Genomic DNA, 72,089 nt, shown 5'->3' with positions numbered 1-72,089 from the left:
CTGAAATGCTTCCTCAGCCTCTGGGGACCATTTAACCATAACCGACTCTTTCCCTTTTGTCAGGTTGGTGAGGGGCACAGCCTGAGAAGCAAAATGGGGAATGAATCGTCGATAATAGCCAGCGATTCCCAGAAAGGCTCATACCTGTTTCTTGCTGTTGGGACGTGGCCAACTCTGTATGGCCTCGACTTTATTGACTTGGGGTTTTATCACCCCCCTCCCAATAGTGTACCCAAGATATTTGGCCTCCTCCTGTCCAATGGTACACTTCTTTGGATTGGCCGTAAACCCAGGTTCCCGGATAGAGTCTAGGACTGCTTGTACTTTTGGCAAATGTGAGACCCAGTCTGTGCTATGGATAATCACATCATCCAGGTAAGCTGCAGCATATTTCTGATGGGGCCTCAGAATCTTATCCATTTTCCGTTGGAATGTTATCGGTGCATTCTGTAACCCAAACGGCATTCTCTTATATTGGAATGCCCCATCTGGGGTTACAAACGCAGTTTTCACCCTTTGGTGAGATCAAGAGTTGTCATATATCGGGCTGTTCCCAGCCGGTCAACCAACTCATCTATACGTGGCATGGGGTAGGTGTCAAATTTTGTAACTTTATTTAATTGTCTAAAATCGTTACAAAACCGCCAGCTCCCATCAGGTTTGGGCACTAGTACAATAGGACTGGACCAGTCACTCTGGGACTCCTCTATCACACCCAATTCCAGCATCCTTTGAACCTCCCCACGTATTGCCTCCCGTCGGGCCTCTGGTATTCTATAAGGTTTTAGTTTTACCCTTTCTCCTGGCGGGGTGATAATGTCATGCTCTACGCCAGATGTTTGTCCCGGAAGCTCAGAGAAAATCTCTTTGTTACGAAGTACAAACTCTTTAACCTCCTGTTGTTGGGGTTTCGATAAGGTGTCTGCTATTCCAACCTCAGGAACTAAGCAATCAGGCTGTACTTGTGACAAAGTCTCTGCGACTAGGGATTCCCTATCCCTCCAGGCTTTCAGCAGATTGACGTGATAGATCTGCTCCGGCTTTCGCCTTCCTGGCTGTCTAACCCTGTAGTTCACCTCACTAATTTTTTCAATTACTTCATATGGACCTTGCCATTTGGCCAGAAATTTGCTTTCAACCGTAGGGACTAGCACCAAGACCCTATCCCCCGGGGAAAAAGTACGTGTCTTGGCCCCACGGTTGTACACTCTCTGCTGTGCTAACTGCGCTTGGGTTAAATGTTCCTTTACAATTGGCATTACCTGTGCAATTCTATCTTGCATCAGGGCGACATGCTCAATCACACTCCTGTGAGGAGAACTCTCATTTTCCCAAGTTTCCTTGGCGATATCCAGCAGCCCTCTTGGGTGTCTCCCATAGAGCAACTCGAAGGGTGAGAAACCCGTAGAGGATTGGGGTACCTCCCTAATGGCAAACATCAGATAGGGTATTAGAGAATCCCAATTCTTTCCATCTCTATCCACCACCTTCTTTAACATTTGTTTTAGGGTTTTGTTGAATCTTTCAACCAACCCATCTGTTTGGGGGTGATACACAGATGTACGCAATTGCTTCACTTTGTACAACTTGCATAATTCTTTCATAACCCGGGACATAAAGGGTGTACCTTGGTCCGTAAGCAGTTCCTTACAAATACCCACGCGGCTAAAAACAAGGGATAGCTCTTTGGCTATGGTTTTGGCCGAGGTATTTCGGAGAGGAATTGCTTCCGGATAAGGGGTGGCATAGTCCAATATAACCAAAATGTACTGATGCCCCCTAGCAGACTTCATTATCGGACCTACCAAATCCATTGCGATCCTCTCAAAGGGGACCTCAATGATAGGAAGAGGTACCAGTGGGTTACGGAAATGTGGCATAGGTGCCGACTTCTGACACACAGGGCAGGAGGAACAATACTTTTCTATTTCCTTCATGACCCCAGGCCAATAGAATCTCTGCAATACCCTCTCTCTGGTTTTCTCTGTCCCCAGATGACCTCCCAGAATGTGTCCATGAGCCAATTCTAACACCAACTTCCTGTAAGGTTTGGGCACTACAAGTTGCTCAATGGTTTCTTCTGCCCTTTGAGCCACTCGATATAGCAGGTCCCTTTCCATAAGGAAGTAAGGATAAGGGCAAGTCTTATCTGGGTTTACTAACTTGCCATCTATTTTCACCACATTTTCCAGTGCCTTTATTAGGGTGGGGTCTTTTAACTGTTCTGTGGCAAAATTTTCCCTGTGAACCTCAAGATCCGAAAACTCCACAGACGGCATGTTTTCATCTGAGGATGTTGGCTCCTCCCCAGTTTCTCGAGTTTCCCCCGCCAATACCGACAAGGGAAATTCAGGAGAGTCCTCACCACTCCCAGAAGAATTCTGGTCATCTTCCTGGTTTATAGGGGCACCAATGGGGGCCTCAGGACAATCCCAGAGTTCCCAGAATTTTGGAAAATCCCTTCCCACAATAGCATCATGTGGCAACTGAGACACTAACCCCACCTGATGAGAGAGGTTACCTTTGGGGGTCTCAAAAAACACTGAAGTTACAGGATACTCTCGGGTGTCCCCATGCACACAAATAACAGCCACCCTGTTCTTCCCAGAGACCTCTGTAGTAACTAATTCAGCTTGTATCAATGTTACCAGGCTACCTGAATCCAGCAACACATCAACATTTCTACCATTAATACACATTTTACATAAATGTTTCTCAGGTCCCCGAATGGCAGTGCATGCAACTGTCGCAAACAGCGACTGACGTCTCTCCCTTATAAAGTCACATTGCATAGGCTCATCCACAACTGGGCAATTGGCTGCAATATGTCCCTCTTGCCGGCAGCGGTAGCAAATAATTTTTTTCGCTGCCTCTTGCAGCATGGGCTTCCTGGGTTGCTCCCGCCAGACCTTAGGTAGAACTCCCACCCTCTCACTCTCTCCACCCTCACCCCTTGGAGTCATCTTACCCGCCACTGGGGATGATCTGGTCTTAGGGGGGAAAGTCCGTGAGTCCCTGGAAGAGGTGGTCAAGTTCTCTGTAGCCAAGTACCTCTCAACCAGATCCACAAGTTTATCTGCATTTTCTGGGTCTCCATGGCTTACCCATTTTTGGATGGCAGTAGGAAGAGCTCTCAGGAAACGATCCATAACCACACGTTCCACAATGTTTGGTGCGGTCAAAATCTCTGGCTGCAGTCACTTCCTGCTCAAGTGAATGAGATCATACATTTGAGACCTGGGAGGTTTTCCAACCTGAAAAGTCCAGTTATGCACACGCTGAGCCCGGACTGCCAGGGTGACACCCAGCCGTGCCAATATTTCTGCTTTTAGCACCACATAGTCTTTTGCTTGGTCAGGCTCTAGGTCATAATAAGCTTTCTGCGATTCCCCAGTTAACAGAGGGGCCACCAGTCCAGCCCATTGCTCCTTAGGCCACTTTTCCCTTTCAGCAGTCCTTTCAAATGTGGTCAAAAACACCTCCGGATCATCCTCTCCAGTCATTTTTGTCAGTAAACGGCTCACACCAAAGGTTGCGGTATTATTGTACCCACTTGCTTCATTGGTCTGCGGACGTTGCTGTATCAATGTCTCTATTTGCTGTTGAAAATTCTGCTCTTGCTTCTGCAACAGGTCTATGAAGCGGGCTTCAGATCGCTGCTGGGCTTGTTGCTGAGCTTCCAAACTCTGCTGCAAAGTTGCATTTGTCTGCTGCTAATTTGCATTTGCCTGCTGCTGGGCTTCCAAACTCTGCTGCAAAGTTGCATTTGTCTGCTGCTGATTTGCATTTGCCTGCTGCTGGGCTTGTTGTTGAGCTGCAAGGCTCTTTTGTAAAGCTGCATTTGTTTGCTGCTGGTTTGCATTTGCTAGAGCCAGCTGTCTCAGTATCTCCTCCATGCTGGCCTTAACAAAAAAAAAAAAAAAAAAAAACTGCCAAAATTCTCCACCAACTGTGAGGGGGTTCGCTCGGTAGCGGGTGTGTGTGACCCCCTGTATGGGTTCACAACACAAAGTCAGGCACAGCAGACAGCGGTGTAGGTGCAAAAAACAAAAGATCCAGTTTATTTAGGCTACATGCAGTGATACATATAACAGCCAAACAAAATAAAACAAGAAAATAAATCCTGGTCAGCTTGACCTCTAACTACACACGTAGACTCCCTGTCTAACAACTGGGTGCAGCCTTGTGCTGCCCCAGTCCCTGTCTCTATTGTAGGGGTTTGCCACACAGGCGTTAACTCACCGCACAGAACAGATCTCAGACTCCCCAGTCTATACACACAAAACTGGTTCCAGGATGGAGCATCTCCCTATGCATGCTGGGGTTTTTTGTAGAGGTCTTAATGAGCCCACTTACTACAGCTGGGCTCATTAACTCTTCCCCTCTAATTGTAAAAGTCTGCATAAAGCCTGAATCTAGGACACACATATTTCCCATCCTGAATACAACCAGGTGATTTTACCTGCGTGCTGCCACAATATATATATATATATATATATATATATACATACACACACACACACACACACACACACACACACACACACACACACACACACACACACACACACACACACTCTGCATTTAGCATAGACTATAAATTCAGTGTTTATTCTATATTCAGTCAGTGTATATATATATATATATATATATATATATATATTACTGCATCCAGTGTAGCCTATATCTACAGTGCATTCTGTGGTGTACTGTTTCTAATACACTTCAGGCAGTGTACCCAGCACACAATACAGTATTACAGTTGTTAACCGCTTCCTGACCAACCGCTGCAGTTATACTGCGGCAGGTTGGCTCCCCTGTGTGAGCCTTTGCAGCTATATGTCGGCTTGCGGAGTTGGGATAGCAGGCGTGCACCTGCTGCACAGCGGGTGTGCCGATGCTCATGGCCGATGGTCGTGATCACCGCCGGCCACAAGCGATCGTGACCAGGAGACACAGAACAGGGAGGAATGTGTGTAAACACACACTTCCCTGTTCTGACAGGAGTGACAGATGGTCCCAAAAATGTGTCAAAATTGTCCGATGTGTCCGCCATAATGTCGCAGTCCTGATAAAAATTGCAAATCGCCCCCATTACTGGTAAAAAAAAAAAATAATAATAAAAATGCTCAGCGTGATGGGGGAGGAGCTGATGCTCGCGGTGTGAGCTCCCGTGCGCATGCCCGGACCGTGGTGAGAGGGGGAGGCACTGGTGCTGTACATGCCGATGGTCCGATGACCTGACGACGAGAGGAGCGTCTGAGGAGCCGAGGCTTGAGACGCAGTGCAGAGTCTTGCAGGCGGGAAGGAGTGCAGTGGGGAGAAGCGAGGGGCTCGAGCGGCCAGCAGGATGTGGTGCTGGAGAGGCAGCAAACAGCGGCCATTAAGTGAATGCGGAGCAGCGATAGGCACTACAGCGGAGGAAATTGGGTGTTGACAGGGGAGATGCCCACCCGCAGACGAGCCGCATTGAAGTCAGCAGGAGGAAGTAGAAAGAGTGTTAATGGAGGACTAAGGGCATATATGACATCACAAAGAGGTGAGGAAACTACTATGTTACAGCCCTGTTATAGATCCCCAGAGGCTGGGCGGATGCAGGAGAAACTCGGGAGAGACCCCCCCCCCCCAGGGTGCAGACATCAAACCACCAGAAGGTGAGCCCGCTACAGAATGGAGAAGGGAGGAGGCCATCAGAGCAGAGCCAGATTTACTGGAGACGGAGCGGTGACTCAAAAACCGCAGCGGATCTGAAAGTCAAAGCAGAGGAGAGGAGAGACTCTAAAGCCATCAGAGGTACAGGGGAGCAAGGTGGGATGAAGGAGACAAACAAAGTCACGGATAAAGATTTGAGGGGGTTTTCGGAGGTGGGTAGCACCCCCACAGAGCAGGGGGGGAAGTGATGCATGATGGGTCACTCTCTCGCCCATCAACAACACCAGAGACTATAGGTACCCAAGTGGGGACTCCCTACACTACCCCCGAAACCCCCACCTTCCCAAACCCCCCTATACCCCCCCCTCTCTAAGGTCCAGGCTAAGGAGGGGATAGACGCCGCCGTCAGTGAAAAAGATTTGTGGAGTGGCTAATGTTATGCAAGCAGTGATAGAAGGTATAGCCCAGGAAGAGGAACTGATAAGGGAACCTAGGATACATGTGGAGGGAACGGAGGTGGAGGGGAAAATCATAAGAAGTGGGGTGGCCCAGGATTTTAAAGACATCCGTAAGATGATTGAAGCACTACCCACAAAAACAGATATAATAGAGTTAATATCAACAGTGGAAAGGACATGCAGACAGGCAGCAGAAGAGCTTAAGGAAGAAATCGGGGCAATAGGAGGCAGAGTGGAAGTTCTGAAGGAAGGTCAAGATGAAATTCAGCAGTCAGTAGGAGAAATACAAGGAGGACTCGATGAATATGTATAGAGATCAATTAAATGATTTTGAAAGTAGAGACCATCGCCAGAACATTAGGATACAGGATCTACCAGAAAGCTATAGAGACAAGGAGCTTACAGAGACAGTGCAAAGGCTTTTTTTGCAAATCCTTGGAGTGAATAACACAGAGGGGGTAAAAGTAGACAGAATCCATCGAGTTCCAAACCCAGAGAGAGTAAATAAAGAAAAGCCAAGGGATGTAATCTGCAAAATCCATAGATTTAATGCAAGAGAGGAGATTATGAAAGCCGCACGTAGCACCCCAGTAATAAAGTTTGAAGGAGCAGAAAAATATATTAATTTATTTATTAATTGTTTTTTTTTTTTCTTCTCTCTCTCAGAAGGGTGTGAAATAGATGGTTATGGTTATGATGGTAATGTAATTACGGTGGGTTGGTTTCCCCTCCCACCCCCCCCCCCCCCTTTTTTTATTTTTTATTGAGAAGGGTGTGAAATAGATGGTTATAATGGTGATGAATGAATGGTAGGTTGATTCTCCACCACCCACCCCCCCTCATCCTTCCTCCATTTTTTTTTCTCTTTCCCTATCACCCCCTCCCCGTGATCCCCTCACCCTGGAATATAAAGTAGTAGAAAATGGCAAAGGTGCCCCTAATATATAATATAGGAATAAGAGTTAAAAGTCCGGGTTGTAAAAGGAGCTCATTAATAACAAATAGGAAGGTCCGGATGAAGGACTGTTTGATCTGCGATTTGCAGACAAGGGTGGGGCGCAGGGGAGGGCTTGGGAAGCCTGAGCAGGGGAAGCCCCTTAGTAGATGGAACTCTCCAGGGCGGAGAGAGTTGGGGAGGGAAGGAAATAAGGTAACAGGAAGGGTTCTGATTGAAATAAGAAAGGTAGAGGAAAAATTAAACGGCAAATATTTTAAAAAGGATAAAATTTATATGTTCAGGGGTGGGATAGAGGATGGATAATGTGTTGAAAATAGTAACACACAATGTAAGAGGACTCAACTCCTCCCAAAAAAGGGACCGCTTATGGCACGAGATGCGTCATCAGATGGCGGATATAATATACCTACAGGAGACGCATTTTGTGCCTGGAGCAATCCCTAAATTACCAGGATATGAATATGACCAATGGTTTCATGCACCCTCTCTTATAGTAAGAGCCAGAGGGGTATCCATAGCATTTAAGAAAACACGTCCAATGAAATGTGAGAAGACATATGTAGATCCAGAAGGAAGATACTTATTTGTAAAGGGAAGATTACAGGGATTGTGTTATACCTTTGCTGCTATATATGCACCGAATAATGGAACAGCCGATTTTTTAGTAAAGAAGATGAAAAGGTTGGATAAGTTTAAGGAAGGATGCGTGATATTAGGAGGCGATTTTAACATAACCATGGATCACAAATTAGATACAACATCAGAGAAAAAGGGTTTTTCATATAAGGCACTGAAATCAGTGAAAAAATACATAAAACAAAACACACTTAGTAGACTGCTGGCATGCACATAATGAAGGGGTAAAAGACTATAGTCATTATTCAAAAACTCATCAAGTATATTCTAGACTAGATATGTTTATGGTAGATCAGTATTATCTAGAATATGTAAAAGAGATAAAAATTGGGATAATATCTATTTCGGACCATGCACCAAGGGCGATGAAATTTCAGCTAGTGATGAGTGGTAAACAGGAAAGGATATGGAGATTAAATGAAACTCTCTTGGATGATAAACAGATAGCGGAAGATATTCATAATAAAATAGTGAGCTATTTTAAAGAAAACATATCAGGAGAAGTGGCTGAGCAAGTGATATGGGCAGCCCACAAGGCTGGGGTGAGGGGGGCATTAATAGCACATGGCTCAAGAGTGAAAAAAGGGAAAAAAAAGGAGATGGAAGATCTAGTTAGGAAAATACAGGAGTTAGAAAAAAAAAATTAAAAAAGAGTCCCCAGCCGGAAGAGGCTAGACAGCTGGAAAGACTGAGAGGAGACCTTATCCTTCATATAGATAGGAAGATTAAAAACAAATATAGATTCCTGGCACATAGATTCTATGAGCACGGGAATAAGTGCAGTAAATTATTAGCCAATCAATTAAAAAAACTACGGAAATCCTCCCATGTCCATAGTATAAGAAACGGTGATAAACAGATAATAGACACTAAATCTATAGCAAAAGAATTTGAAAATTTTTATAAGAACTTATATAATATTAAAGGTGCAATATCTGGGATGAAGGAAGGAGAACAAGGAAAAGAAATAAGAGACTATATCAAGGAGTCCACACTTCCATCTCTACCTCCGGAGACAGTGGAGAGATTGGAAGAGATATCTGTGGAGGAAATAAAGAAAGCTATAAAAAATTTGCCTAATGGGAAGAGTCCAAGACTGGACGGATTTACGAGTATTTATTATAAAAAAATATAAAGAAGTCCTGGCTATACCATTATGCAAATATTTTAATCAGATAACAATCGAAAATCCGTTACCCTCAGAAGCATTACTAGCTTTCTTGACAGTTATACCCAAACAAGGGAAGGACCCGGGACTATGCCCCAATTATAAACCCATATCGCTTTTAAACATGGACACGAAGTTACTAGCTAAGATTTTAGCCACAAGATTACAAGAGAAAATTACACAAGTGGTATATTGATCAGACTGGATTTATGCCAGGTAGAGAAACAAGAGACAACACTATTAGAGCCTTGCACACGTTATACTGGATGCAAAATGGATGTAAAAAGACCCTAGGAATAATGCTATCTATGGATGCCGAGAAGGCTTTTGATAGAGTAAATTGGAGATTTATGGAAGAAGTGTTGAAAGTAATGGGGCTGGGGGAGAGAATGATGGGCTGGGTGATGGCTTTATACTCAGGTCCAAGGGCAAGAGTAAAGGTGAATGGAACATTATCAGAAGGGTTTGATATATGGAATGGAACTAGGCAGGGATGTCCTCTGTTCCCAATTCTATTCTCCTTGGTATTAGAACCATTCTTATGTAGAATTAGAGGTAATGGGACGATAATGGGAATAGAGATAGGTGATAGAGAATATAAAGTATCAGCTTATGCTGATGATTTGTTATTATCTCTGATGAATTTACAAGACTCTATAAAAGAGGTAATGCAGGAAGTGAAGCGATATGGAAGATTGTCAAATTTTAAGGTCAATGCAGAAAAATCAATGCTTCTGCCTATACAGATCACATCAGCCTTAAGAGTGACCTTACAAAATAACTATCCGTTTATATGGAATAAGAGGTCACGATTTTATTTAGGAGTTCATATATCAGCAGATGTAAAAGCACTGTATGAACAAAATTATAGCCCCTTATTAATAAGAATAGAAGAAGATCTAAAGAGATGGAAAGGTCAGACTTTGACACTGTTGGGGAGGGTAAATGCATTGAAAATGAATGTAATGCTTCGACTACTGTACGTTCTATATACACTACCCATAGCGTTACCCCAAAAGTTTTTTTTTTAAATGTAAATACGCCCCAGAGATATCCACTCTGGTACCATTGGGAGGGTTCCTATGGTTCCCCCCGGGGGAGGCAAAAGGGGTACTGGGACCATGGGAATTAGAGGGAAATACGATGTGTCTAAGATATGCCCCATTAGGAGTTTTACTGCCACAAAGGGTGATAGAATTGCAACAAGGAGGGAGGTTATTATCAGGATGGAGGTATAACCAAATAAAACGTTTTTTTAAGAAAAAAGAATCACAGATAAGATCTCAGGATACCCTTACTGTATTTGAAAAGATGTGTAGAAAAATATCAAGTCCAAAACATCTATTGTCCCAAATGTACAAATTGGTTTCGAAGGAAGAAAAGAATACCATACCCTATTTCATAAGAGAGTGGGAAAAGGAATTAGAACATAACTTTTCGACAACACAAATAAAAAAATTAATTAATGCAACATTCTCCCTATCAAGCAGTTCAGCTATACAGGAGATGTCATATAAATTTCTGACCGGATGGTACAGAAGACCAGTGAGACTGGCACAATATACACAAATGTAGATAATATGTGCTGTAGAGGGTGTGGGGAGATAGGAACTTTTCTCCATATTTGGTGGAATTGCCAAGGGATAAGGAAGTTCTGGGAAGACATAGCTCCATGGATCAGTAGGGCCTCAAAGGGGCAACTGGAGTTGAGCCCCGACACTGTCTGTTCCATGGCGCTATGGACATTGGAGGGAGATATAAAGATAACGTAACCCCCCACCTATTAAATGCAGCGAAGAAACGAATTCCCAGATACTGGAAACAAGCAACCTGCCCAACATTGAAAGACTGGAAGAAGGAAGTAGAGGGAATAAGGGAGGCAGAGCGATGGATGCATAGGATAAGAAACAAACAAGATAAATTCATGGTAACATGGGAAGGTTGGGTTGAATAGAGAGTGGAACCAAAAAACGTATTCCTTATTGGGTTTTTTTTATGCTATATATCCATGTTAAGGCAGAATATAAAGATATAAATGTAAAAGATGAGGCGACGGAGGGGGAGGACCTCTTCTTGGTCAGAATCTTAATATTATTATATTTTAAAAGAGGGTGGAGGGGGGGGGGAGGAATAAGATCGAGTTTGGAAGAGAAATAAGTTAGGTAAACGTAATTAACATTTCCAATTAGTTTTTTTGTTTTTGTTTTTTGTTTTTGTTTTTTGTTTTTTTTTGTTCTCTTCTTCTTTATCTCTCACTCATTTACTCTCTGGAGAGTTAATCAAAGACACATAGGGGGAAGAAAGGAGAAATAAGTGGAGTAAGTATAAGTAGGAAAAAAGGTGCACTAGATTTAATATTGGGAAAATGCTCTCACAAGGAGGACAAGACGAATATAGGTAAGAACACATTGAGTAGGAAAATATCAAAAGTACTAAGAGGATAGGAAAACGCACATTGGACATTGGTAGCACAAAGGGGGGGGGGGAAGAGGGGGAAGGTTCCTGCTGCCCTGTCTTCTCCCCCCCCCCCTTCTTTCTTTTCTTTTTTTCCCTTTTCTTCCTCACGGGAGGACTTAATTAGTCATCGTGGGCACAGATGGAGATGAATTGAGAATTAGGTGGAATTTTCCAGACCCAATTATAGCTCTCCTTAATTTAAAACCAGCCTTTCTGAATCAGAAACAATTCAAATTAGTTCTTACACTCCTGATAGCCGCAAAGCAGACTATAGCCAATGCGTGGAAAACAGACGTGGTGAATATTGCAGAAACCAAACGTAGAATGAATCAATCTTTCATCCATGCTAAAATGGACGCTATAGATAAAAACCAGATGACAAAGTTTGATATCATATGGAAACCCTGGATTAAATATTATACGTCAGATAATATTGATAACCGAGTTTTATTGTTATGGTGATTAAGATTTTTTATAGAATTACAACATTAGCTGATATATAAAACCTCCTCCAGAGAATTATTCCCTCCCCTTCCCCTCCTATATACCTTTTATGTTCCTCCCTTACTATATAATACTTACTATAAAACATACTTTAGAAGTTATGGTCAAAACTTTAAAATCATATATTTTCTTTTAGACATATTTATATTTTCTTGGGATTAAAATGTTTAAAACTCAGCTATAAGAATGTGTTCAAATTCTAAAATATATAAGGCCATTTATTGTCATTCCCACGAGAATATCTTGAAATTCTTCTTTGCTTTATATCATCCCTACTTCAATATGTCTTTTTATTTCTGGTATCAAATAATTTGTCTTATATTCTGTACATGTAATTTATTTTAACATAAAATAAAAACTTTTGAACGAGAGAATTAGGTGGAAGAACTATAAGTAGGAAACGAAGCACACTGAAATCATTAATGGGTAAAATGATTCTACCAATAGATACAAATGTGAATATAGGATTGAACACACACAGTAGAAAAATTAGCAAGAGGGAAAGGGAAACTTAAATGAGAAAATGGGCAATCTTTATTAGAACTGAACCGAAAAAGTAGAAAATCCCAACCCCCCCCCCCCCCCCCCCAAAGCCTTAATCTTATGGATAGAAAAATATGTTTTATAAAATTTTGAATTATAAAAAAAAAAATGCTATAAATCTATCCCCTATTTTGTACACGCTATAACTTTTGCGCAAACCAATCAATAAATGCTTATTGTGATTTTTTTTTTACCAAAAATATGTAGAAGACTACATATCGGCCTGAACTGAGAAAAAAAAAAACGGAAAATTGTTTCATACTTACTGTAATTTTCCTTTCCTGGTGCCTACCCATGGCAGCATACCTGTGATAGCTCTGCCCCGGAGTCCTCCCCTCAGGATAGTTAATAGCTTATAAAAATGACCAACCTACCCCCCCCCCTAGCATTCTCCAATTATAGCGAATACCAAGGGAGGGAGCATATGCTGCCATGGGTAGGCACCCCGAAAGGAAAATTACAGTAAGTATGAAACAATTTTCCATTTTCCTGGTGCCCCCATGGCAGCATACCTGTGATACAATAAATAGCTAAGACCAGGGTGGGTACTGCTTCAAAGAAAATTTTATTTAAGGAAAAGCGATAGCTGCTTCAATTGCCCTTTTCCCGAATTCTACTGAAGTGAGTGCTCCTGGGTCAATTCTGTAATGGCGCATTAACGTATTTGGCGACGTCCATGTGGCCGCTTTACAGATCGTTTCCAACGATACACTTGCTCTTGCCGCCTACGAAGAAGAAACTGCTCTCGTTGAATGGGCTTTCACCGCCGGAGGCTCCAACCCTCTAGCCCTATACACATTTTGAATTAACCTACAAATCCATGAAGCCATCGTCCTCGATGTGGCTCCTTTCCCTTTATTTTTGCCCCATGGTAGTATGAATAATCTATCCGATGCTCTGAAAGGACCTGTGGCCTGCAAATAACATGCTAGAACTTTAGAAACATCCAACTCTTGCAACGAACCAGATAAAGGATCTGTGAATGAAGGGAGTGCCCAAGCCTCAGAGAGAGTGGATCGGGATGACACTTTTGGGACGAATTCCACCCTATCCGGGAAGAAAACTATGTGTTCTTTCTCTGCTCCTAACGCCTGCAATTCTGAAGCTCTCTTCCCTGACGTTATAGCAACTAGAAAAACAGTTTTGAGCATTAGGTTCCATAGTGAAGCGGCCTCCAATGGACTAAAAGGCTGCGCTATTAGACAGTCTAGCACAAAAGGTAGGTCCCAGGCCGGGAAAGCTCGTTTTACTGGAGGGCGGATCTTCTTGACTGCTTTGAGAAATTGCATGATGAGAGTATCTTCTGCCCATTTAAGTGGGTACTTGCTGAAATTGCTGCTACTTGAACTTTTAATGAACTTAAACTGAGTCCCAGGTCTAAACCATTTTGCAGAAACTTCAAAACTATTGGAGGTAGAAGAACTGGAGGGATCCCCTCGTTTGCTTATTGCAAACGCTTTGAATTTATTCCATATCTTAGAATAGATAAAGTTTGTGGGAAGGTTTCCTAGCTTTCAGGAGAGTCGAGATCACTCCCGCTGAGAATCCCAATGATTGGAACTTCTCCCGCTCAATATCCAGACATGTAGGTTCAATTTGTGAGGAGCTGGATGCAACAATTTCCCCTGTGAGAGAAGCTGCGGGAATACAGGGATCTTGAACGGTGGGCATATGCTGAGGTTCACAGCCCAAGGGAACCATGGCCTCTTCGGCCAGTAAGGCAGAATAGCTATCCCTCTGATTGGCTCCATTGCTAATCTGATTAAGAATTTCGTGATCAAGGGTCTGGGGGGAAACGCATATGCAGTCTCGCAAAGCCATGGACTCGAGAGGGCATCCACTGCTTCTGCTCGGGGATGAGGCAGGTGTGATAGAAACCTCGGTAGCTTCGCATTCACTGGTGAGGCAAAGAGATCTATTTCTGGTGGCTTCTGGAGATTCATGATCCAACTGAACACTGATGGATGCATTGCCCATTCGTTGCTGTCTGGAAAACAACGCGATAGGCGATCCGCCTGCTGATTCAAACATCCCGGAAGGTAAATTGCCTTTAAATCCACTAAATTTCTTTCCTCCCATAACATGATGGGCTCCACTTCCCTTAGTAAAGTGATGCTGTGCGTCCCCCCCGCCTCTGTATATATGATACCGCTGCTCTGTTGTCCATCCGTACCAGCACTTGTCTCTGTCGTAGATGTTCTTTTAGACTTAACAAAGCTAAATACACTGCTCTCAGCTCTAAGACGTTGGAGACTACCCCTGTCACGGGGACCCCTTTTGAACTCGCGCCGGTGGTAACAATGGTCCAGGAAGGGCATTGCAGGAGCCGAGGTTTTGAAATTAGGTCTTCCTTCGACCACCAGAGGAGACCCCTCCTCATGGAAGCAGAAATTGCTATTCTCTGACATAGGGACTTCCTCCTCCACTGCGTCAAAAAGCCCCATTGAAAAATCCTCAGATGCCAATGAGCCCAAGGTAACATCGGAATGCAAGCTGCCCTAGTCCCGATTAAACTCAGGCAATTTGAGGCTGACAGGTGGGAGAGCGACCTGACGTGGATCATCTTCTGGGCAATCGTCTTCACCTTCTGAGGAGGGAGGCGCACTGTACCAGCCTTGGTGTCGAATAGAGCACCTAAGTAAATCATCACCTGAGTTGGGGTCAGGTGGCTCTTCTCTGCATTTACTAACCATCCAAACTCTTTCAGAGTCCTCAGCAGAATCCCCTTGTGGACCCATAACTGGGCTTGATTGGACGCTAGCAGTAAAATGTCGTCCAGGAAGTGAAAGACTCGAAGGCCTTTTTCCCTGAGAGGAGCCAGGATTGAAACTAGAACTTTTGAGAATATTCTTGGTGATGTACATAGGCCAAATGGCAGGCATTGAAACTGGAGATGTGCTGATCCTATTGCCACTCTCAAAAATCTTTGGAATGCTGGCAACACGGGAACATGGAAATAAGCATCTTGCAAGTCTACCGATACCATCCAATCCCCTGGTTGTATCATTTGCGTGATCGTCTGCAAGGATTCCATCTTGAACGAGTCGAGCTGTATGAAACGATTTAACCTCTTCAAATCCACCACTGGTCTCCATCCTCCACTCTTCTTGGGGACGAGGAAGAGAGGAGAATAGAATCCCGTGAACCTTTCGGAGGGAGGGACCGGTAAAACTGCCTGTTGAGCAACAAGAAGATGTAGATGTCTTTGTAAAGCTTCCGCTTTCTGCGGCGACGTTGGACTTCTCGTTAGAACGAACGAATCTTGCGGGGGCCCCTTTTTGAAAGGTCCAAAAATGGCCAAAACGGATCGTAGAAACTACCCACGAATCCTCGCATCGACTGGCCCATACTTCCGCAAACCTCTTCAACCTGGCCCCTACTTGCTGGAGTGGCCTCTTGTCAAAAGGACTTCGTCCCCTCTTGAGTGTTGGAGAGACCTCTCTGTTTATTCGCTTTTAAAAACGTGGCCTGAGTACTCCTCCAATTCTTTTTGGGGTCTTTATTTTGTGTAAAGTTAGAGAAACTTCTATTCCTAGAAGCTTGGAATTTTGTTGACACCACACGTGACCGCCTCACTCTTCTATCCTGGGGAAGTAGCCCAGACTTCCTTCCCGTCACTCTAGATATTGCCTTCTCCAATCTTTCTTGAAAGAGCGCCTTCCCATCAAAACGGGATTTTGCACCAGTTCTGTTTTGAAGCTGCGTCGGCAGACCATGGCTTCAGCCATAGCGCGCGCTTAGCCATGATTGTGTGTAACATTGCCCTAGCCGCATATCTCACGGAGTCAATTGCGGCTTCTCCAATAAAATCTGCTGACAGCTTGAGCTCTTCTAACGCCTTTATAATATCATCCTTGGGGACCTCTTCTAGGATGGCAACTTCAATATTATCTGTCCAAACTTTAATGGCATTAGACACAGAGGCTAAAGCTACCGTCGGTCTACAGGCTCCTCCCACCCGCTGATAGGCTTTTTTCAAATCCGCATCTATACACCTGTCCAGAGGATCCTTAAAGGAGGCTGAATCCTCCATAGGCAGGGTGATGTTCTTGGCCAAACGCATCACTGCTGCGTCTACTACTGGTGGCATATCCAGGAAGGCCGCATCCGAATCGGCCAGTGGGTACAATTTCTGGAGTCTATTTAGAGAGACGCATTTATCTGTCCTCTTCCATTCCCCCTCTATTAAATCTTTTAATTCCTCTAGAAAGGGAAAAAAAATTCAATCTCTTTTTCAGAAATGGAAAGAAGGTTTTTGCCTTTTTGGGAGGTTCTTCCACTTCTTCCCAACCGATGGCTTGTTTTACTGCTAAGACAAAGGGCTGCACTAATGAGAAATTAAAGCCCAAAGGGTCTGCATCATCTGAGGAATCCTCCGAATCGGGTTTGTCCCCAGCTGATAAGGGAGGCGGGGTTGCAGAAGTGCCTGCCTGGTCTGTGGACGATTGACCCTGATTAGATATTTCTGATGTTTGACCCTTAAACGTGTCTTGCAGGGTGGGAGTCGTATGAATTAGCTCCGCTAATGAGTCTTTTACTACCCTTTTAATTCTGTAACTTGTTCCACCTCCGCCTTTTCGCGTTCCGCGTAGGCTTGAAAACAGATCAGTTTATCAGACATCGGCGGTGCTCCACACGCTCTACATTCTCTCTTTCCCATCTGTGAGGGCTAGCTGAACGATGCCTTTTGGAACTAGTTCTTGGTAAAGAATGATAAGAGGTAGATGAGCGGCTGTGCGCTGAGCTTGGACGTGTGCGTCCATTGCGATGACCAGACGTCTGGTTAGACGCACTCTGGTGTAAAGGGCTGAAACAAAAAGTAACAGCGCAAGGCTCTCTTTTAGTCCGACACAAAAAAAAAAGGGAAGAAAAATCTTTTGGCACGTACCCTTACCTAAGAAAGCAAGGGTCTTGGTCTAGCGGCGGCTGGCTCATAATTGCAGGGCAGTCAAGGGCGAAAGTGACTGGACAGAATACTAAAGAAAACACAATAGACTCCTATGAGACCCCGTGAATATACACCCCCCCCCCTTCCCATACATACATATATATATACATACATACATACATACATACATACATACATACATACATACACACACACACACACACACACATACACATACACATACACATACACATATATCCCCAACTATACAGCCCTGCCTAAACAATTACAAATTCATCCTGTAATTTCATCCACAACTTTCCTTCATGAAAAATGCTTGAGAAGAAAGAAAAATAGATCCAACACAAATCCATCTCTGTCATCCTTACAACCCCCTAAATTATCTCCTCTACACATGTAAACCAATAAATATACATTTAATAGAGAACACAAACAAGTACAGAGAAAAGAATCATGCATAAGCAAAACCTATAGTCAAACCGCACTACAGCCACATTTATTTACATCTTTCTTTTTACTTACTAAGGAATCAGGTTTCAGTCCACACAAAGCACTCATGAGGCAGCACCTATAGCTAGCTACACCTGCCTCCTACTGACCCTGCAGCCCCTAAGTAGAGGAAGGAACCTCCCATCCCCCTCCTCTGCTCATCGAAGGGCAACACTGCCTGTTTTCCCTTCTCCAAGATGGCACTGGCAGCGTCAGATGCCTGCGCATGCGCAGAACGGCCGCACCGTCCCTACCAGCATAACTATAGTCAGAGTATAGCGCTGCGCGCCCAGCGCTTGCTGCAAATAACACCGCTCGTGAAAAGGCAGAAAGAAAATAAACAGCACAATGAAAAAGGGAAAGCTCAGAAGTGAGCCCCTACCTGCCCCACCAACTGACAGCTTTGCCTTCAAGCAGAACCAATATCCCACGTAGGAAGTGGCTGCTGCCCCAAAAGACCCTCAGAAGGGGCTCCCCTCTAATAAGCGCTGGTTAGCAACCCAAGAAATGGGTACTGCATCTGGGAGAGGCTTGAACCCAGATGGAAACTGCTCACGGCAGAGGTAAGATACGTCCAAACACTATCCGTTAGGTATGAGGAAAAAAAGGAGAATGCTAGGGGGGGTAGGTTGGTCATTTTTATAAGCTATTAACTATCCTGAGGGGAGGACTTCGGGGCGGAGCTATCACAGGTATGCTGCCATGGGGGCAGCAGGAAAATAGCTTTTTAAAAAAGTACAAAAGTATAAAAGTGCAAAATAATGCTTTTTTCAAAATTGGCGCTCTTTTTTTGTTTAGAGCACAAAAAATTAAAAACGCAGAAACTATCAAATACCCCTAAAAGAAAGCTCTATTTGTGGGAAAAAAAGGAAGTCAATTTTGTTTGGGTAGAACATTGGTGTAGTGGTTAGCATCCTCACCTAGCAGTAAAACGTGGTCGCTGGTTCAAATCCCAACCATGACACAACCTGCCAGGCATTTGCATGTTCTACCTGTGCCTGCGTGGGTTTCCTCTGTGTACTCCAGTTTCCTCCCACACTCCAAAGACATGAAGGTAGGTTATTTGGCTTCTGTCCAAAATTGGTACATTTTCTACTACACTTCTCACAGTGCAGCCATAGTACCATTTCTACTACTTTTCTGGTGGTGTCCAGCGTCTACACTGTACAGTGTGTACAGTGTCTACTACACTTCTGGTGGTGTACACAGTATCTAATACAGTGCATCTGTAGTACAGTTGCTAATACAGTGCAGGCAGTGTACACAGTATCTAATACAGTGTGTACTGTTTCTACTACAATTCTGGTGGTGTACACAGTAGAAAAAACAGTGTATGCATAGTACATTTGCTAATACAGTGTAGGCGGTGTACATAGTACAGTTTCTACTACATTTCTGGTGGTGTACACAGTACACAATACAGTGTGTACAGTGCCTACTGCACTTCTGGTGGTGAACACAGTATAAACTACAATGCATCTGTAGTAGGCCGCGTACACACGGGCGTACTGTCTGTCCAACTTAGTCTGCTGAAACACATTTCAGCGGACAGTCCGCTCGTGTGTGGGCTTCAGCGGACTTTTTCAGCGGACAGTCTGGCGGACTAAGTCTTTCGGAATGTTGGAAATACTGTCTGCTGGACTCGCATTTCGGCGGACAATCTGCCTGTGTGTGTGCCAGTCCGCCGTACTTTTGAAATGAGCGGACTTTTCCCGCCCGGAGAAAAGTCTGCTCATTTTGAGCGGGTATCCAGGTAGGCGGGGCCCGCGACGGAGACGTCGCTGGCCCCGCCACCTGGTATGGACTTAAAGGGGAACCCCAACACCGAAAAAAATCGGCGTGGGGGTCCCCCCCAAGTCCACAACAGACCCTTGTCCGAGCACGCTACCCGGCCGGCCAGGAAAGGGGTGCGAGCGAGCGCCCCCCCTCCTGAGCTGTACCAGGCCGCGTGCCCTCAACATGGGGGGGTGCCTTGGGGAAGGGGGGGCCGCGCGGCCCCCCCACCCCAAAGCACCTTGTCCCCATGTTGATGAGGACAAGGGCCTCTTCCCGACAACCCTGGCCGTTGGTTGTCGGGGTCTGCGGGCGGGGGGCTTATCGGAATCCGGGAGCCCCCTTTAATAAGGGGGCCCCCGGATACCGGCCCCCCACCCTATGTGAATGAGAATGGGGTACAATGTACCCCTACCCATTCACCTGTGAAAAAAAGTACAAAAAAAACACAACACAGGGTTAAAATAGTTTATTGCACAGCTCCGGGGGTCTTCCGTCTTCGGGGGTCTTCTCGCCGGACTCCTCCGCTATCTTCTTGTAGCTCTTTTGCTAGCGGAGGAGTCCGGCTTTCTTCCTCGCCGCCGGCCTCTTCTCCCGACTTCGGGGGTCTTGTCCCCCTCTTCGGTTCTTCTGCCGGGCCACCGCGCCTTCTTATAGCTCTTTTGCAGGCGGTGGCCCGGTCTTCTGTCGCCGCCGTCACCGCCGCCTTCCGTTCTTCTTCTACTTCTTCTTCTCCAGGAGATGTTGCCTCGACGATCTCTCCGGCCACAATGCCAGGGCCGCGCTGCGCGGCCACTTATATAGGGACAATGGGGCGGTGTCACATGGCTTTATGTCACATGGGTTGGTCACATGGTGACCCCGCCCCCTTACGATGTCATAGTCCCCATGTGACATCAACCTATGTGACCAACCCATGTGACATAAAGCCATGTGACACCGCCCCATTGTCCCTATATAAGTGGCAGCGGAGCGCGTCCCTGGCATTGGGGCCGGAGAGAGCGTCGAGGCAACATCTCCTGGAGAAGAAGAAGAGGAAGAAGAAGAAGAACGGAAGGCGGCGGCGACGGCGGCGACGGCGGCGACAGAAGACCGGGCCACCGCCTGCAAAAGAGCTATAAGAAGGCGCGGTGGCCCGGCAGAAGAACCGAAGAGGGGGAAAAGACCCCCGAAGTCGGGAGAAGAGGCCGGCGGCGAGGAAGAAAGTCGGACTCCTCCGCTAGCAAAAGAGCTACAAGAAGATAGCGGAGGAGTCCGGTGAGAAGACCCCCGAAGACGGAAGACCCCCGGAGCTGTGCAATAAACTATTTTAACCCTGTGTTGTGTTTTTTTTGTACTTTTTTTCACAGGTGAATGGGTAGGGGTACATTGTACCCCATACTCATTCACATAGGGTGGGGGGCCGGTATCCGGGGGCCCCCTTATTAAAGGGGGCTCCCGGATTCCGATAAGCCCCCCGCCCGCAGACCCCGACAACCAACGGCCAGGGTTGTCGGGAAGAGGCCCTTGTCCTCATCAACATGGGGACAAGGTGCTTTGGGGTGGGGGGCTGCGTGCCCCCCCATCCCCAAGGCACCCCCCCATGTTGAGGGCACACGGCCTGGTACGGCTCAGGAGGGGGGGCACTCGCTCGCACCCCTTTCCTGGCCGGCCGGGTAGCGTGCTCGGACAAGGGTCTGTTGTGGACTTGGGGGGGACCCCCACGCCGATTTTTTTCGGCGTTGGGGTTCCCCTTTAAGTCCATACTAGGCGGCGGGGCCAGCGACGTCTCCGTCGCGGGCCCCGCCTACCTGGATACGCGCTCCAAATGAGCGGACTTTCCTCCGCGTGTGTGGGCGAGTCCGTTCATTTCAAAAGTAGGGCGGATAGTATGGCGGACTTAGTCCGCCGTATTAGTCCGCTCAAAAAGTGCCGTGTGTGGGCAAGTCCGTTCATTCGAAAGTATGACGGACTGTCCGTCGGATTGTCTGACGGACTAAGTTGGCCAGACAGTCCGCCCGTGTGTACGCGGCTGTACAGTTGCTAATATATTGCAGGCAGTGATCACAGTATCTACTAGTGTGTACAGTTTCTACTACACATCTGGTGGTGTACACAGTACACAATACAGTGCAGCCGAAGTACAGTTTCTACTTTTCTGGTGGTGTACACAGTATCTAATACAGTGTGTACAGTTTCTATTACACTTCTGGTGGTGTACACAATACAGTGCAGCCATAGTACAGTTGTTAATACAGTGCAGGTGGCGTGTACAGTTTCTACTACACTTCTGGTAGTGTACACAGTAAACAATACAGTGCAGCCGTAGTACAGTTGCTAATACAGCGCAGGCGGTGTACATAGTATCTAATACAATGTGTACAGTTTCTACTACACTTTTAGTGGTGTACACAGTACACAATACAATGCATATGTAGTACAGTTGTTAATAAAGTGCAGGCGGTGTACACAGTATCTAATACAATGTGTACAGTTTCTACTACACTTCTGGTGGTGTACACAGTACACAATACAGTGCAGCCATAGTACAGTTGCTAATACAGTGCAGGCGGTGTTTCGACTACACTTCTGGTGCTGTACACAGTACAGTGCAGCCATAGTACAGTTGCTAATACAGTTAAGGCGGTGTGTACAGTTTCGACTACACTTCTGGTGGTGTACACAGTACACAATACAGTGCAGCCGTAGTACGGTTTCTACTACTGTTCTGGTGGTGTACACAGTATCTAATACGATGTGTACAGTTTCTGCTATGGTTCTGGTGGTGTCAGAGAGGGTACCTGACTGGACGGATGGATGGCCGCTCTGGCTTGTGCCGGTGTAGGGCGGTGCATGTTGACACTCGTGTTCCTGTGTGCGTGGCTGTGCGCACTCCTGTGGGCACTCGTTTGCGTGTGCTGGCTGACCCTGGTGCGCGAACACGTGTTGGCGTGCGCACTCCTGTGGGCATCGACTTGTGTGCTTCTGGGGGCGCTGGTGCACGCGAAGTGTTCGGGCACGTGCACGTGCGGGTTTGCGCACGCACGTGCGCGCTGTATGGTGCCGGCTGGCCTATTTAGTCTGGCTGAACCCCTTGATCAGTGCTGCCTGATCAACAGCTCCCCGTGACCTTGTTCCCTGAACCTAAAATCCAGCTTGATTACCTATTGACTGACCTCTGGCTCATTTTTGACCTTGCTCCTGTCTGCTCCCTTGTACCTCGCTGCCTGCATGTTGCTGAACCCGGTCTGTACCTGGACTTACCTTACCAGCTCCTGCTCAGTATCCGCTGCCTGCATTCCTGCTCTCCACCTAGCTGTCTAAAGACCCTTCTCTTCCAGCATCAGGTTCTCATACTCCTCTGCACTCCTGAGCCACCTGTCTTCTGTACCAGGGGCCACGAGTCGGACACGTAAGGCCCAAGTGGACTCACCGGTAAGGTACGCAGGCTCTGATAGTATCAGGCAGCCATGATCGAGTCCGGGCAGGAGGCCTCCCCTATGGATGAACTTTGTAGGCACTTAGCAGGCCTCACTGAGTGGTCAAGAGCCTACAGGATGGCTACTCGAGATTGGAAGAACAAGTCCAGGCTTTGTCCTCATCTGCTTCTCCCTGAGGAGCAGCTTCTGCCAGTCTCACCCAAGCACCATCAGTAGTGATGCTCCCTCCTGAACCCAGGGTACCCACGCCCCGAAAGGTTTTCTGGAGAGCGAAGCAAGTACAGAGCTTTCCGCAATGCCTGTGAGCTCTATTTCGCTCTTCAACCCCGTACCTTTTCCCTGGAGGCTACAAAAGTGGGATTCGTCATCTCCCTCCTGTCCGGCTACCTCAAACCTGGGCCCACCGCCTGCTGGAGCAAACTGCTGAAGCAGTGTCAGTTATTGTTGACTCTGGGGCGTGTAGCTGCTTCATAGAGCTGGCCTTCGCTACCAACCATGGTTTTCCCCTTCGACCTAAGGCCCAGGGCCTTGCAGTACATCTGGCAGATGGCTCTGCTCTCAGCTCTGGTCCGGTCATCCAGGAAACCGTTCCTCTGTTGGCCACCATTGGTTCTCAACATCAAGAACTTTTATGCCTGGACATCATTCCCTCTTCCCTTTTCCTGATTATATTGGGAATGCCCTGGTTGCAGGCTCACAACCCCAGCATCGACTGGGCCACGGGTGAAGTTCAGTTTCAGAGTACTGTCATCAGCATTGCCTTTGTGGGACATCTTGCAAGCCATCCCAGCTACTCTGTGTAAAGTCGGATACTGAGCTATGCCACTCTATTCCTAAACCTTATCACGACTTCTTGGATGTCTTTAGCAAAAAAGGAGCAGAGACTCTCCCTCCACATAGACCATATGACTGCCCAATAGATCTTTTACCAGGAACGGAAGTTCCCTTTGGAAGGATCTTTCCATTAACCGAGCAGGAGTTGGGTACCTTGAAGGACTATATAGACGAGAATCTGAAGAAGGGGTTCATCCGCCCCTCCACCTCCCTGGCCGGTGCAGGCATCTTCTTTGTCAAAAAAAAAGACCACTCCCTACGTCCTTGCATTGACTACCAGGAATTCAACAAAATAACCATTAAGAACAGATATCCGCTACCACTGGTGCCAGAACTTTTCCAGAGATTGGGAACGGCCACTATCTTTACTAAGCCGGATCTTCACAGGGCGTACAATCTCATCCGCATCCGAAAAAGAGACGAGTGGAAGACGACCTCCCGTACTCGATTCGGTCATTACGAGTATCTTGTTATGCCGTTTGGACTATGTAATGCCCCAGTGACGTTCCAGCACTTCGTCAATGACATTTTATGACTACTTGGACCTGTATGTCATTTTCTACCTGGATGACATTTTGGTGTTCTCCTCATCCTTATTCTGATCACCCTAGGCATGTCCGGAACGTACTGGCTCGTTTAAGGCAACATGGGCTTTACGCCAAACCGGAGAAATGCGAATTTGAGATCCAATGTGTGCAATTTCTGGGCCTGGTCATTTCGGCTGAGGGCATTAAGATGCATCCCAAGAAAGTTGCCGCTATCCTGGTCTGGCACACACCCGCTGATAAAAAGGGGGTGCATTGCTTTATTGGCTTCGCCAACTTCTATAGGAAGTTTATTAAAGGGTTTTCTTCCATAATCTCTCCCATAACGGAGCTGACTAAACAAGGAATCTGATTCTGCTGGACTCCCAAAACACAGGTGGCCTTTGAAAAGCTCAAGGGACTTTTTACATCAGCGACCATTCTCAAGCATCCAGATCCGGCGTTGCCCTTCATCCTGGAGGTTGACACATCTGAAACCGCAGTGGCCATCAAAGTGGCGCTGGAGGAATGGCGCTATCTACTAGAGGGTGCCGCATATCCTGTTCTGGTGTACACAGGCCATAAGAACTTGGAGTATCCGAGGACAGCCAAGAGACTAAAACCCCGGCAGGCCAGATGGGCACTTTTGTTTTCACGCTTCCAGTTCTACATAACTTACAGACCCGGCTCCAAGAATGTCAAACCTGACGCCCTCTCCCGAATGTTCCATGACACTGAGGAAATTCAACCCCCCGATACCATCCTACCTCCTGGAAATGTTCTACTCCTGCAAAGGGATCTCGTGTCTAGGATAAAACAGGCTTCTATCGGAATGACCCCATCCGATGAAATTTGTGCCAAGGATGGCCTTTTTTGGCATAACGTCAAGAATGTGGTCCTGGAAGATCTAAGGGTACACGTGCTTGAACTGTGTCATGACCATAAGCTTGCTGGTCACTTTGGGCCGTCAAAAACGATCAACCTGGTGCAGCGTACCTTCTGGTGGCCTCATCTGACCAGGGATTGCAGGGACTAGGTCGAGTCATGCAGTGTTTGTGCCTGAAACAAGGTCAGCCGAGCAAGGGCATGGGGTCTGTTGAAGCCTTTCATGGTCCCGGGAAGGCAATGGAGTACGATTGTGATGGATTTCATCATTGAGCTTCCCCCATCAGAAGGTTTCTCATCCATCTTTGTGGTAGTGGACAGGTTGTCGAAGATGGAACACTTTCTGCCTATGAAAGGCACCCCTTCAACTTCGGAAACAGCAAAAAATGTTATCAAGGAAGTGATAAGACTGCACGGAATCCCAACGAACATCGTATCGGATCGTGGTGTCCAGTTCACCTCTAGGTTTTGGAAAGCCCTTTGTGGTTCCCTGGAAATTGAACTGCCATTCTCCTCTGCATACCACCTGCAGACGAACGGCCAAACTGAGAGAACCAATCAAACTTTAGAAAAGTATCTCCGGTGTTTCTCTACTTTCTCGCAGAATGATTGGGCCTCCTTGCTCCCTTTGGCCGAGTTCTCATACAACAACTCCTTGCACTCAGCCATCAACCAGACACCATTCTTCGCCAATTACGGCTTTCACCCATCTTTCTTACCAAGTTTGGTACCCGAATGTACTGTGCCAGCAGTCTCTGAAAACCTGGACTTTTTCTCTGCCAACAACAAGCTGCTTCAGGAAACCATAGCCAAATCCCACGAATACTATAAGAAGTTTTATGATGGGAAGAGGCGTGGGGAACTTGTCTTGGAGAATGGCAACCAGGTCTGGCTATCCACGACTAATTTGAAGCTGGCGTGCCCCTCTAAGAAACTGGCTTCCAAGTTTTTGGGTCCCTTCCCTGTGAAAATAAGGATTAACAACGTAGCCTACGAACTTGACCTACCTGCTTCTTTAAAAGTCCACCCAGTTTTCCATGTGTCTCTCTTGAAACCTGTGGTCCCGAATCCCTTTGCTGGCCGTAGAGTCACCCCCCCACCCCCCCCCCCCCCCCGGGTCCAGTTATTGTTGACAACAAGGAGGAATTCGAGGTTAAAGCCATTCTGGACTGTAGAAGACGTCGCAACCGAATTGAGTTCCTCATTAAGTAGAAAGAGTATGGGCCCGAAGAGAACTCGTGGGAACCCGAAAACAATTTACACGCCGAAGAACTCTTACGGGTGTTCAAGAATTCACGCTTCCAAACTGGCTCATCTGGGCATTCAGATTCTGCCCTTGAGGAGGAGGCACTGGATGGATGGCTGGCCGCCCTGGCTCGCGCCAGTGTACGACGGCGTGCATTGGCTCGTGTTTCTGTGCGCGCTCCTGTGGGCACTCGTGTGCGCGTGCTGGCTGACCCTGGTGCGCGAACGTGTGTGGATGCGCGTTGGCGCACGCATTCCTGTGGGCATCGACTCATGTGCTTCTGGGGGCGCTGGTGCACACGCGTGCGTGCTGTTTGGCGCAGGCTGGCCTATTTAGTCTGGCTGAACCCATTGATCAGTGCTGCCTTATTAACAGCTCCATGTGACCTTGTTCTCTGAACCTGAATTCCGGCTTGATTACCTTTTGACTAGGCTTGCTCTTCTGACCTTCCTGGATATCCGCCCGCACCTGACCTCTGGCTCGTTTTTTACCTTGTTCCTGTCTGCTCCCTTGTACCTCGCTGCCTGTACGTTGCTGAACCTGGCCTGTACCTGGACTTACCTTACCGGCTCCTGCTCAGTATCCGCTGCCTGCATTCCTGCTCTCCACCTAGCTGTCTGAAGTCCCTTCTCTTCCAGCACCAGGACTCAACTACCAGGCTCTCATACTCCTCTGCACTCCTGAGCCACCTGTCTTCTCTACCAGGGGCCGCGAGTCGGACACGTAAGGGAGACCACCCTCTGCCCAAGTGGACTCACCGGTCAGGTACGTAGGCTCTGATAGGTGTTGTACACAGTAAACAATACTGTACAGCCATAGCACAGTTGTTAATGCAGTGCAGGCAGATTACACTGTATCTAATACAGTGTGTACAGTGTCTACTACACTTCTGGTGCTGTACACAGTGCAGTGCAGGCGGTGAACACAGTATCTAATACCGTGTGTACAGTTTCTACACTTCTGATGGTTTACACAGTACACAATACAGTGCAGCCGTAGTACAGTTGTTAATACAGTGCAGGCAGTGGACAAAGTATCTAATACAGTGTGTACATTTACAGTGCAGCCATAGTACAGTTTCTACTACTTTTCTGCTGGTGTGCACAGTATCTAATACAGTGTGTACATTTTCTACTGCACTTCTCACAGTGTAGCCATAGTACCATTTCTACTACTTTTCTGGTGGTGTACACAGTATCTAATACAGTGTGTACAGTTTCTACTACACTTCTGGTGGTGTACACAGTACACAATACAGTGCAGCCTTAGTATAGTTGTTAATACAGTGCAGGTGGTGTACACGGTATCTAATACAGTGTGTACAGTGTCTACTACACTTCTGGTGGTGTACACAGTACAAACTATAGTGCATCTGTAGTACAGTTGCTAATACAGTGCAGGTGGTAAACACATTATCTAATACAGTGTGTACAGTTTCTACTACTCTTCTGGTGGTACACAGTATCTAAGACAGTGTGTAAAGTTTTTACTACACTTCTGGTGGTGTACACAATACAGTGCAGCCATAGTACAGTTGTTAAAGAGGAAGTAAACCCTTATGGGTTTACTTCCTCTTTGGTTCCTTGCAAAGGTAAAGCATAATGGACTACTATGCATCGCATAGTAGTCCATTATGTGTCACTTACCTGACACAGGAGCCAGCGAAGTCATCGCTGTCCCCTGTAGTCTGGAGCATCCATCTTCTCGGTGGGTCTTGCTTCTCCGCCGCTGTCATACGACGAAGCCACAATGACGTCACTCCCGCGCATGTGCATGGGAGCCGCCACTCGCGGCATATCTCCGTTGGCAGCGGCGCGCTCAGTGCGCTTGCGGGCTGCTGTCTACGGTGAATGCACCGTAGACAGCGGTGCCTTTGTCTTGGCAAATATCTCCTAAACCGTGTAGGTTTAGGAGATATTTCTTGGACCTACAGGTAAGCCTTAATCTAGACTTACCTGTAGGTCAAAGCGGTTTGTAAGGGTTTACAACCACTTTAATGCAGTGCAGGCGGTGTATACAGTATCTAATACAGTGTGTATAGTGTCTACTACACTTCTGGTGGTGTACACAGTATAAAATACAGTGCATCCGTAGTACAGCTGCTAATACAGTGCAGGTAATGTACACCGTATCTAATACAGTGTGTACAGTTTTGACTAAACTTCTGGTGGTGTACACAATACAGTGCAGCCATAGTAAAGTTTCAACTACTTTTCTGGTGGTGTACACAGTACACAATACAGTGCAGCCGTAGTACAGTTGCTAATACAGTGCAGGTGGTGTACACATTATCTAATACAGTGTGTACAGTGTCTACTACACTTCTGGTGGTGTACACAGTATAAAATACAGTGCATCTATAGTACAGTTGCTAATACAGTGCAGGCGGTGTACACAGTATCTAATACAATGTGTACAGTTTCTACTACTCTTCTGGTGGTGTACACAATACAGTGCAGCCATAGTACAGTTGTTACTACAGTGCAGGTGGTGTACACAGTATCTAATGCAGTGTATACAGTTTCTACTGCACTTCTGGTGTACACAGTACACAATACAGTGCTGTCATAGTACAGTTGCTAATACAATGCAGGCAGTATACACAGTATCTAATACAGTGTGTAGAGTTTCTACTACACTTTTGGTGGGGTGCATAGTGTCTAATACAGTGTAGTGCTGTTCGCCCGTTCGGCGAAGCCAGAACTCTGTGGGCCGTTCGTGTGGCGCTCACGGCCCACAATGCCCTGCGCCATCGCAGTGCATTGCTGGCTCATGATTGGCCAACCATGCACTATGACCCCGCATGCTTGGCTAATCACAGCGTCGGCAGCGAGGAGAGCCATGATTGGCCACAGGCAAGATGCCTGTGGCCAATCATAGCTCAGGCTTTGTAGTACATGCCCCACACTATATAAGGCCGCCAGCGTGGCGGCCTTGTGTAGTGTTCTGGCATCTGCAGGAGTTAGTGGGTGTTGTCTGTGTACCTTCAGCGCAGTATACACCTGTATATACCTATTTTGCATTATTGCTCTTCTGTAATTGAGCTATCAGCCATCTGGAGGAGATTCTGGGTGTTGTCTGTGTGCCCTGAGCGCAGTATACACCTGTATCTACCTATTTTACTTTATTGCTTTTCTGTAATTGAGCTATCAGCCATCTGCAGGAGTTTGTGGGTGTTGTCTGTGGGCCCTGAGCACAGTATACACCTGTATCTACCTATATAGCTATATTGCTCTTCTGTAATTGAGCTATCAGCCATCTGCAGGAGTTTCTGGGTGTTGTCTGTGTGCCCTGAGTGCAGTATACACCTGTATCTACCTATATAGCTATATTGCTCTTCTGTAATTGAGCTATCAGCCATCTGCAGGAGTTTATGGGTGTTGTCTGTGTGCCCTGAACGCAGTATACACCTGTATCTACCTATATTGCTCTTCTCTAATTGATCTGCAGGAGTTAGTTGGTGTTGTGTGCCTCCAGCACAGCACAGTATACACCAGTATCTACCCTTTAATTCCTGTTGTTCTATAATAAAGGCATCTGCAGGAGTTAGTGGGTGTTGTGTGCCTCCTGCACAGCACAGTATACACCTGTATCTACCCTTTATTGCTGGTGTTCTATAATAAAGGCATCTGCAGGAGTTAGTGGGTGTTGTGTGCCTCCAGCACAATATGCACTACCCAATTGCTGGTTTTCCCATCTCCCTTCAGGCCATTACTATGTCTGGAAGGCCAACAAGGAGAGGCAGACAGGCACGAGCCGATAAAAGAGGGCAAGCAGGCTCTGTGTCTAGAGACAACAGTGCTGGTCGTGGACGCGGTGCATCGTCATCAGCACATGGCCATGGGACACGCTTGTCCTTATTTTCGGCAGCTGGACGTGTTGAGCCAAATCATGCCGAAGACTTGGTCGAGTGGATGACCAAGCCCTCTTCATCCTCCTCATCCTCTCTCACCCAGGCTCAGGGTACTAGAAAAGCAGCTGCCAACGCATCCTCTTCCCTCGTCTCAATGTCATCATCAGTGACTCCTTCCCTAGACCCACCATGTCCTCCTGTGGAGTCCCCTGAACTCTTTGAGCACAGTGTTGGGTATATGCTCCAGGAGGATGCCCAGTGTTTTGTAGGCTCCGATGATGATACTCAGCTAGAGGAAGGCAGTAGCGTGAGTGCAGAGAGAGGGGATGCTCAAGAAGGGCAGCAATCTAGCAGTCATGTTCCACAAGCTGCAGCATACTGCCAGGTTTGCTACAGCGATGAAGAGGTAGGGGATGATGAGGGCACTGACTGCATGTGGGTGCCTGGTAGGAGAGAGGAGGAGGAGGAGGCACATCTCCAATGAGGCAGGATGCCCTCCAGGGGCCAGCTTAGGGGCAGCACACCAACTGAATCACACCGCAGAGCTCCGCCTGTGCAGGACGCTGCCTCTGCGCGTTATTCTAAAAGTTCTTTGGTGTGGGCCTTTTTTGAGACGAGTGCATAAGATTGCACTGCTGCTATTTGCAAAATATGTCTCAAGCGTATCTCGCATGGCCAAAACATCTTGGGCACCACATGCTTGACCAGACATATGTTGACCTGCCATGCAGCTTGTTGGCAAGCGTATCTCAAAGACACACACCAAAGAACAAAGCGGACCTCTCCTTGCTCCTCATCAGCTGGGATCTCCAACTCCACTAGACCTTCATTCCTCTCTGAAACCTGCGCTGAGAGGAATGAAAGTGTAGAATTAGGTGTGTCACAGCCAAGTGCTTGTGGGCACTCTGCTAGCAGTACAGCCACGTCCGATTGTAGCAGGCAAATTTCCCTGCCCCAGCTGCTGGACCGTAGAAAGAAGTTCACTCCCAGCCATCCACATGCCCAGCGGTTGAATGCTAGCTTGGCTAAATTGCTAGCACTTCAACTGCTACCTTTTCAGTTGGTAGACTCGGCCCCCTTCCGTGAGTTTGTGCAATGTGCGGTTCCTCAGTGGCAGGTCCCCAAACGCCACTTTTTCTCAGGGAAGGCGATTCCGGCTCTCTACCAGCATGTGGAAGGCAATGTCCTTGCCTTGCTGGACAGGGTGGTCAGCGGTAAGGTGCATATTACCGCTCACTCATGGTCCAGCAGGCATGGACAGGGACGTTACCTGTCTTTCACGGCCCATTGGGTCACTCTTCTAACAGCTAAGAAGGATGCAGGACAAGGTGCAGTAGTGTTGGAGGTTGTTCCGCCACCACGCCTCCAAAATGCTACTACTGGTTGTGACACACCTCTCTCCTCCACCCCCTCCTCTTCTTCCTCCATGGCCTCTTCCAGTGCTCTGTCTTTGGAACCAGCGGTGCTCCGTAGGCATTCAAGGGGCTACGCAAGTATGCAGGCAAAACGATGTCATGCCGTGCTTGCGCTGGTTTGTTTGGGGGACAGGAGCCACACTGGGGCAGATATTTTGTCAGCTCTGCAGGGGCAGGCCGAGAGGTGGTTGACGCCACGCCAGCTTAAGCCAGGATTGGTGGTTTGCGACAATGGCACCAACCTCCTCTCCGCCCTCCAACAGGGACAACTGACCCATGTGCCATGTGTGGCTCACATCCTTAACCTGGTGGTGCAGCGGTTCTTGAGCCGGTACCCGGGCTTACAGGATGTCCTGAAGCAGGCCAGGAAAGTCTGTGTTCATTTCCGCAGATCATTTAATGCCTGTGCTCAGCTGGCTGAGCTTCTAAAGGAGTTGAACCTGCCCAAGAACCACCTTATATGTGACATGCCCACCAGGTGGAACTTAACGTTGGCCATGCTGCAGCGGCTGCACACGCAGCAGAGGGCTATCAATGAGTACCTGTGCGACTACGGCACCAGGACAGGGTCAGGGAAGCTTGGTTTTTTCTCACCACGCCAGTGAGGCATGATCAGGGATCCGCTGTCCTGTCACCGTTTGAGGAGGCCACAAGGATGGTGAGCAGTGACAGCGCATGCATCAGTGACACTGTACCTCTTGTCCACCTCTTGGAGCATGCGCTGCATGGAATAATGGACAGGGCACTTGAGGCAGAACAGAGGCAGGAAGAGGAGGACTTCCTTGCCTCTCAAGGCCCCCCTTTATCCACACAGTGTTCCTGCTGTCCCACCCATCACACAGGAAGAGGACGAGGAGGAGGAGGAGGACGATGATTGTGTCAGCATGAAGGTGGAGCCTGGCACTCAGCATCAGCAGCAGCAGTCTTGTAGGGATGATTTACAGTCCCAAGAAACCCGTGGACTTGTACGTGGCTGGGAGGAGGTAGCTGCGGATCATGTTGTCCTTAGTGACCCAGAGGACTCTGGACCGAATGCCCCAGCTAACCTACGCTGCATGGCCTCCCTGATCCTGCAAAGCCTGCGGAAGGATACTTGTATTCTTTGGATCAAGGAGACGGACCATTACTGGCTGGCCACTCTCCTTGATCCACGGTACAAGGGTAAGGTTGCGGACCTTATCTTGCCTTCGCAGAGGGAGCAGAGGATGATACATCTCTGGGAGGCCTTGCAGAAAGGTCTGTGCAACGCGTTCCCAGAGACTGGGAGGTTACAAACTCCTGGTCCTGGACAACGTGTTGCTGAGGCATCGGTCAGAAGGAGTGGTGGAGAAGGTGGTCGTCTGACCGATGCGTTCAGACAATTTTTTAGTCTGCAGCCCCAAGGTATGATCGGTTCCAGCAACCATCGCCAGCGTCTGATTTACATGGTGCAGGAATACCTAGGGGCAAGGTCAGACTTGGACACCTTTCCCACCAAAAATCCTGTGGCTTACTGGGTCTTGAGGATGGATCACTGGCCAGAGCTTGCACAGTATGCAATTGAGCTACTGGCCTGTCCTGCATCCAGCGTTCTTTCGGAAAGCATCTTCAGTGCTGCTGGTGGCTTTGTTACGGATCACAGGGTGCGCCTGTCCACGACTCGGTTGATCGACTGACCTTCATAAAGATGAATCAGTCTTGGATCACCCACAGCTACCAAGCACCTGAAGCTGATGTAACCGAATATTTTTTTTTTAAATATCACATCCCTTGAAGACTGCCTATGCTGATGCTGAGTGACTGTCCTGTTATGTTGACTGTCTATCCTCTTCCTCCTCCGCTGATATCTTGGAAGAACATTTTTGGTTCTGCGTGATGCCACCAGCCCAATTTTTCAGCCCCTGTTTAACAGGGGCATGTAATTAAAATTTTTGATGCAATGCTTTGCAGCAGGGCTCATTCCTGCACTACAACTAGAGTATATTGGAGAGGTTGCAGTGTATAGGCCCAATTTTTCAGCCCCTGTTTAACAGGGGCATGTAATACAATTTTTGATGCAATGCTTTGCAGCAGGGCTCATTCCTGCACTCCAACTAGAATATATGGGAGAGGTTGCAGTGTCGTGGCACCAGCACCAGTGCCTAAGGCCCAATTTTTCAGCCCGTTTAACAGGGGCATGTAATTAAAATTCTTGATATAATATTTCACAGCAGGGCCCCTTCCTGCGCCCACCGAGAGTAACTATGAGGACTTATAGTGCTGTGGCACCAGCACCACCACAACCACCAAAGGCCCAATTTTTCTACCACTGTTCAACAATGGCATGTAATTACAATTCTTGATATAATCGTTCACAGTAGGGCACTCCAGCGCCCACCAAGAGTCACTTTGAGGGCTTACAATGTTGTGGCAACACCAACACCTTGTTCTGCCATTTCTGCAGAGCATATAGGACAGGCCCCTACTTTTAAACATCCAACTTACAAACGTCTCCTACTTGCAAACGGAAGGAGACAACAGGAAGTGAGATGAAAAAAGAATGTATGGCGAAAAAATGTATACAGGGGTGATAACCCCTCCTGATGTTTTCCAAAAAGCATAAAAATAGATTTTTTGACTGGAGCTACAATTTAAAAATGTACCAGTTCAAAACTACAAACAGGTTCTACTTAATACAACAAACCTACACAGTCCCTGTCTTGTTTGCACCACCTGTATACTGCTGTTCTGAGTTATAGGGCCTGGGGGTCTTTCCTTTTTTTAATATGGGTACGGGGTTCCCCTTAATATCCGTACAAGACCCAAAGGGGCTGGTAATGGGCAGGGGGGGCTACCCATGCCATTTTTCTCAATGATTTTCATCCATATTGCCGAAACCAGATATTACATTAAAACCGCAAGCAGTTTTAAATGACTTTTTTTCAGTTAAATGTCATTTTGTGCAGGGACTGTTCTAAACATGGGAAACACGTGCCACTTCACAGGCATACTATAGACACACCCCAGGCACGATATTTAAAGGAATATTTCACTTTTTTTTCACTTTAATTGTCATTAACATCAGTGCTCCTGAAAAAACTGCAGTTTTTAAAAACATTTTAGGCATAGACCCATGTCCCCTGGGGCAGGAGCCAGGTCCCCAAACCCTTTTAAGGACAATATCTTGCATATTAACCATTAAAATTAGCATTTTTATTTCGAACGTTCGAGTCCCATAAACTTCAATGGTGTTCTAAAGTTCGCATGAATTTTCGGCCCGTTCGAAAGTTCTGGAGTGAACTGAATCAGGGGGGGGGGGCGGGGTTCGGCTCATCCCTTGTTCCGGGTGCTGCTGACTTCCCGCTGACTTTTAAACGTTTCTTGGTGTGGGCCTTTTCTGACACGTGTGCTGCAGATCGCACCATTACTGTTTGCAACCTACTGTATGTCTGAAGGGGATCAAGCGTGGCCACAACAGCAGCCGCTTGGGCACCAAATACTTGCCCAAACATATGACAACCTGCCATGCAGTCCATTGACAACAGCACTTGAAAGACCCACATCAAAGAAAAAGGCAGACTTCTCCTTGCTCCTCATCTGGAATCTCCAATCCCACTATACCCCCAGTCCTCTCAAAAACCTGCACTGAGAGGAAGGTATAGCAATAGGTGTACCAAGTACGTGCAGCCGATCTGCTATCAGTACACCACCATCTGATTTTAACAGGCAAATTTCCCTACCCCAGTTGCTGAACCACAAAAATAAATTTGGTCCCAACCCTCCAAATGCTCAGCATCTGAATGCTAGCTTGTCCAAATTGCTTGCACTGCAACTGCTGCCTTTTCAGCTGCTAGACTCTGCCCCCTTTCCTGAATTTGTGGAATGTGCTATACCTCAGTGGCAGGTACCTCAGTGGCAGGTTCCAAAACACCATTTCTTTTCACGGAAGGCCATTCCGGCTCTCTGCATGTGAAAGGCAATGTAGGGTGCTCCCCGTTCAAGGGGCTACGCAAGCAGTGAGGCAAAAAGATGCCATTTGGTGCTTGAGTTAGTCTGCTTATGGGGGCAGGAGCCCCACTGTGGCAGAGATTCTGTCAACTCTGCAGGGACAGGCTCAGAGGTGGTTGACACCACGCCAGCTTCAGCCAGGAATGGTTGTATGTGACAATGGCACCAACCTTCTCTGCCCTCCCACTGGGACACTTGACCCATGTTTCATGTTTGGCACACGTCATGAATTTGGTGGTGCAGCGGTTCTTGAGCAGTTACCCAGGCTTAAAATTACAAGTGAAAAGTGGTCCCGCGCAAATCTACCAAAAATCCTAAATAAAGTGCTACGTGCTTATAAATAATAAAAATAATTAAATATATAGAAAGCAGGCAAAAACAAAAGTCCATATAGTGGATATCAAAGTCTTGTTCACTGGCACCAATTGGGAAAACAGCAGGCAAAACGGTACTTATAAACACTCGGGGGGGCTAAGGGCTCCCAGAACTCTCACCTCCAAGTGTAGAAAAGTAGGCACATCAAGCAAAGCAGACAACCTCCATTCTCGTTACCAGCCACCAGGGGGTCCTCGGCCACGACAGACTAGGAAACAATAATCTCTGCACTGGGCCACAAGGGGGCCATATATTACTGTGTAGACTGTACTGTTGCTACGAAGAGGGTTTCCACAGGAGTGTGCAGCTCAAAGAAATTATTAACATGGAGAGAGAGGGAAGGCTCTGATAGTGTAGTAATTCTTATAATTGTAAAGTTTAATCAATAAAAAGTGCATAAATCGGACTCTCACATTTAAACAATAAACAGCACATAAAGTAAAATGGTGTCCTGGCGTTTTCCGCCAGTCCTACTTCACTTCCGGTACGACGTACGGCCACTCCCTACGCGTTGCGTCAATCACGTGACTTCTTCACAGGTAATGTGTTACTTAGTGACCCAGAAGACTCAGAAACGAATGCCTCTCTTAACTTATGCTGCATGGCCTCCCTGATTCTGCAAAGCCTGTTGTTAGGACCTGGACTTGAACCCGGGACCTCAGCTGTGTCTGGCAATGAATCTTCTCTCTGAGCTATCTGAGATGCTGGACAGTGCCTTGTCAGATCCTTTAGCAACCCTGCCTTGTACCTTGATTTCAGCTGAACCTTGAACTCTTTGCTCCTCCCATGAACTTTCTGATATAAGCCATGTCTCTGCACTTCCTCCTTGCCAGAATATTGTGCTATCTCCAGCCTTTATCTTGCTCCTGTCTTTCCTGCTGCCGCTTATATTTGCTACTACTCGTTATCGACCCTTGGCTTGTTCCACGACTACGCTTCTGCCTGATCCCAACCTCCAACTACTCCTTACCGACCTTTTGGCTTGCTTACTGACCACGCTTCTGTTTGATCCTCACCTGCTCATCCGCTACTGAACCTCGACTTGCTCACCTCCTGGTGGGGCGATCCTGAGGACCACGACCTGGTACTAACACGCAGCTAAATCCATCTCCACCATCTGGAGCTCTGGTGAAAACCGGTTAGTACTTAGACTCCACACCTCAGGTGAGCCTGTGTCATCTGCCAGGGTGGCTGCCTGTGTTCCTATCCTGCTGGTTAGTGGTAGTCCTGCAACTGCTATAGCAATTGGTCTTCGAGCCTGACCCCTGATCGTGACACCTGCGAAAGGACCCTAGGATTTGTGGTATCAAGGAGAGGGATCATTACTGGCTGGCAACCCTTCTTGATCCACATTACAAGGGTAATGCCGTGTACACATGACCAGACTTTGACAGCAAAGGTCCGACAGAACAAATCCACCGGACAATTCGGTCCTGTGTGGGCTTCATTGGACCTTTGCTGAATGTTTGACACCTCTGGTCTCCAAACAGAGGTGTCAGAAGAGTGTGAGCTAGGGAATTATTGCGGTGCATATAAGTTAAATAATACATCACATAAGGAAAGAACAACTTTTGCATAAAATATGTGATACAGTTTATTTGAATAAAAAACATTACAGAATCTAACATATCCAGAATTTATGGAGCAGGTGAGGTATTTCGACTAGTTTCGCTTTTCAGCTTCTTCAGGAACTACCTACATCTAAAAATGCGTCAATTACTCATAAATCTATAAGAAATATCTAAAAATCACAAACAGTTTAAATGAACATTAGGGAGACAATTTACAAGACATAACAAAGAACAGACTCTTACCTAAACACCCCTGCCCCAGGATACGCCAGAACCATACAGAGAGAAGACTCCCCCGGCGACTGGGAGGGGTATAAAGCCCTGATGCCGACCGATAGCTATATAAAAGTATTGGTATTCATTTAAATGACGTAAAAAGAAAAAGGAAGAAAAAGAAAAGGGAGAGGGGCGCCTCATGTGATCAGAGGTACTGATCAAGTGATCTGAATGTATATGACCAATAATGGTCAGGAGTAGTGACCTAATGGTGATGGAAGTAAGTGAAAAATAAGATCCAATGTTACATGCACAGGAATAGTGAAGAAATGAAGACCAGACAACCGTAAGTGATAATCAAAATCAAAACAGTCAAAATTCAACCCGCAGAGATGATAATATAAAGCCAGTGACAACTGATGAGAGTGAAGTGATGAGTGATAAAGATGTAGTGATGATGAAGGAACGTCCATCACCATTAGGTCACTACTCCTGACCATTATTGGTCATACACATTCAGATCACTTGATCAGTACCTCTGATAACATGAGGCGCCTCTCCCCCTTTTCTTTTTCTTCCTACGTCATTTAAATGAATACCAATACTTTTATATAGATATCAGTCGGCATCAGGGCTTTATACCCCTCCCAGTTGCCGGGGGAGGCTTCCCCCTGTATGGTTCTGGCCTATCCTGGGGCAGGGGTGTTTAGGTAACAGTCTGTTCTTTGTTATGTCTTGTAAATTGTCTCCCTAATGTCCATTTAAGCTGTTTGTGATTTTTAGATATTTCTTATAGATTTATGAGTAATTGACGCATTTTTAGATGTAGGTAGTTCTACACCACAAATTCTGGATATGTTGGATTCTGTAATAGTTTATTTGAATAAAAAACATCACATATTTTATGCAAAATTTGTTCTTTCCTTATGTGATGTATTATTTAACTTATATGCACCGCAATAGTCCCCTAGCTCACACTCTTCTGACACCTCTGTTTGGAGACCAGAGGTGTCAAACATTCAGTTCTATACAACTGGGATGAGGGTGCACAATGTAAAAGTATCATTTAGAATTTTCTTGTGTGGCCATTTTCAATTTTATAATTGGACCTTTGCTGTCTAAAAATCAGATGGACTTTAGAAATACAACATGTTTCAGAACTCCGCCGGAACCAGTTCGTCTGTATGCTAGCTCGACGGACGAAAACGGACACTAGGGCAGCTATTAGCTACTGGCTATGAAATTCCTTATTCTAGTCCAGTCCTACGTCATCACGTTCGAATCTGTCAGACTTTGGTGTGATTGTGTGTGGCCAAGTCCGTTCGGAAATTCCATCGGAACTCTGCCGAAAGTCCATCAGGAAGACCATCGGACCTAATCTGCCGGAAAGTCCGGTCATGTGTACACGTCAGAAGGTTGCAGAACCCTGGGAGGTTACAATTTCCTGGTGCTGGACAAAGTGTTGCTGAGGCTTCGTTTTAGTCAGAGGAAGAGCGGTGGAGAAGGTGGTCGGCTGACTGATGCCTTTAAACAATTTTTTAGTCCTCAGCGCCAAGTAGGGATGAGCTTCGTGTTCGAGTCGAACATACGTTCGACTCGAACATCGGCTGTTCGCCCGTTCGGCGAATTCCGAACGTTATGGGCCGTTCACGCCAAATTCGTGTGGCGCTCATGGCCCACAATGCACTGCGTCATCGCAGTGCATTGCTGGCTCATGATTGGCCAAGCATGCACTGTGACCCCGCATGCTTGGCCAACCACAGCGCCAGCAGCGAGGAGAGCCATGATTGGCCACAGGCAGGATGCCTGTGGCCAATCATAGCTCAGGCTGTGTAGTACATGCCCCGCACTATATAAGGCCGCCAGCGCGGCGGCCTTGTGTAGTGTGTTGGCGTCTGAAGCAGTTAGTGGGTGTTCTGTGTACCTTCAACACAGTATACACGGATCGTTATCGGCCGATTTTCGATCTTGCTCTTCTGTAGTGGTTGTTGTCTGCGTGCCCTGACCGCAGTATACACCGATATATTCACCTCACCTATATAGCTAGTGATCTATCTTTTATAATAGAGCTTGCAGTCAGTAGTGTTAGGAGCTTGTGCGTGCTGTCTGCGTGCTCTGTACCCAGTACACACCGCTATATCCACCTACATAGCTCTTCTCTATTTGAGCCCACTTGCCATCTGCAGGAGTTATTGGAAGTTGTGTGTGCCTCCAGCACAGCACAGTATACATCTGTATATACCCCTTTATCTCTGGTGTTCTATAATAAAGGCATCTGCAGGAGTTAGTGGGTGTTTTGTGCCTCCAGCACAATATACACCTGTATCTACCCTTTATTGCTGTTCTCTAATAGAGCCATCTGCAGGGCTTAGTGGGTGTTGTGTGACTCCATTACAGTATACCCCTTTATCTCTGGTGTTCTATAATAAAGGCATCTGCAGGAGTTAGTGGGTGTTGTGTGCCTCCAGCACAATATACACTACCCAACTGCTGTTTTACCCAACTCCCTTCAGGCCATTACCATGTCTGGAAGGCCAGCAAGGAGAGGCAGACAGGCGCGAGCCAATAAAAGAGGGCAAGCAGGCTCTGTGTCTAGAGACAACAGTGCTGGTCGTGGACGCGGTGCATTGTCATCAGCACGTGGCCATGGGACACGCTTGTCCTTCTTTTCAGCAGCTGGACATGTTGAACCGCAACATGCCAACGACTTGGTAGAGTGGATGACCAAGCCCTCTTCATCCTCTCTCACCCAGTCTCAGGGTACTAGCAAAGCAGCTGCCAACGCATCATCTTCCCTCGTCTCAATGTCATCATCAGCGACTCCTTCCCTAGACCCACCACATCCTCCTGATGAGTCTCCTGAACTCTTTGAGCACAGTGTTGGGTACATGCTCCAGGAGGATGCCCAGTGTTTTGTAGGCTCTGATGATGACACTCAGCTAGCGGAAGGCAGTAGCGTGAATGCAGAGAGAGGGGATGCTCAAGAAGGACAGCAATCTGGCAGTCATGTTCCACAAGCTGCAGCATATTGCCAGGTTTGCTACAGCGATGAAGAGGGAGGGGATGATGAGGGCACTGACTCCACGTGGGTGCCCGGTAGTAGAGAGGAGGAGGAGGAGGAGGCACATGTCCAACGAGGCAGGATGCCCTCCGGGGGCCAGCTTAGGGGCAGCACACCGACTGAATCACACCGCAGAGCTCCGCCTGTGCAGGGCGCTGCCTCTGCACGTTATTCTAAAAGTTCTTTGGTGTGGGCCTTTTTTGAGACGAGTGCATCAGATCGCACCGCTGCTATTTGCAACATATGTCTCAAGCGTATCTCGCATGGCCAAAACATCAGCCGCTTGGGCACCACATGCTTGACCAGACATATGTTGACCTGCCATGCAGCTCGTTGGCGTACCTCAAAGACCCACACCAAAGAACAAAGCGGACCTCTCCTTGCTCCTCATCAGCTGGCATCTCCAACCCCACTAGACCTTCAGTCCTCTCTGAAACCTGCTCTGAGAGGAATGAAGGTGTAGAATTAGGTGTGTCACAGCCAAGTGCTTCCGGGCACTCTGCTAGCAGTACACCCACGTCCGATTATAGCAGGCAAATGTCCCTGCCCCAGCTGCTGGACCAGCGAAAGAAGTTCACTCCCAGCCATCCACATGCCCAGCGGTTGAATGCTAGCTTGGCTAAATTGCTAGCACTTCTGTTTCAATATTTTTTTTATTGAAAAGTTGAATAAACAGGAATAAACAAGAGACTACAATCTGCTCCTTGTGCGCCCTCGCAGGGGCTACAAAGCATGAATGTAAAACCAAAAGGCCAGCCATCACATTATACTTATAATAAACAGAAGAAAAAAAGAGGGAATATGAGTAGGGGATGGTATCGAGACTGGTTCTAGAACCAGGCAACTCGTTCCCTCGTCGTTTCCGGAGGGCATGCCCTTCTTCAACCACCCCCTCCTACGGGGGGCAGCAGAATTCGTTAGCAATGGGAGAGATTACAAAGAAAAGTGAAGAAAAATAGGGAACAAAAGAAGAAAAGATAGAGAGACAAGAAGGGGAAGGAAGGGGGGGGAACGTTCGGGTGTGGGTGCCCCGCCAAGAGGAGTCAGACCAAGCCCAGGCATGCAGCTTGGAGCGCGGGGAACTCATAGGAGATCCACGGCTCCCAGATTTTTAGAAATTTAGCATGAGAATCATGAACAATACTGGACATACGTTCCTGCAGTAACATTGCAGTCATGCGGGTTTTAACACCTTGAAAATCTACCCGTTGGGACTTCCAGGCTTGGGCAATGGTCCGCTTGGCCACTATAAATAGATAAGTAGCCAACTTCTGTTGAGGGCCCCGCAAACCAGGTACCGGGCAATGTAGGAGAGCTAGCTTAGGGTCCCTTCGGATGGTTAGGTGGAAAAGTGTCTGCAGCAAACCAAAAATCCTAGACCAGAACCCCACCAGCCTTGGGCAAGCCCACCATGTATGCATAACATCACCTCGCTGTCCACAGTTGTGGAAGCACCTGTCCGTACTCCCAGGGAAAGCCCGAGCTGTGCGGGCAGGTACCCAATACCATCGGAGCATTACTTTATATGCAGCCTCCAGGGTATTTGTGTTGAATGAGCATTTGGTGATTGTTTTCCAGGCCCTGCTCCAGTCCTCTGGGTCCACTGGGGTCTGAAGGTCCTTTTCCTATTGAGTCATATAAGAGAGGGGTGCTGATGGCAAACGGCTATTCAGGGAGGCATAAATGGCCAAAATAAGGCCTGGGGACCCTGGGGCGTGTTGGCATGAGTGTTCAAAAAAAGTTTTTTGGAAGGGGTAGGTGGACCTGCGGCGCAACGCTGCAATCCAGTGCTTTAATTGGATAAAGTGATAATGTTCGCTAGCCGGCGCCCCTTTTGTTTCCCGGATACTCTCCCAGGAGGGGAATAGGCGTGAGGAAAGGAAATTTTGGACTCGTGGGTAGCCATGTGAGGACCACCAGGAAAATGCCTGGGGCTCCTCCAGACCCGGGGGGAAAAGAGGGTTATGGGTGATGGGAAGTAGGGGTAGAAAGGGGGACATCAGATTGCTGGAAAAGCGAACTGAGTCCCACACCTGCAGACTATGTAGGAGCATGGGGCTGAGGGAGGGAGGGCGCAGATTTCTGGGGAGCCAAAGGAGTGCCTGAAGTGCACAAGGGTCACAGCCAGGCACCTCCAGGAGCACCCACAGAGGAACATCCGTGGTTGCATGGAGCATAGTCAACGGAGCGATCTGGGCCGCTGTGTAGTATTTAGAGATATTAGGGACCCCCAGGCCTCCCCGGAGCCTATGGGTGTAAAGGGTCACTCTAGGTATCCTGGGACATTTGCGCGCCCATATAAATTGGAGGATCCTATTCTGCAGGAGTCGAAGAAAAAAAAGGGGGTACCCGGACAGGCAAAGTACGAAAATAATAAAGGACTTTAGGAAGGATGGTCATCTTCGCCACAGAGATCCTGCCTACCCATGAGAGTGTGGGGAATTGCCAGGCTTGCATAAGGGTGGACACCGTTCGCAACAGGGGATAATAGTTGGCCGAGAAAAGGGAAGAATAAGACGGTGTCAATTTGACACCTAAATAATCAATCGAGTGGGAAGCCCAACGGTATGGAAAGTGGTCCTGAAGGCGCTGCACCAGTTCCAGAGGGAGGTTAACATTCATCGCTGTGGTCTTGGAGAGGTTAATTTGAAGACCTGAGAAGGCCGAGAATCGGTCTAATACTAGTTGCAAGTTGGGCAGGGAGATAAGCGGGTTAGACAGGGTCAATAGGGCGTCGTCCGCAAAGAGGTTCACTTTGTATTGAGTGCCCGCGTAAGGGATTCACGAGATATCACCACAGGCCCTGATCGCCGCCGCCAGCGGCTCCAATGCCAGGATAAATAGTGCCGGGGACAGGGGGCATCCCTGTCTAGTCCCCCGGAGTATCGGGAAAGGTTCAGAAAGGAAGCCCGCATATTTCACCGATGCCAACGGTGCGGAATAGAGGGCCTGAATCCATTGTAGAAAATGTGGTCCAAATCCCCATTTGGTTAGAACAAAGTAAAGGTAATCCCAGGAGAGCGAATCAAACGCTTTATAAATATCTAGGGATAGCAAAAGTCCTGGTATTTTACGCTGATGAAGTATATGAAGGAGATGGACCACCTTGCGGACATTGTCCCCCGCCTGGCGACCGGGCACAAAGCCCACCTGATCCCTGTGAATGAGGACCTGAAGATATCTGTTGACTCGTGTGCTCAGAACCTTTCCCAGAACCTTCAGGTCAACATTCAACAGGGAGATGGGACGAAAGGACTGTGGGTCTGTGGCCTCCTCGGATGACTTAGGGATCATGGAGATATGGGCTTTCAGCGAGTCCGGCGAGGGTCTCGCACCTTCCCGCCAGGCAATGTAGTAAGACGTTAAATGGGGCGTGAGCAGGGATGCAAATGTCCTATAGTATAGACAGGTAAAGCCGTCTGGACCCGGGGCCTTGGACGGCTTAAGGGACTTTAGGGCTTGGGCGACCTCCAGTTCAGTTATGGGAGCATTCAAGTTAGCCTGTGCCGCTGAGGACAATAAAGGAAGACTAATTGATTGAAAGAAACTCTCTGCCCTGTCTCGGTCGAAGGCAGCTGGTCCACTATAGAGAGAGAGGAGAGGAAGGAGGCAAAGCCAGCCGCTACTTTGGATGGGTTGGACGTGAATCCCCCACCCGTCACCTGTAATCGAACCGGCCTGCCCGGACCCCCCACTGAATTAAGTTTCCTAGCCAACATGGGACCAGGTTTGTTCGAGCAACTATAAAATTTATATTTGGACCAGCGCAGAGCTTTCTCCGCCTGAGCGGAGGCGAGCAGGTCCAACTCAGTGGCCAAGTTGTCACGCGTCCGCCTATGGGCTACCGAAGGACGCGCCTTCCACGTCGCATCCGCCGCCTCTAACAAGGAGGTCAACTCCCGTATCCGCTGCTCCCTGGCCCGCTTTGTACGGGAAGCGAGCTGGATTAGATGTCCTCTGACCGTCGCCTTGTGGGCTTCCCACAAGGTAACTGGAGAATCAACTGAGCCTACATTTTCTGTGAAATAGGTTTGGATATATGTTTCTATCTGAGAAGACGTAGCTTGCGTACTCAGGAGGAATTCATTAAGCCGCCAGAGATAGGCCGGGCGGGAGAATCCTGCCAAGGATATTCCAAGAATCAGGGGATCATGATCAGACCAGGGAGAGGTAGCAATAATGACCTTATGTACCAACGGCAGGGAGCTAAGTTGCAAAAACACGTGATCTATTCTACAAAAACTCTGGTGGGGGTTAGAAAAAAAAGTAAATTCCTGTGACAACGGATGTTGCTAGCGCCACACGTCCACCATGCCATAAGACTGGAAGAGATCATGCAATATTTGTTCCTGGGAGGCATCATGGGACGGAGGCACTTCCCTGAGGCTACGCCTGTCCAAAGAGGAGTTAAAAACAGAGTTAGAGTCTCCCATCATAATCAGAAGGCCTTTTTGGTGCCTAGTGATCACCTGAAACAAATGGGAGAAAAACCTCTGTTGAAATGAGTTAGGAGCATAATACCCAAAGAAAGTGACCTCCTGGTCCCAGAGGGTGCCCTGCAAGATCAAATATCTACCCGTAGGGTCCGCTATTTCCTTAGAACAGGTAAATTAGAGGTTACGCCTAAAGGCCATCAGCATCCCTCTTTGCTTCTCAGAAGCGGAAGCCGTAAAAAACATTGGATAATGGGAGGACAAATATTTGGGGGAAGAGGATAGGGAGAACCTGGTTTCCTGCAGACACACCACATCAATGGATTGAGATTTTAAATGACGGAAGACCTTTGACCTCTTAATGGGGGAATTGAACCCATGGATGTTCTGCGAGAATATTTTCAGCACATTCTGAGTCATCTGGGGGAGAAAGGAAGGTTCATATAATTATAGAGCGACCAATAAGGTACGTACTTACCCCAAGGCGAGGCTATCCGAACCCGAATAGGGGAGTGGGGAGGGAAACACAAGGAAGAAGAGAAAGAGAGAGAAGAAGAAACACAGAATAGACAAGTGAAACACATAAACATCACAATTGGTGAGCATTGCATCCCACAGCAGGACACTGAAGGAGGCGGCTCCACCACCAACCACAAGGCTAACAAATAGTGAAACATAACAGCATTGACAACAGTAAAACTACAATAGTACTAGAATATTACTACATTATTATCTTATTACTGCCCCTGCACAGGGCAATTAAAACTGGAACAAAAACAGGTGAGACGGACTAAGCCCGTCCCGCAGTACTGCTACTGGGTAGCAGTAAATAAAACTAATAATGGGATGAAAGGTCCTCCCCAACCGGCGGCGCCCCGCCGGGAGAGCGCCCAACCTCGGTCCCCGAACGTGACCCCCACGCCGGAGCGCCGCCAGGCCCCCAGGGGACCACCAACAAAAGAGGGGACCCCGTATGGCCTAGGGCCACGGTCCAGTGGGGGGCCACCAGTGCTGATCACGGCCCGCACCCTTAAGGGGAGCGGACCTGAAATAAACCATGGCTCGGCCCGAGCAAGGAAGGGAGGGTAGGAAGGAAGTGGGGGGGGGGGGGGACAGGGAAGAGAGAAAAAGAGAGGAGAGAAAAAAAATAAAAAATAAAATACTAAGTTAAGAGGGAGGGAGAGGTAAGGGAAGGGAAGTAAGAATAGGGGGATGGGGGGGGGGAAATAAGAGGGGGAGCAGGGGGGGGAAGAAGGAAAGTGGCGAAAGAGGGGAAGAGAAGTGCAGGGTATGGGGAGCGGGGGAATGGAAGGGACACAGGGAGGGGGCATGGATGAGGAGAGGAGGGAGTGGGGATGGGGAGGGAAGGCAGGGTAAAAGATGAAAATAATAGAGCCCTTTGCAGTTCTTAGGGTCCAAAAAACAACCAATATACATAGGAAATTAGACTTTATATACAGTAAGCCCTGGAACCGGCCCCCCAGACTACCCCTATCCCACCAGGGTTACAGTCCCACTCTCTTAATTTTAAAGAAACAATTGGTCCAAGAGAAGGCCCTCAGATGAGCTGGGGGCTTGGGCAAAACTAGGTAGTCACAGTAGGGCTGGAGTACTGATAAAAGCCTAAAGTCAAAGGTGAAGTAGCATAGGGCCTGCAGTTTAAGTAAAAACCATAAGTAACTGTAAGTTTATTAAAAAAAAAAAAGGGGACAAGGAAGGGAGGGGGGAAGTAAGGGCCAGGAGAGCATGGTCCCATCATCTGGTATGAGACAAAATCCAGCATCAGGCAGAAATAAACAGTGCTTCAAAGGTCCGGGGAGGGCAACCGAACCAAAAACAAGGAATCATGGACGGGCTCACCCGTGCGGTCGTCATCCCGGATCTGAATAGGGGGACCGAGCATGTGATTGGGTAGCAAGAAGGGGGCGTTTCCGGTTGCTGACTGGTTCCCACACACGGCCCAGGCTCCTAGAAGAGGGCCCAGGATCTGAGGCCTTCTCACGGAGGTTGGGGTCATCCGAAGAGGGGAGCAAATGTAGTGCTTTAAAAGTCACCTGGGCTTCCTCCGCGGTGCGCACTGTGTAGCCCCTGCCTTGGTAGGTGAAAGCGAGGCGAAAAGGAAAGCCCCATGTGTATTTGATGTGGCGTTCCACCAGAGCTGAAGTGTATGGTTTCAGTTGTCGCCTCTTTAGCACTATGGAGGGGGCCAAATCAGTACAGAGTTGGTACTTGTGGCCTTGGAAACGGAGATCAGGCTTGTCCCGTGCTGCCCTAAGGAGCGTTTCCTTGGTGCGGTAGTACGTGAACTTGATGATAATGTCCCGAGGAGGCCCCCCTTCCTTCCTCGGCCCCAGGGCCCGGTGGATCCGGTCAAATTCCATGCGATCAATTGGAATGCCTGGGACCAATTCCTGGAATAGAGCCGTGGCAGTGGAGGTTAAGTCCTCAATAGTTTCAGGGAGTCCCCTAAGCCGGAGGTTCCCTCACCTCGACCTGTTCTCAGAGTCCTCTAATTTTAGGAGGGCTGCATCCAGCTCCCTGCGGATGTCCTGCAAGTCCTGCTCATGGTGATCAATGACTGTTGCTGCAGCCTCCATTCTATCTTCCAGCGCATTTGTACGGTTACCCAACTCACGGATTTCCTTCGTGAGATGCGTGGGCAGTTTGGAGGTGGCTGCTGACAGTTCCCCCTGCAGCATGGTTTTAAAGCGAGACAGCAGGTCTGCATCCCGCAATGAAGGCGCCACATAGGGTTGCTGGACTCCTGGTATGCTTTCCGCATCTGAACAGGCTTCGGGCTCACCAGTGAGCAACGGAGGGGTGAAGTCCATGTCTGAGGCCTGCGACTCCAGCAGGCCATCCGGCGGAAAGGCCTCAAGGCTCGCACGCACAGCCTGTCTCTTTGTAGTGCTCCGTGCTGTGCCTGATTTGCGCCCCATATTGTCAGTCTCGATGCTGGGATATAGTCAGTCAAGAGAAATGTGCAGGAGCGGTCATATCACAGCCGGTGTGGTCGGTGGTGGAGAAGCGCCTCTAGCTTGCGGTCATCCTGGTACTTAGCTCACGAGCACCCCTGGTGTGAAGTGATTTCCAATAATGCCAGTTAATTATATTCTCCCCTCACACCAGCAGGCTGTAGTAAGAAGAGATTTAGAAGCTGGGTGTAGCAAGATGGCCGCCGTCATCCAGGGTAGGCCGGAGCCAGGGCCTTTCCTGGGAAAAAGGGCTGCAGCAGGCTAGCAGTCTGTTTAAAGTCAGGGGCAGTTATCAGAGCTACCCCTATCTTCGGCCTCCACACTGCCCTGGGAGATGGCACCCACCCGATGGGGAGAGGATAGCAGGGGAGTCTAAAAGTAACCCCTCAGGGGACTCACCAGGCCGAGGGATGTCCGAGTCAGGTGGCCGAGAGGCGGCTCCGGTCTGGGAGGCCCAGTGAGTAGGGGGACCTCTCCCGATGGTCGTCCGCCGCCGATGCGGTGGTTCCCGGCCGTCCCGGCCGTCCCAGCAGCCAAACGCGGTGGTTCCAGAGGCCGAGTAGGCCGCAAGATGGTGGCCTGCCGCTGGGATCCGCGGCGGGCCGGATCGCCCTGTCCGCGGGCTATGGCGAGCGACCAAAGGTGTCCCAGGCTGTAGGGGAGAGCCCAGCAGAGGGGATGGGTGAGTGGATGAGCAGAATCAGCGATCCACAGTGGAGGATGGCTGTGGATTGCAATCCGGCCAGCGGAGCACAGCCACAGCACGTCCTTCCTTGTCTCCGTCCGGCCACGCCCCCCCAAATTGCTAGCACTTCAACTGCTGCCTTTTCAGTTGGTAGACTCTGCCCCCTTCCGTGAGTTTGTACAATGTGCGGTTCCTCAGTGGCAGGTCCCCAAACGCCACTTTTTCTCACAGAAGGCGATTCCAGCTCTCTACCAGCATGTGGAAGGCAATGTCCTTGCCTCGCTGGACAGGGCGGTCAGCGGTAAGGTGCATATTACCGCTCACTCATGGTCCAGAAGGCATGGACAGGGACGTTACCTGTCTTTCACAGCCCATTAGGTCACTCTTCTGGCAGCTGGGAAGGATGCAGGACAAGGTGCAGTAGTGTTGGAGGTTGTTCCGCCACCACGCCTCCAAAATGCTACTATTGGTTGTGACACACCTCTCTCCTCCACCCCTCCTCTTCTTCTTCCTCCATGGCCTCTTCCATTGCTCTGTCCTCAGAACCAGCGGTGCTCCGTAGGCGTTCAAGGGGCTACGCAAGTACGCAGGCAAAACGATGCCATGCCGTGCTTGCGCTGGTTACCTCCTCTCCGCCCTCCGACAGGGACAACTGACCCATGTGCCCTGTGTAGCTCACGTCCTTAACCTGGTGGTGCAGCGGTTCTTGGGCAGGTACCCCGGCTTACAGGATGTCCTGAAGCAGGCCAGGAAAGTCTGTGTGCATTTCCGCTGATCACTTAATGCCTGTGCTCGGCTGGCTGAGCTCCAAAAGTAGTTGAACCTGCCCAAGAACCGCCTTATATGTGACATGCCCACCAGTAGGAACCCCACGTTGGCCATGCTGCAGCGGCTGCACACACAGCAGAGGGCCATCAATGAGTACCTGTGCGACTAGGGCACCAGGACAGGGTCAGGGGAGCTCGGTTTTTTCTCACCACGCCAGTGGGGCATGATCAGGGATGCATGCACTGTCCTGTCGCCGTTTGAGGAGGCCACAAGGATGGTGAGCAGTGACAGTGCATGCATCAGTGACACTGTACCTCTTGTCCACCTCTTGGAGCATACGCTGCGTGGAATAATGGACAGGGCACTTGAGGCAGAACAGAGGCAGGAAGAGGAGGACTTCCTTGCCTCTCAAGGCCCCCTTTATCCAGACAGTGTTCCTGCTGTGCCACCCATCACACAGGAGGAGGAAGAGGAGGAGGAGGATGATTGTGTCAGCATGGAGGTGGAGGCTGGCACTCAGCATCAGCAGCAGTCTTGTAGGGATGATTTACAGTCCCAAGAAACACGTGGAGTTGTACGTGGCTGGGAGGAGGTAGCTGAGGATCATGTTGTCCTTAGTGACCCAGAGGACTCCGGACCGAATGCCTCAGCTAACCTACGCTGCATGGCCTCCCTGATCCTGCAAAGCCTGCGGAAGGATCCTCGTATTCTTCGGATCAAGGAGAGGGACCATTACTGGCTGGCCACTCTCCTTGATCCACGGTACAAGGGTAAGGTTGCCGACCTTATCTTGCCATCGCAGAGGGAGCAGAGGATGAGACATCTCCGGGAGGCCTTGCAGAAAGGTCTGTGCAATGCGTTCCCAGAGACTGGGAGGTTACAAACTCCTGGTCCTGGACAACGTGTTGCTGAGGCATCGGTCAGAAGGAGCGGTGGAGAAGGTGGCCGTCTGACTGATGCTTTCAGACAATTTTTTAGTCCGCAGCCCCAATGTATGATCGGTTCCAGCAGCCATCGTCTGATTTACATGGTGCAGGAATACCTAGGGGCAAGGTCAGACTTGGACACCTTTCCCACCGAAAATCCTCTGGCTTACTGGGTCTTGAGGATGGATCACTGGCCAGAGCTTGCACAGTATGCAATTGATCTACTGGCCTGTCCTGCAACCAGTGTTCTTCCAAAACACACCTTCAGTGCTGCTGGTGGCTTTGTAAGCGATCACAGCCTGTCCACCGAATCAGTTGATCGACTGACCTTCATCAAGATGAATCAGTCTTGGATCACCCACAGCTACCAAGCACCTGAAGCTGATGTAACCGAATAATTTTTTTTGAAATATCACATCCCTTCAAGACTGCCTATGCTGATGCTGAGTGACTGTCCTGTTATGTTGATTGTCTATCCTCTTCCTCCTCCGCTGATATGTTGGAAGAACATTTCTGGTTCTGGGTGATGCCATCAGCCCAATTTTTCTGCCCCTGTTCAACAGGGGCGTTTAAGTACAATTTTTGATGCAATGCTTTGCAGCAGGGCTAATTCCTGCAATAAAACTAGAGTATATTGGAGAGGTTGCAGTGTGGTGGCACCAGCACCAGTGCCTAAGGCCCAATTTTTCTGCCCCTGTTTAACAGGGGCATTTAATTACAATTTTTGATGCAATGCTTTGCAGCAGGGCTAAATCCTGCAATAAAACTAGAGTATATGGGAGAGGTTGCAGTGTGGTGGTATCAGCAATGAGGTACTCACCGAGGCCAAGATGCAGAGAGCGGTGGCTGTTGCGACTCAGCGCACACCACCCCTGGAGGTGATACAGGGAATGGGTTGCACCAAGAGGCACAAGCCTCCAGCGGGATACCTGACTTGAGTGAAGGTCTGGAGGAAGGCTTGTGCAGGATGGACCGGACCAGAAGGTAAGCAGCCAGCAGGTCTGTAAAACAAGTAAAGAAAGTGCAGAAACAGGCCGAGGGTCAAACACCAGTAATCAGTCCTGGAGCCAGAAAGGCTGAGTGCAGAGGATAATCCGGAGGCAGGCCGAGGGTCAAACACAGGTGATCAGTCCTGGAGCCAGCAAGGCTAAGTGCAGCAGACAGAGAATAATCCAGAGGCAGGCCGAGGGTCAAACACAGGTGATCAGTCCTGGAGCCAGCAAGGCTAAGTGCAGCAGACAGAGAATAATCCAGAGGCAGGCCGAGGGTCAAACACAAGTATCCGTCCAGTGCGCAGCAAGGTTAAGAGTAGGAAGTCCGTTTAAACAAGCCAGGGGTCAGGTCAGGAGAGAATCAGCAAAGTCTTCAGGCAATCCGGGTCAAAGCAGGAAGTGTCAAACAGGAAGCAGGAAGCGGCAAACAGGAACAGGAAGCAAGGAAACACAGGTGAGCTGAGACAAACCAGCAACTTGTCTGTGTGCTAAGGATCCTTTTATAGGCTGGTCAGGGAGTTCACGTTATGCGTGTGCTTAAGCGCACTCCTCTCAGTAGGGCTGCGAATGTGCGTGCGCCGAAGCGCCGATCCATGGCAAATTTGTGTGCGTCTATGCGCAGGTAGGTGGTGAGTTTGATTCAAATTACTTCCCTGATAGTGCCCCCCCCCAAGGGGCGGCCTCCGGACGCCCAAGCTGGCCATCAACTCCGGATGTTCCTGATGAAAAGCTCTAATCAATCTTGGAGCATGAAGATTACCAGAAGGTTCCCAGGAGTTGTCTTCTGATGGGTACCCTTTCCATTTTACTAGGTACTGAAGTTGTCTGCCCGACTTTCTGCAGCTAAGTATGGCTTCCACTTCAAATTCGTCCTCCCCATCTATTACAACTGGAGGCGGGGGAGGCTCCTCTCTTCCGGGAAATGGACTAGGAACTACTGGCTTTAAGAGAGATACATGAAAAACTGGATGTATTCTGTATGATCTGGGTAAGTCTAACTCAAAGGCCACAGGATTCACCATTCTCTTGATTGTGAATGGGCCTATGAACCTAGGACCTAACTTACGTGAAGGGCAGGGTAGTTTGAGATGAGTAGAGGCTAGCCAGACCTTCTCGCCAATTCCAAAAGCTGGATTCTCCTTTCTCCCTTTGTCGTAGTACTTCCTGTAGTCGTCTTGAGCTCTTTGCATGGTTGCTCGAATCTTTTGAAAATTTGATTGGATAGAGACTATCCGATCCTGAACAGCAGGGACTGACGTTTCAGGGATGGAGTTGGGGAGGAAGGAGGGATGGAATCCAAAATTCGACCAAAACGGTGTTTGGTTAGTAGCCGTGTGTACAGAATTGTTGTATGCAAATTCTGCATAAGACAGAAGGGAAGACCAGTCATCCTGGGAGCCGGAACAGAAACAGCGGAGATATTGTTCTAGAGATTGGTTTGTCCTTTCTGTCTGACCGTTGCTCTGAGGATGGTAAGCGGACGAGAGACAGACCTTGATTTCCAAGGCCTTACAGAGTTCTTTCCAGAATTTAGAAGTAAACTGAGCGCCCCTATCTGAGACGATGCTGTTAGGTACTCCATGGAGTCTGACTATTTCCTTAATAAAAGTATTGGCAGTGTCCAAGGCAGAGGGAGTACCAATCATGGGCAAGAAGTGGGCCATTTTTGAAAGACGGTCAACCACGACCAAGATGGTGGTAAACCCTTCTGAGGGTGGCAGATCCACAATAAAGTCCATAGAAATGTCTGCCCATGGTCGTTCAGGGATAGGTAGGGGTCTCAGTAATCCCCAGGGTTTGGCTTTAAATCCTTTGTTACGTTGGCACGGAATGCATGAGGAGACAAATTTCTGACAGTCCCGCCTCCAACCAGGCCACCAGAAGGAACGGGAAATCAATTCTGACGTCTTCCGTATTCCGAAGTGGCCGGCCAACTTGTGGTCATGAAAAGTCTTTAAGATTGCTGGCCTTACTTCCTGAGGGACAAAGATCTTATCATGTGCCCAAAGTAGATCATTGCGTTTCTTCAAGGAAGACACTACGGGATCAGTACAGTGGCTTGAGGCTGTTTTAATGGCGGTTACCAGGTCGGATTGTGTAAGCAGGAGAAAATTTTGCGGTGACAGAATGGTGCTGGGTTCAGTAAACTGGGGGGATTCAGGGAACATCCGGGAGAGTGCATCCGCTTTGCCATTTTTGGACCCGGGACGGTAGGAAATGTGGAAGTTGAACCTAGAAAAAAAAAGTGCCCAACGGGCTTGTCGTGGTCTTAAGCGCTTGGCTGTTCTGAGATATTCCAGGTTCTTATGGTCCGTAAAAATTGTAATAGGATGAGTTGCACCCTCTAAGAGATACCTCCATTCTTCTAAGGCAAACTTAATGGCCAATAGCTCTCGGTCACCGACATCATAATTCTTTTCCGGAGGATTTAGCTTTCGGGAGGCAAAAGCTACTGGATGCAAAAGGGCCTTGGGGCCCCGTCTTTGTGAAAGAATGGCTCCAGTGGCGGTTTCAGAAGCGTCAACTTCCAACACAAATGGCAAAAGTGGGTCTGGATGCTGTAGAATGGGTGCTGAAGTGAACAAAGATTTCAGTTTAATGAAGGCTTCCTGAGCTTCCTGGGACCACTGGAAGCGACCATGTTGACGGGTCAGCTGCGTAATCGGAGAAACAATGGATGAGAAGCCGGCAATGAATCTTCGATAGAAGTTAGCAAAGCCTATGAATCTTTGCACAGCTTTTTTGTCCCCTGGAGCGGGCCAATCAAGAATCGCCTTGACCTTTTGGGGGTCCATGGCGATCCCCTGAGTGGAAATGATGAATCCAAGAAATTGGACAACGGTCTTCTCGAATTCGCATTTTTCTGCCTTAAGGTATAGTTTATGTTTCCTCAGAATGGTAAGGACCTTTCTTACATGGTCTCGTTGTAGTTCAATGGTGGCAGAAAAAATGAGAATGTCGTCTAAATATACGACTACAAAGTCGTCAAGGTATTCTCTGAAAATGTCATTCACCAGGTGTTGAAAGGTGGCCGGGGCGTTGCACAGGCCGAAGGGCATCACTAAATACTCAAAATGCCCAAACCTGGACCTGAAGGCTGTTTTCCATTCGTCATTGGTACGAATCCGAACAAGGTTATAAGCGCCTCGTAGGTCAAGTTTGGAGAAGATCTTGGCAGTCCGAAAGCGCTGAAATAGTTCTGGGATGAGCGGGAGTGGGTATCGGTTTTTAACAGTTATTTTATTGAGTTCCCTATAATCAATACAGGGTCTGAGGGAGCCATCTTTTTTCTCAACGAAGAAAATACCCGCCCCGGCTGGAGATGAAGAGGGCCGAATGAAGCCTTTTTCCAAGTTCTCATCGATGTAGGCTTTGAGAGCCTTTAGCTCAGTCTCGGATAGAGGGAATATGCGCCCGAACGGAATTTCAGATCCAGGTAACAATTCGATGGGGCAGTCATAAGACCGATGAGGTGGTAGACAATCGGCCTTCTTCTTATCAAAAACATCCTTAAACTCGAGGTATACTGGAGGGACATGCTGAAGACTGTCGGATGCAGGAACGACTGCCATACAGGTAGCTGGAACTGGAGGAAAACAGTGTTGAGAACAGTAAGAGGATGTAAAAGAGACCTTCTTTTTGCTCCAGTTAACGTGGGGGTCGTGGGCCTGCAACCAAGGGAGTCCTAAAATAATAGGGAACATGGGAGAAGAAATCAAATCAAAGCGTAGGAGCTCCTTGTGGCCTGAGTCCGTGATGGTGAGAATCGGCTGGGTCTCTTGTGTAACTGGTCCGGAGCGAGGTAAAGACCCATCAGCCAAGTGGACAAGAAGATTTTGTTTTTTGTCTTGGAGAGGAAGGTGAAGTTTTTGAGCCACAGAGATGTCCAGGAAACAACTGCACGCTCCGGAGTCAATTACGGCCGGTAGTTGAATCCTCTCTTCCGCCAGCTGCAGAGAAACAGAAAGAGTAACATAAGACTGGGTGAGGTTTGTGGCTTGATAGTTCATAACAAATTGCGGAGGTGGCTTACAAGGTCTCACTGGGCAGTTGCGAAGGTAATGGCCAACCCCTCCGCAGTACAGACATAGGTTGGCCTGTCGTCTTCGTTGCCTTTCATCTGGGGTGAGACGAGGGCGAACAAGTCCTAGCTGCATGGGTTCCCCTTCCGTGGCCATGGGGCCAGCAGGGACTGGAATTGGAGGGTAAGGAGTGGTCGACTTGGGGAGCATCCAGCTGGGCCGAGGGGTCTGAAGGCGCTCAGAGCGACGCTCCCGCATGCGCCTGTCCAACTTGGTGGCTAATTGAATCAGGTCCTCCAAAGAGGCGGGGGTCTCCACTCTAGCTAATTCGTCCTTCAAAGTTTCGGAAAGGCCTTGTCGGTATTGGTACCTGAGGGCGGCCTCATTCCAGCCGGTGTCAGCTGACCACTTACGGAACTCGACGGTATAGTCCTCCACTGGTCTCTTTCCTTGTGTTAAGGTGTGCAGAGTGGCTTCAGCTGTAGCAGTACGTTGTGGGTCATCATATAACTGACCCATAGAGTTAAAGAAGGTTTCCACTGAGTTCAGGAGAGGACTTCTTTGTTCCATAAGGCTATGTGCCCATGCCTGGGGTTCTTCAGATAGTAAGGAGATGATAAATCCAACTTTCACTATTTCAGAAGAAAAAGTCCTTGGTTGCAGGGCCAGATATAAGGAGCAGGCATTTTTAAATGCCCTGAATTTTTTTCGGTCGCCCGAAAATCGCTCAGGCATAGGTACCCTTGGTTCAGGAGTCGCCATCACCAGGGCAGGCGGTGAATGGGCCTGTGGTAGGGAGGCCCCGCCAGGGGGCGCTGGTGCTGCGTTAACTGGTGAAGGTGTTCCTGCTAATTGCTGAAGACGGCTGTCGATTTGGGTGTACCCATCTTGCAATTTCTGCACAGCGTCTGCAAGGGCTGTAACTTGCTGGCACAACATCTCCAAAGGTGAACCCGCTCTGTTGGCCTCTGTCATGGCTGGTTTGTGCTATCAGCAATGAGGTACTCACCGAGGCCAAGATGCAGAGAGCGGTGGCTGTTGCGACTCAGCGCACACCACCCCTGGAGGTGATACAGGGAATGGGTTGCACCAAGAGGCACAAGCCTCCAGCGGGATACCTGACTTGAGTGAAGGTCTGGAGGAAGGCTTGTGCAGGATGGACCGGACCAGAAGGTAAGCAGCCAGCAGGTCTGTAAAACAAGTAAAGAAAGTGCAGAAACAGGCCGAGGGTCAAACACCAGTAATCAGTCCTGGAGCCAGAAAGGCTGAGTGCAGAGGATAATCCGGAGGCAGGCCGAGGGTCAAACACAGGTGATCAGTCCTGGAGCCAGCAAGGCTAAGTGCAGCAGACAGAGAATAATCCAGAGGCAGGCCGAGGGTCAAACACAGGTGATCAGTCCTGGAGCCAGCAAGGCTAAGTGCAGCAGACAGAGAATAATCCAGAGGCAGGCCGAGGGTCAAACACAAGTATCCGTCCAGTGCGCAGCAAGGTTAAGAGTAGGAAGTCCGTTTAAACAAGCCAGGGGTCAGGTCAGGAGAGAATCAGCAAAGTCTTCAGGCAATCCGGGTCAAAGCAGGAAGTGTCAAACAGGAAGCAGGAAGCGGCAAACAGGAACAGGAAGCAAGGAAACACAGGTGAGCTGAGACAAACCAGCAACTTGTCTGTGTGCTAAGGATCCTTTTATAGGCTGGTCAGGGAGTTCACGTTATGCGTGTGCTTGAGCGCACTCGCGCACGCCTCTCAGTAGGGCTGCGAATGTGCGTGCGCCGAAGCGCCGATCCATGGCAAATTTGTGTGCGTCTATGCGCAGGTAGGTGGTGAGTTTGATTCAAATTACTTCCCTGATAGGTGGCACCAGCACCAGTGCCTAAGGCCCAATTTTTCTGCCCCTGTTTAACAGGGGCATTTAATTACAATTTTTGATGCAATGCTTTGCAGCAGGGCTAATTCCTGCAATAAAACTAGAGTATATTGGAGAGGTTGCAGTGTGGTGGCACCAGCACCAGTGCCTAAGGCCCAATTTTTCTGCCCCTGTTTAACAGGGGCATTTAATTACAATTTTTGATGCAATGCTTTGCAGCAGGGCTAATTCCTGCAATAAAACTAGAGTATATGGGAGAGGTTGCAGTGTCGTGGCACCAGCACCAGTGCCTAAGGCCCAATTTTTCTGCTCCTGTTTAACAGGGACATGTAATTACAATTCTTGATATAATATTTCACAGGAGGGCCTGTTCCTGTGCCCACCCAGAGTAACTGTGAGGACTTATAGTGTTGTGGCACCAGCACCACAACCACCAAAGGTCAATCTTTCTACCACTGTTCAACAATGGCATGCGCCCACCAAGAGTCACTTTGAGGGCTTACAATGTTGTGGCAAAACCAACACCTTGTTCCGCCATTTCTGCAGAGCATATAGGGCAGGCCCCTACTTTCAAACATCCAACTTACAAACATCTCCTACTTGTAAACGGAAGGAGACAACAGCAAGTGAGATGAAAAAAAGATGTACGACAAAACAAATTATACAGGGGTGATAACCCTTCCCTATGTTTTCCAAAAAGCTTAAAAATAGTTTTTTTGACTGGAGCTACACTTTAAAAATGTACCAGTTGAAAATTACAAACAGATTCAACTTAACACAACAAACCTACACAGTCCCTGTCTTGTTTGCACCGCCTGTATACTGCTGTTCTGAGTATATAGGGCCTGAGGGCCACACGCATTTCCTTTTTTTAATATGGGTACTGGGTTCCCCTTAATATGCGTACAAGACCCAAAGGGGCTGGTAATGGGCAGGGAGGGCTACCCATGCCATTTTTCTCAATGATTTTGAACCATATTGCAGGAACCAGATATAACATTAAAACCGCAAGCAGTTTTAAATGATGTTATTTCCGATTAATGTCATTTTGTGCAGGGACTGTTCTAAACACGGGAAACACGTGGCACTTCACAGGCATACTACAGACACCCCCCAGGCACCATATTTAAATGAATATTTCACTTTTTTTTTCACTTTAATCGTCATTAAAATCAGTGCTCCCACCAAAATGGCCATTTTTAAAAACATTTTAGGCATTGACCCATGTCCCCTGGGGCAGGAGCCAGGTCCCCAAACCCTTTTTAGGACAGTATCTTGCATATTAGCCGTTAAAATTAGCACTTTTAATTTCGAACGTTCGAGTCCCATAGACTTCAATGGGGTTCTAAAGTTCGTACGAATTTGGGGTCCGTTCGAGCGTTCTGGTGCGAACCGAACCGGGGGGTGTTCGGCTCATCCCTAGCGCCAAGGTCTGATCGGTCCAAGCAACCATCGCCAGCATCTGCATTATATGGTGCAGGAATATATAGCGGCAAGAGCAGATTGGAGACCTTTCCAACAGAGCATCCACTGGGTTACTGGGTCTTGAGGATGGACTACTGGCCAGAACTTGCTCAGTATGCAATTGAGCTACTGGCCTGTCCTACATCCAGCGTCGTTTCTGAATGCACATTCAGTGCTGTTGGACAGACTCCATTGATAGGCTCTTGGATCAGCAACTATCAAGTGCCTGATGCTGATGTAACTGACTGAAGTTTCTATAGATGTGGGATCCCTTGAAGACAATATGCTGACAATTCTATTCCTCTTCAATCTTGATAATGCTAGCTTCCAACAATATTTTTGGTTTAGGGCACCACCACCACCACTCAAAGCCCAATTTTTCTGCCCCTGTTTAACAGGGGCATGTAATTAAAATTTTTGATCTAATATTTCACAGAAGGGCCCGTTCCTGCACCCAACAAGAGTATGTGTGAAGGGTTACAGTGTTGTGGCACCACCACTCAAGGGCCAATTTTTCTGCACTTGTTTAACAGGGGCATTTAATTACGATTTTTATACAATATTTCAATGCAGGTCCCGTTCCTGCACCCAACAAGAGTATCTGTGAGGGCAAACAGTGTTGTGGCACCACCACCAAAGGCCCAATTTTTCTGCCCCTGTTTAACAGGGGCATGTAATTCCAAATCTTGATAAAATGTTTTATAGCAGGGCCTGTTCTTGCGCCCAACAAGATTAACTGTGAGGGCTTACAGTGTTCTGGTTCCACCACCATCAAAGGCCCAATTTTTCTGCCCCTGTTTAACAGGGGCATGTAATTACAACTTTGGATATAGTATTTCACAGCAAGGCCCGTTCTTGCACTCACCAAGAGTAACTGTGAGGGCTTACAAAGTTCTGGTACCACCAAACACCTAAGGCCCAATTTTCTGCAGAGTATATAGGGCACACTGCACAGTATATACACTGCTGTTCAGCGTATATAGTGCCTGGGGGACCCCCACGCCATTTAAAAAAAAAAAAAATTGGGTTTGGGGTTCCCCTTAATATCCATACTAGACCCAAAGGGCCTGGTAATGGACTGGGGGGGGGGGACCCATGTCGTTTGGTTCAATGATTTTCATCTATATTGCCGGGACTCAAGAATACATTACAGCCACGATCAGTTTTAAATTACTTTTTTTCCCCTTTAGAAATTTCATTTTGCTGTGGTATTGTTCTAAACATCAAATTTACAGGCATACTATAGACACCCCCCAGGCACGATATTTAAAGAAATATTAGATTTTTTTTGTTTCACTTTAAGCATTATTAAAATCACTGCTCCCGAAAAAACATCTGTTTTTAAAACTTTTTTTTGCATGGATACATGTTCCCTGGGGCAAGACACGGGTCCCCAAACACTTTTTATGGCAATAACTTGCATATAAGCCTTTAAAATTAGCACTTTTGATTTCTCATGCTCGTGTCCTATAGGCTTTAATGGTGTTCGCCGTAATTTCAGGTCTAAATTGAGTAGGGAAATAGGCCTGTGACTGGCGCATTCCGTAGGGTCCTTGCCCGGGTTGGGAAGAACCGTAACATGTGCCATCAAAAAACTTATTTGGGATTTGGCAGGGTTCCATCAGAAAATTAAGCGTGCTGTGACGATCTGGGGTGATTAGGTTCCAGTGGTGCATGCAATTTTCCAGAAACGTGCCACTCCAGACTTGCGTTATTAGAGCATGGCAGCCCACTTTTATTTAAATGAAACAAAAAGTTCAAACAAACAGTAATCTTCCCTCGCAGGGGGTTCCACCATCACTGTATAAACAAACGATAGCTTTCTGGCTTACTCACTCTCAGCTTTGCGCTGCTTTAGTCACAGGCTACATCTGCCTGCTTCAGACATTCACACAGACTGTCACCTGCAGTCTTAGACTCCAAGACCTTCTGTCTCTTTCTTCTGGAGCCGTCTCCTACTGGAACCCTCCTGGCCAGACTTCCTGTCTGCCGGGCGGAGCTGTCTCCAAGTCTGAGCACTGACTTCTTTTCCTGGCATGTTTATGAACCCAGCCCACAGGTGTGCAATTAGTATTCCTGCCAAAATCAGGCATATACTACTTATATGCACCTGTGACATGGGGTCACATCTCCACATATCCTCCCCCCTGTTTCGCACCGGAGGGAGAAATACAAAACGCTTCTTACTAAAGGGACACTCCACCCACCTCTTTTTCTGGGTACGCTTCCATACGGACTTCTTCCTAATTTTTTGGGAGCTTAAATTTCTTCTCACCTCCTCCAGATCTACTCTCCCAAGACTGTAGAGGTCCTACTTTTACCCAGCACTTTTTGGCTTTCAGGTTCACTGAAACCTGCGTGGTTACCCCTGGAAACTGCTTTCTCAAAATTACCCAGTTCAAAACCACCAGGAACTCTGGTCCCATTGCTTGCTAGGACAGTGTCTGAGGAGGGACCACACACACAGGGAAGCAGTTACTCTTTATGGGACCTTCCCACGTTTCACATCGCTCCCCTGTTGTCCAACACTCCATCAGCGACTGTTCTTGCACAACACTTTTTTTCACACCAGTTTTCACCATTTCTGTTACCACTGGTATTTCTGATACCTCTGCCTTGTCTAACAGCGCTTCAGAGTGCTTGTCATACACAATCTTTGTATGAAGCAATCCAGCACACTGTGAGACAACTTTCCACATTAATACAAAACATTGCATTAAACGATTCAAGCATTTGTGATTACTCCACAGTACAGCCTGCAAAATCCAGCTCCAATCAGCCATACCCTGTGGTACCAGTTCTGCAAACACAGGTGAGGAATGCAGGATATATACTGGCTGTACACTCCATGATGCTAACACTTCATTAAAGCGGTTCTTCACCCTAAAGGGGAAGTTCCGTTAATCTGATCCCTCCCCCCCTCCGGTGCCACAATCGGCACCTTTCAGGGGGGAGGGGGGGTGCAGTTACCTGAATAATCCAGGTATCTGCACCCACTTCCGGGCAGACCGCCGCAGACCCCCGCAGACGCCCTGCCCCCCGCGTTGTGTTCTGGGAAACACACAATTCCCAGAGACACAGCGGGGGACCATAAGAGACGCGCAGCGTGACTCGCGCATGCGCAGTAGGGAACCGGGCAGTAAAGCTGTAATGCTTCACTTCCCGATTCCCTGACAGAGGATGGCAGCGGGGGCAGCAGCGAGACGAGCGATCGCTCGTCATCTGCCGCCGACATCGCTGGACCCTGGGACAGGTAAGTGTGATTTTATTAAAAGTCAGCAGCTGCAATATTAGTAGCTGCTGGCTTTTAATACTTTTTTTTTTAGGTGCAGAACCGCTTTAAGCATGTCTGTCACAAAATACATACTTTCTCTTTTTTTCATTGTGGACACAATTTCCGCTGTGCATTTACACTCGCTGGGACCTTCAGTCATGAGAGGATTAGTCTCCGCAACAACCCATGCATCTTGGCCTATAGGCTGTTCTGCAGACACCTCTCCTGGCACAGCAGTCATAGCGTCCACTATTTTTAGCTGCAAAAGCTTCTTCCAGCATTGCTATTAGGCCGCGTACACACGGGCGGACTGTTCGCCCAACTTTGTCCGCTGAACAGTGTTTGGGCGGACAGTCCGCTCGTGTGTGGGCTTTCAGCGGACAGTTTCAGCGGACAGTTGGACGGACAAAGTCTTTCGGAAATTCCGAAAAACTGTCCGCTGAAACTTAGTTTGAGCGAACAGTCCGCCCGTGTGTAGGCTACTTTCGAAATGAGCAAACTGTTCCCGCTCGGAGGGAAGTCTGCTCATTATGAGCGCCTGTGCAGGTAGGCGGGCCCGCGACGGAGACGTTGCAGGGTCCACCGCCTGGAATGGACTTAAAGGGGAACCCCAACGCCGAAAAAAATCGGCGTGGGGGTCCCCCCAAAGTCCACAACAGACCCTTGTCCGAGCACGCTACCCGGCCGGCCAGGAAAGGGGGGCGAGCGAGCGCGCCCCCCCTCCTGAGCCGTACCAGGCCGCGTGCCCTCAACATGGGGGGTGCCTTGGGGAAGGGGGGGCCGCGCGGCCCCCCCACCCCAAAGCACCTTGTCCCCATGTTGATGAGGACAAGGGCCTCTTCCCGACAACCCTGGCCGTTGGTTGTCGGGGTCTGCGGGCGGGGGGCTTATCGGAATCCGGGAGCCCCCTTTAATAAGGGGGCCCCCCGGATACTGGCCCCCCACCCTATGTGAATGAGTATGGGGTACAATGTACCCCTACCCATTCACCTGTAAAATAAAAGTACCCAAAAAAAAAACACAACACACGAGAAAAAATATTTTATTGCACAGCTCCGGGGGTCTTCCGTCTTCGGGGGTCTTCTCGCCGGACTCCTCCGCTATCTTCTTGTAGCTCTTTTACTAGCGGAGGAGTCCGGCTTTCTTCCTCCCCGCCGACGGCCTCTTCTCCCGACTTCGGGGGTCTTGTCCCCCTCTTCGGTTCTTCTGCCGGGCCACCGCGCCTTCTTGTAGCTCTTTTACAGGCGGTGGCCCGGTCTTCTGTCGCCGCCGCCTTCCGTTCTTCTGCCGGGCCACCGCGCCTTCTTATAGCTCTTTTACAGGCGGTGGCCCGGTCTTCTGTCGCCGTCGCCGCCTTCCGTTCTTCTTCTTCTTCTTGTTCTTCTTCTTCTCCAGGAGATGTTGACACGACGCTCTCTCCGGCCGGAATGCCAGAGCCGCCCTGCGCTGCCACTTATATAGTGACAATGGGGCGGTGTCACATGGTATATGTCACATGGGTTGGTCACATGGGTTGATGTCACATGGGGACTATGACATCGTAAGGGGGCGGGGTCACCATGTGACATCAACCCATGTGACCAACCCATGTGACATATACCATGTGACACCGCCCCATTGTCACTATATAAGTGGCAGCGCAGGGCGGCTCTGGCATTCCGGCCGGAGAGAGCGTCGTGTCAACATCTCCTGGAGAAGAAGAAGAACAAGAAGAAGAAGAAGAATGGAAGGCGGCGACGGCGACAGAAGACCGGGCCACCGCCTGTAAAAGAGCTATAAGAAGGCGCGGTGGCCCGGCAGAAGAACGGAAGGCGGCGGCGACAGAAGACCGGGCCACCGCCTGTAAAAGAGCTACAAGAAGGCGCGGTGGCCCGGCAGAAGAACCGAAGAGGGGGACAAGACCCCCGAAGTCGGGAGAAGAGGCCGGCGGCGGGGAGGAAGAAAGCCGGACTCCTCCGCTAGTAAAAGAGCTACAAGAAGATAGCGGAGGAGTCCGGCGAGAAGACCCCCGAAGACGGAAGACCCCCGGAGCTGTGCAATAAAATATTTTTTCTCGTGTGTTGTGTTTTTTTTTTGGGTACTTTTATTTTACAGGTGAATGGGTAGGGGTACATTGTACCCCATACTCATTCACATAGGGTGGGGGGCCGGTATCCGGGGGCCCCCTTCTTAAAGGGGGCTCCTGGATTCCGATAAGCCCCCCGCCCGCAGACCCCGACAACCAACGGCCAGGGTTGTCGGGAAGAGGCCCTTGTCCTCATCAACATGGGGACAAGGTGCTTTGGGGTGGGGGGGCCGCGCGGCCCCCCCTTCCCCAAGGCACCCCCCATGTTGAGGGCACGCGGCCTGGTACGGCTCAGGAGGGGGGGCGCGCTCGCTCGCCCCCCTTTCCTGGCCGGCCAGGTAGCGTGCTCGGACAAGGGTCTGTTGTGGACTTTGGGGGAACCCCCACGCCGATTTTTTTCGGCGTTGGGGTTCCCCTTTAAGCCCATTCCAGGCGGCGGAGCCCGCGACGTCTCCGTCGCGGGCCCCGCCTACCTGTACACGCGCTCGAAATGGGCGGACTTGCCTCCGCCTTACGTGGGCGAGTCCGTTCATTTCAAAAGTTGAGCGAACTGTTTGGCAAACAGTTTGCTGAAACAGTCCGCTCGTGTGTGGGCAAGTCCGCTCATGCAAATTTTGAGCGGACTGTTTGCCGAAACTGTTTGATGAACAAGGTTGTGTACGCGGCCTTAGTCTCTTGGCCAAATCATCCCAGTAGGTATTGCTCTGTTGGACTAAATCGTCCCAATGAGACATAAACAGACCAAGAGGCTCAACAGCATCTGAAACACTGATCTTGTCAGTTTTACACTTTTCAACATTAAACACATCACTTTGTTTTACCCTGCATTGTGGCAACACATTTTCACCCAGACCATGTTGCTGTACCCCTCCCTTATCAGCATGAGCAGATAGAGTTTGTCACGATCTAGGATGAGGCCGAAATGCTGAGAGGGCTCCCCTTGCGGCCGAGCGCAGTACAACCCTGAAGTTGGCACAGGGATGTAGTGCCCACAGTAGCACAGGTTGCCAGGTAGCAATAGTAGAGACCAGGTAACAGATGGACAAGCCTGGATGGACAACTGTGCTTAGGAGATCCGAGGGTAGGCAGCGGAAATCCAGAGAATGGTCAAAACAAGCCGAGGTCGGGTGCAGGAAGCAGATCTGGAGCGTCAGGTACAAGCCAGGAGTCGGAGCCAGGAGAACAACAGGAACGGGTCAAACAGGCCGGGTCGGTACACAGAAGATCGGATAACAGGAAGCACAGGTACAGGTTCACAGGAGAGCTGACGATAATCCAGCAATGCAGGAGTGTCAGGCGAACGTTTAAATAGGCCGCCTGACCGGGTCACGTCGCGGGCGCGTCGGAGCGATCGTACGCCTACGTCTAGTACGTTGCGTATTCGTGGCATCGCCGCGTAAGCCCGCCCGGTTAGGCGTCGCGTCGGTCGTACGTCTAGCAACTACTTTGCGCTTGCGTAGGCGCCGACGCGCGTTAACACGGACGTATCTTAAGAGACTGCGGCTATTTCCCTGACAGTGCCCCCCCCAAGGGGCAGCCTCCGGATGCCCAACCGAGCCCACTTTTCAGGATACCGGGTGCGGAACCTACGTAAAAGTTCAGGAGCATGTACATGATCGGCAGGCTCCCATGAGTTCTCTTCAACAGGATACCCCTTCCATTTAATTAAAAACTGGATGGTCCTACCTCTCCGACGACAGTCGAGGATGGACTCAACCTCGTATTCGGTTTCTTCACCAACTTGAACTGGAGGCGGAGGCATTTCTTCTCTTCCTGAAAATGGACTAAGGGTAACAGGTTTAAGGAGGGAAACATGAAATATAGGATGGATCTTAAACGAATCAGGCAAAACAAGTTCAAAGGCTACGGGGTTAATCTCCCGTTTGATTTCAAAAGGACCCAGAAATTTAGGTCCCAGTTTCCGGGAAGGAAGAGGCAGTCTAAGATTTGTTGCTGAAAGCCACACCTTATCCCCTGTTTTAAAGATGGGGTTGATTCTCTTCCTTTTATCATACTGCTTCTTGTATTCCTCCTGGGCCCTTCTCATGGTGTCTTGAAGTATTAGATAGTTCGAGTGAATGAAATTTACTCGGTCTTGAACTGCCGGGACGGATGACTCAGGGATGGTGTTAGGCAGAAATGAAGGGTGGAATCCGTAGTTTGCCCAGAAGGGTGACTGGTTGGTGGAGGCGTGCACAGAGTTATTATAGGCGAATTCCGCACAAGGTAGCAAGGAAACCCAATCGTCCTGGGAGAAGGAGCAGAAGCATCGCAGGTATTGCTCTAGTGTTTGATTGGTTCTTTCGGTTTGTCCATTACTCTGTGGGTGATAGGCAGATGATAAACAAATCTTAATTGAGAGCAATTTACACAGTTCCTTCCAAAATTTAGAGGTGAATTGTACCCCTCTGTCTGATACAATACTATCAGGTACCCCGTGTAGCCGGACAATCTCTTTAATAAAAGTTTTTGCTGTATCTAGGGCAGAGGGAGTCCCCTTAAGCGGCAAGAAATGTGCCATCTTGGACAGGCGGTCCACGACCACCAAGATGGCCGTAAACCCTTCAGAGGGAGGTAGTTCCACAATAAAATCCATGGAAATTTCTCTCCATGGTTTCTCCGGGACTGGCAGTGGTCTTAGTAGACCCCAGGGTCTGATGTTAGGTCCTTTGTTGCGCTGGCAGGTGGTGCAGGAATCTACGTATGCCTTACAGTCCGCTTTTAAGGTAGGCCACCATAGGGACCGCCGTACAAGGTCCGTCGTCTTCCGCGCTCCAAAGTGGCCTGCAAGTGGGTGATCGTGGAAGGTCTTCAATACTAGTAACCTGGCCTGCTGGGGAACAAAAACCTTGTCCTGGTGCCATAGAAGCCCTCCTTGACTCCTCAGGGCAGAAGCTTCGGTCTCCGTGCACTGTCTAGTAGCCAGTTCAATAGAAGATTTCAGGTCTGGTTGTATTAACAAGAAATTCTGGGAGGACAAAATTGTACTAGGTGGGGCCCCCTCGGGGGTATCGGGGAACATCCTAGATAAGGCATCCGCTTTGCTGTTTTTAGATCCCGGGCGGTAGGTGATATGGAAATGGAATCTTGAAAAGAACAAAGCCCACCGGGCCTGTCGGGGTCTTAGGCGTCTGGCCGTACGGAGATACTCCAAGTTTTTGTGATCTGTGAAAATTAAAATGGGGTGAGCGGCACCCTCTAGGAGGTACCTCCATTCTTCAAGAGCGGTCTTGATCGCTAGAAGTTCCCGGTCCCCTACATCATAGTTCTTCTCTGGGGGACTCATCTTCCGAGAGAAGAAGGCTACAGGGTGCAGTAAGGCTTTGGGACCTTGGCGTTGGGATAAGATCGCCCCGGTGGCCACCTCCGAGGCATCAACCTCTAGTACGAAGGGTAAGGCGGGATCTGGGTGTTGCAGGATGGGCGCAGAGGTAAATAGGGTCTTGAGCTGCTCAAAAGCGGACTGGGCTGCTGGGGACCAATGGAACTTGGTGTGCTGGCGAGTAGTCAAGGTGATGGGGGCTACGATGGTGGAGAAGCCCCGTATAAACCTTCGATAAAAGTTTGCGAAGCCAATAAACCTCTGTACACCCTTCTTGTCAGCAGGAGCGGGCCAATCCAAAATGGATTTCACCTTCTGCGGGTCCATGGCAATTCCCCCCGTGGAAATAATGAGTCCCAAGAAATGGATAGATTCCTTCTCGAAGTCACACTTCTCGGCTTTGGCGTATAACCCGTGAGTTCTAAGAATACTTAGTACTTTCCTAACATGTACTCTGTGAAGCTCTAGTGAGGGTGAAAAAATCAGGATGTCGTCAAGGTAGGCGACAACAAAGTGGTCAAGGTACTCCCGAAAAATATCATTGATAAAATGTTGGAAGGTTGCCGGGGCGTTACATAGTCCAAAGGGCATGACCAGATATTCGAAATGACCAAATCTTGTTCTGAACGCGGTCTTCCACTCGTCCCCTTCCCGGATACGGACAAGATTATAAGCCCCACGTAGGTCAAGTTTTGTAAAAATACGAGAGGTACGGAATCTCTGGAGAAGTTCAGGGATAAGCGGAAGAGGATACCGATTCTTGAGGGTAATATTATTTAATTCCCGATAGTCCACACATGGCCTTAGGGTCTTATCTTTCTTCTCCACAAAGAAGATACCTGCTCCGGCAGGGGATGAAGAGGGACGAATGAATCCCTTGGCCAGGTTTTCGTCGATGTACTGTCGTAGAGCCTCCAATTCTGTCTCCGAAAGGGGAAATATCCGACCAAAAGGAATGGGGGCCCCAGGTAGTAATTCAATGGGGCAGTCATAGGGGCGGTGAGGAGGTAGAGTATCGGCTTTCCTCTTATCAAAAACGTCTCTGAAATCCTGGTAGATTGTTGGTATGCGAGAAGCCGGACTAGATGCGGGTTGTATGGTCAGACAGCCGGGCAATTCGTGAGGGATGAAGTCCAGACAGTGCTGCTGACAGTAGGCGGATGTGAAGGAAACCGCCCTTGTGAGCCAATCGATCTGGGGGTTGTGAGCCTGTAGCCAAGGGATCCCTAGGATAACAGGGAACATCGGGGAGCTCAGAATGTCGAATTTCAGGAATTCTTGGTGACCCGAATCGGTGATTGTCAGGATGGGACTAGTTTCCTGGGTGACATGACCTGAACTAGGTAAGGAGCCATCGGCCAAACGGACGGTCAGGCTCTGTTCCTTGCGATTCAGTGGGAGAGCCAGACTCCTGGCCAAGGTTAAGTCCAGGAAGCAACTACAGGCTCCGGAATCAATGATTGCTTGTAGAGGGATCCTGCTGCCCGCCACCATCAACGTGACTGGAAGAGTGATGTGGGCAGAAGCTGTCATTGCTACCTGAAGGTGAGAAGGAGTGTTTGAGGCTGGTTTACTCGGCCTTGTAGGGCAGTTGCTAATAAAATGTCCTGATTTCCCACAGTAGAAGCAGAGGTGTGCCTGACGGCGGAGAAGTCTCTCTTCAGAGGTTAAAGCGGGACGGGGGATGCCCCTCAGAACGGGGGATACTGCTGGGCGAACTGGAGGCGGGGCCTGGATGGAGCAAGTGGTTCGGGAGCGTTCTAGCTGACGTTCCCGTAGACGCCTGTCAAGCTGGATGGCGAGTAGGATGAGTTCTTCGAGCGTAGTGGGAATCTTTAGTCTGGCCAACTCATCCTTAAGAGCTTCGGACAACCCCATACGATATTGAAATTTGAGGGCCGCCTCATTCCAGCCGGAGTCAGAGCTCCAGGTACGGAACTCCACTGAATAGTCCTCTACAGGTCGCCCACCCTGGCGAAGAGCATGCAAAGCTGACTCGGCTGTAGCCGTCCGGAAAGGGTCATCATACAGGCGGGCCATGGCTTCAAAGAATAGGTCCAGAGTATTCACATAAGGGCTGCATTGTTCCAGCAGGCCGTGGGCCCATGTCTGGGGATCGTCCCTCAGTAATGAAATGGTGAATCCCACCTTGGTTGCCTCTGAAGCAAAGGTCTGAGGTTGCAGGGAGAAGTAGAGGAAACATGAGTTTCTGAAGGATCTGAATTTTCTTCGGTCCCCGAAGAAGTGTTCTGGAGCCGGGACTCGTGGTTCCAGGACCGCTGAAATTGTAGACGCCGGAACTTGACCAGAGCAGGTGGGTGGTTCAGGCGGGTGTTGCAGGCGCTCCTCCAGCCGGTGATGTTTCTCTCGGAGCTCTTGAATAGCTGGAGCAAGGGCCGAGAGTTCTCGTAGGACGGCCTCTAATGGGGAGTCACCTCTGTCGACCTCTGTCATGGCTGGATTATACTGTCACGATCTAGGATGAGGCCGAAATGCTGAGAGGGCTCCCCTTGCGGCCGAGCGCAGTACAACCCTGAAGTTGGCACAGGGATGTAGTGCCCACAGTAGCACAGGTTGCCAGGTAGCAATAGTAGAGACCAGGTAACAGATGGACAAGCCTGGATGGACAACTGTGCTTAGGAGATCCGAGGGTAGGCAGCGGAAATCCAGAGAATGGTCAAAACAAGCCGAGGTCGGGTGCAGGAAGCAGATCTGGAGCGTCAGGTACAAGCCAGGAGTCGGAGCCAGGAGAACAACAGGAACGGGTCAAACAGGCCGGGTCGGTACACAGAAGATCGGATAACAGGAAGCACAGGTACAGGTTCACAGGAGAGCTGACGATAATCCAGCAATGCAGGAGTGTCAGGCGAACGTTTAAATAGGCCGCCTGACCGGGTCACGTCGCGGGCGCGTCGGAGCGATCGTACGCCTACGTCTAGTACGTTGCGTATTCGTGGCATCGCCGCGTAAGCCCGCCCGGTTAGGCGTCGCGTCGGTCGTACGTCTAGCAACTACTTTGCGCTTGCGTAGGCGCCGACGCGCGTTAACACGGACGTATCTTAAGAGACTGCGGCTATTTCCCTGACAGAGTTCCATTGCAGACATCAAGCTTTTTAACTTTAACACTTGCCTCTCCACTGAACAGGGCACTGCAGCAAGGCAAGTCCTTTTTAGCACAAACAGGGGATCTCCCATTTGGGGTCACTTCCACTCCCGTGTGCACAGTCACATAATCAGTCTTTCTCACCCAGTCTGCAGTCTTGGAATCACAGGCGATGCTACAGGCAACCGCTCTCCTCTTGAACTTCCAGTCAGCCTGTTGCTTTCTCCTGCTGTATTTTCCCATGCGGTTACCGGGTGAAATGAAAGACTCTCGGGCTTCCCACCCCTCTTTGTGGGAAGAGTGAGCCATCTCTTCATAGGAGCCCCACCATCCAGATGACACTTCACTGGTTGCTATGGGAAAATGCCTTCTCCCTGCAGAGCTTCTCCAGTAACTGTAACAATCCTCTTGAGCCCACCAGCCAGGACTCTTATCAGGATCATTCCACCATTGGCCATAGGGCTCATGCCTGACCTTGCCTTTGTTGCTACGTGCAACAACATGCATCTTTGCAGGAACAGATGCAGAGTTCCTTCAAAAAAAAAAATTTGCGTACTGTCTCCTTACAGCTGAAACACAGCACCCATCAATACACACAGTCTCTGACACTCACAGTTTTCAGCGAGGATCTGGACCACCGACATCCGTGCCCGCATTCTCCACCAATTGTGACGATCCGGGGTGATTAGGTTCAAGTGCTGCATGCAATTTTACAGAAAGTGCCACTCCAGACTTGCGTTTTTTAGGGCATGGCAGCCCACTTTTATTTAAAGGAAACTAAAAAGTTCAAACAAACAGTTTCACCATCATTGTATAAACAAACGATAGCTTCCTGGCTTACTCACTGTCAGCTTCGTGCTGCTTTAGTCTACACCTGCCTGCTTCAGACATTCACACAGAATGTCACCTGCAGTCTTAGACTCCCAGACCTCCTGTCTCTTTCTTCTGGAGCAGTCTCCTACTGGAAACCTCCTGGCCAGACTTCCTGTCTGCTGGGCTGAGCTGTCTCCAAGTCTGAGCACTAACTTCTTTTCCTGGCATGTTTATGAACCTAGCCCACAGGTGTGCAATTAGTATTCCTACCAAAATCAGGCATATACTGCTTATATGCACCTGTGACATGGCATCGCATCTCCACAGTGCGTAGAAGTGGAGTTTAATATGTTGGAGAATGTCTTATAATAATGGTCCGTGAACCCATCTGGGCCAGGACTTTTCCCAGGTTTGAGGTTTTTAATTGCGGCTAGCAGTTCCTCTGAAGAGATCGGACTCTCTAGAGACTCCGC

This window comes from Lithobates pipiens, unplaced genomic scaffold (assembly GCF_037356315.1).
Source record: "Lithobates pipiens isolate NorthernLeopardFrog02 unplaced genomic scaffold, aLitPip1_a1.2 Scaffold_28, whole genome shotgun sequence".
NCBI classification, from domain to species: Eukaryota; Metazoa; Chordata; class Amphibia; order Anura; family Ranidae; genus Lithobates; species Lithobates pipiens.
This window is presented reverse-complemented; position numbering follows the sequence as displayed.